The sequence below is a fragment of the Leucoraja erinacea genome, chromosome 3 (assembly GCF_028641065.1).
Source record: "Leucoraja erinacea ecotype New England chromosome 3, Leri_hhj_1, whole genome shotgun sequence".
NCBI classification, from domain to species: domain Eukaryota; kingdom Metazoa; phylum Chordata; class Chondrichthyes; order Rajiformes; family Rajidae; genus Leucoraja; species Leucoraja erinaceus.
In genome coordinates, this window is record NC_073379.1 from 80,226,883 (window position 1) to 80,298,971 (window position 72,089).

Sequence of the window (72,089 nt, forward strand, 5' to 3'; positions counted from 1 at the left end):
AACAGGTTTTCTCCCAAGATTGCCCTGTATTTGGCTCCATCCATCTTCCCATCAACTCTGACCAGCTTCCCTGTCCCTGCTGAAGAAAAGCATCCCCACAGCATGATGCTGCCACCACCATGATTCACAGTGGGGATGGTGTGTTCAGGGTGATGTGCAGTGTTAGTTTTCCACCACACATAACGTTTTGCATTTAGGCCAAAAACTTCAATTTTGGTCTCATCTGACCAGAGCACCTTCCTCCACATGTTTGCTGTGTCCTCCAAATGGCTTGTGGCAAACTGCAAACGGGACTTCTTATGGCTTTTTTTCAACAATGTCTTTCTTCTTGCCACTCTTCCATAAAGGCCCGATTTGTGGAGTGCACGACTAATAGTTGTCCTGTGGACAGATTCTCCCACCTGAGCTGTGGATCTCTGCAGCTCCTCCAGAGTTACCATGGGCCTCTTGGCTGCTTCTCTGATCAATGCTCTCCTTGCCCGGCCTGTCAGTTTAGGTGGATGGCCATGTCTTGGTAGGTTTGCAGTTGTGCCATATTCTTTCCATTTTCGGATGATGGATTGAACAGTGCTCTGTGAGATGTTGAAAGCTTGGAATATTTTTTTATAACCTAACCCTGCTTTAAACTTCTCCACAACTTTATCCCTGACCTGCCTGGCGTGTTCCTTGGGCTTCATGATGCTGTTTGTTCACTAATATTCTCCAACAAATGTCTGAGGCCTTCACAGAACAGCTGTATTTATACTGAGATTAGATTACACACAAGTGGACTCTATTTACTAATTAGGTGACTTCTGAAGGCACTGGATTTTATTTAGGGGTATCAGAGTAAAGGGGGCTGAATACTTTTGCATGCCACACTTTTCAGTTTGTTATTTGTAAAAAAATTTGAAAACCATGTATCATTTTCCTTCCACTTCACAATTATGCGCCACTTTGTGTTGGTCTATCACATAAAATCCCAATAAAATACATTTACGTTTGTGGTTGTAACGTGACAAAATGTGGAAAAGTTCAAGGGATATGAATACTTTTGCAAGCCACTGTATCCTTCAATAATGCGATATTTTGGTTGTTATCACATATCGGGGTGGCGCAGTGGCACAGCAGTAGAGTTGTGTCAGACGCCCGGGTTTGATCCTAACTATGGGTGCTTGTCTGTACAGAGTTTGTACATTCTCCCCGTGACCTGTGTGAGATTTTTTCTGGGATCTGCGGACTCCTCTCACACTTCAAAGGTGCACAGGTTTGTAGGTTAATTGACTTTGTATAATAGTAAGTGTACATCAGTGTTAGTGTGCGGGGATTGCTAGTTGGTGAGGACTCATTGGGCCGAAGGGCCTGTTTGCGCTGTATCTCTAAACTAAGTGAAAAAAACCCAGCAGGATGCTCCTCAGCTTCTTCCCGCAGGCTATAAGACTGCTAAACGGACTTTGCCCCCTGCCAAAGTATCGCGCACCAACCACCAACCTGGACACACTGCAGCAGAGCCACTGTCGTGCCGCTGCCGATCGGAACGCCTGTTGATGTTTAGTAGAGTGTTAATTTGTTCATGATATATGTATTTTTATTTCTATTTATTTTTAATGCACACTGAATGGACACTGGTTGAGCAACGTTTTTTTGTTTCCTCTGGGTATGTGAATACTCAGGAAATGACAATAAAGATATACAATACAATATCTGCTTGTGGGGCCAATTGTGCACAAATGGCCAACCATGTTTCCTATATTATAACGTAATTACATGTCAAAAAGAACATTGTTGACTGTAAAACATCTTTAGAAAACTTTAGATAATGAAAAGTATCATATAAATGTTTTTCTTTTAAATTTATTGATTATGAAAGATATTCTTCGCTGGTCACGGTGAGCATTGACTATTCCAATATGGTTGTTGATGGTGTTCTTCTTGTTTACTGCTTGGCAACATAGGAAACTTGATCATAAAAACAAAGCGCTAGGACACAGAAGATATCAGGTCATTGTGAGCCACACAAACCAACGTTCCTTTGAGACCTGGCTAATCCATTACATTCCATTCTATAAATGCAAGTACTACTGCAATTTGAGTTAGGCAAAATATCACACATGCATTCTTTATTTCCAAACACTGACCATTTTGCAAGAGCTGTATATGAATCAATACAGTGATTAACACGTTCACCTCACTGAATAAATGTTTTATATCAGAAAATTATCTGTTGTTGAATTTTAAAGTTAAAACATTGCATAAGACTACAGATGAGGAGAACCAAAAAGTTACCACAGCTGGATTTTCACTTTGTTTGATACCGGCAACCATTTTGACGATAAACATTAACAATATGCTACCGGTGTCAAAGAACATGAACTTATTTGAAACCAATTCTGCCTCATTTTCAACACAATCTAAAATGTTCATAAAAATGTTCTCACAATTGTCTCTCCAATGGATACATACAGTTTTAACAGTTTTAACGATATATCAGTTGTACATAGTTTTAATGTACAACTGATATTACTGATTCATATTGGCATCTTTTAATCTCAGTAAAACAAGAACTTTTATGAAATATTTATAATTAGCACACCTTGAAAATGGTCATCATTCACTGCAGAAATGAAAGGGAGCTGGTCTAACATATATGTAAGAAAATAGTTGACATTCAATACAAATGTGTTAAATCGCTAATGTTAGCAATATGCCTGCACCACCAAGAATTTCATGGTAATTTCACACCTGACACTATGGATTTAAACGTCTGGAAACAAACTAATTTTTTCAAATGATAATTGGTGCCTTTAATAATTTTCTGCACACTTCTTGGCACCCTGACATGAGCAACAGCATCTTTGTTTATATAATTCATCTAACATACCAAAACCCAACAAGACATTTTTAGTAGTATTACTGGACAGCAAATTGAGACCTAACAACATTTTGGAGATGGTAGGCAGATAAACCAATAGTTGAATGAATGAAGGAACACTTTATTGTCACATGTGACAAGTCACAGTGAAATTCTTTGCTTGCATACCTTGCCAATAGTCGCCCATGAAGCGTGCTTACAACAATACAAATTTCATCAACCCCCCCCCCCCCCCCGTACCAGTTCCCCCTTTGCTCTTTCACCTCTTTATCACAGCAGACCTCCGTGCCGGGTTCCCGGTGTTCTTCCCCCTTCCTCACAGCAGTCCCCTCACGCCGGGTCCTCCTTTGTTTCTTCCCTCGGCTGCGAAATCCTTACTTCACGAGTCCGTCTCGTCCGTTGGTCGGTGCCATCATCAACCGCCGCACTGACCTCTCCACTAATGCTGCCAGGTCCTCTCCTGTGGCATCCGTGGTGATGACTCGGGCCCCAGGCGCAGGCTCCATTAGCTGCACCAAAGACTTGGGCTCCGGTCAGACCCGGGCTATGGCTCGCGAGTCGAGGCTCCTCCAACCCATGCGCCCCCAGTTGGGCTCCGAGCCGGTCTTCTCCGCGGCCATCCGGGAGGCATCGTGACCATGTCACCTTGATAAAGACCTCCGGCAGCAGTCCCTGTCCGCAGCCATGGCCCGGCGGAAGCCTTGTCATAAATGTAGATTTTAAGGGACAACTTAAAGGACAAAGAAAGATTGATTGCTTTAGGGAGGGCATTCTAGATCATTGGGCTTGGCCGCTAAAGTTGGAGAAATTAAATATGTGAACAAGTGGCTTGAATTAGATCAGAATGTCACGGGGCTAGAACAGATTACAGAGAAAGGAAGAGGTAAACCAGTGGCAGGATTTAGAATCGTAGCGTCATACTGCGTGGAAACAGGCCCTTTGACCGAACTTGCCCACACCGGCCAACATGTCCCATCTACACTAATCCCACCTGCTTGCGTTTGGCCCATTTTGTTCTAAACCTGTCCTATCCATGTACCTGTCTAAATGTTTCATATAGTTGCAATTGTACCTGCCTCAACTACTTCCTCTGGTAGCTCGTTCCATGCACCTACCACCCGTTATGTGAAAAAGTTACCCCTCGAGTTCCTATTAAATCTTTCCCACCTCACCTTATACCTATGTCGCCTGTTTCTGGATTAAAAAAAGGACTTTGTAGAAATGCCAGTGCATGTAACAAGAAAAGTAATGGTGTGTGATGAATGCTTTAGGATATTAGCCATTGAGTTTTAGGTGATCTTTTGTGTCTTAACACATAAAAAAAAATCTGGTGAATAAGTTGTATCCCTTATGAGCCTGTCCCACTTAGGCGATTTTTCAGGCAACTGCTGGCGACTATCAAGTTGCCGGCATTCGCCTGAAAAACTGGCAACTGAAATGGCGACTGTCAAAGTGGAACATGCACACACATACATCGCTTCCTTCACCAGCCCGTTATGCAGGTGGGGGACAGGGCAAGCGGAGGGAGCGCTGTCTGAGTGAAATTCACACGGTGCAAAGCCAAGGTGATACTGCGATGGACAGGAAGGTTGGCACAGTAATTAAGATGGCTAAAGCACGGTGCACAGTAAGTCCGATAAAAAAGGTGGGGGAGAGGGGGGAGAAGTAGGTGGAAGAAGTAGAGACAACTTTTAATAAGCCAGAGATACACGGCTGTGAAGCTCGGCGGACATTTAACATTACCGGTCAGTTATCCTTGGTTCTGAAAACTACTGCCTACGTTTTTTTCCCCAATGAGCCAATGAAATTCATCAGTCAGCACCGGTTACAACCTACGAGAACATATGAGACAGGCTCATTAGGCGATTTTTCAGGCGACTGCAGGAGGCTGAAACATCGCCTAAGTGGGACAGGCCCATTAGGAAGTTTATTTGTTTTCTTCAAGCCTGCTGAGTGCATATGTCAGCAAAGACGGCCCTTGCTGAGATTGAGCAGAATGGACTATGCCAAAGGTCAAAATAGAGACAAAAGATAAGCTTCCCAAAGAACGATGACTTATCTGCCGGCTTGTCGAAACCACATATTAACTTAGTAAATAATTTACCCTACTATATGACCTCAAGTTTAAGGCAGGTTGGAAAAAGGCTGTCAAGTGTGCACTGGAATTTGCAGGTAACAATTGCACCAATGAGGGTTTCAACAGCAGTTATACTGCAACAAGGTTTTAGTTGAGTGATGTTACAGAGGTGGAAATAGACCATCATATGACAGCAGAGACTGTAATGGGAACAAAAGGTGATGACTTCACATTTCCCTTTATTAAACTGGAGAACATTTCAGCTCATCAAATACTGGGTGTCAGAATAATAGGCTGGTGATCAGAAAAGGTCATATATGAGGTCAAGCTATGTGTTTTGAGCTTGCACCAATACTGTACAAAGAGCAGCAGTTCATTGAGAAACTGTAGCGGGAGATATAACAACCGATATCAAGTGTCAAGGTTCTTAAACATTCAGAGCTATTTATTTGACAATTCCTCTTCTTGATAGACCCTTTGGTTCAAAAATTGACTTGCTTCCATTGGTTTTGAGATGGGTGAGAGTGTGGAATCCATAGATCAAGTGGGGGTTGTGCTCGATAGGATGGATGGGCAGAAAATTGCTGTTCCTACCACAGTGTAGAAAGCTTCTGAATGTTATAGACTTTAGAGATACATTAGACTTCAGCGTGGAAACAGAACCTTTGGCCCACCAGGTCTGCTCCACCCTGTACACTAGCGCTGTCCTACTTGCAAGGGATAAATTACAATTTCACCGAATCCTAATTAACCTACAAACCTGCACGTCTTTGGAGCATGGGAGGAAAACAGAGCATCCGGAGAAATCCCATGTGGTCACAGGGAGAAATAACAAACTCCTTACGGCCAGCACCCGTAGTCAGGATCGAACCCTGGTCTCTGGTGACTCTACTGCTGCGCCACTGTGCCACCCCCCTTCTGTCATAGAGAGTTGAAGCACTCCTGATGGTTTGTTCCCCATTTTGAATAGTTAAAGGCCAGGGCTTTGCATTAGTCAGTGGCCAAAGGTGGGTGCACTGGAGTGATGATGAATTTAATCAATGATAGTGCCCGCCGGGGGCTCCAACACCAAGACCCGGACCGCGGCCTTGCATCACCCGGCGCGGCTTTAATGGCCGCGGGATACTTACCATCACCCGCCGGGAGCTTTGACTCTGACATCGGGAGGAGAATGAGGAGTGCAGGGGAGAGTAAGACTTTGCCTTCCATCACAGTTTGGAGGAGATTCACTGTGATGGATGTTTGTGTAATTTGTGTTGTGTCTTGGTTCTTTTTCTTGTGTGTATGACTGCAGAAACCAAATTTTGTTTGAACCTCAATGACAGAGAAAAGAGAGACACCACATGTATATGATACCTTGCTTTGTACTTCATGATATAACAGATGGGAAGCATGGTGGCACAGCAGTAGAACCATTGCCTTACAGCGTCAGAGACCCGGGTTCAAACCTGACTCTGAGTGCTTATCTAAACGGAATTTGTATGTTCTCCCCATGACCTGTTTCCATGCTGTATCTCTGAAGTAAACTAAACTAAACTATAGCAGATATAGTTTGAAGATGAACATGTGTGGTATATGAATGTATAAGAATTCTCCCGGTACGCTCCCGGGGTGACGCCTGATTGGTGGTGAGTAGTCGCCAAAGAGTTGTACCTTTCGGTAATAGTCGTCGCTGGATTTTCAACATGGTGAAAATTTTCAGCAACCTGCTGTGACTATGACAGGTGCCGGCAAGTCGCCGAAAAAGGCCCGTTAGAAAGAAAAGTCCAAGAGGTGTGAACATCAGGTTTTAGAACAAATAAAGCAGAATTGTTCCAAATGTTGAGATATCAGTAAGGAGAGAGATTCAAGGTGAGTGGCAAATGAACCACAAGATAAAACAAAAGGTGACACAAAATTCTGGAGTAACTCAGTGGGTCATGCGGCATCTCAGGAGAAAATGTATAGGTGACATTTCGGGTTGGGATGCTTCTTCAGACTCAAAACGTCCTGACCCGAAACATCGCAAACTAACATGGTTAGGATTGAGGGATATGAAATGTTCAATATTAATAGGAATCACTCTAAAGGTAGGTGGGGCTGCATTATACATCGATAAAAGTTACAAAAGTAAATTGAATACACCAAGAACACCCATGACAAACTCGGACAGAAATCACCCATCTACTGAATATGAAAGACTGGACTTGGGTTGTTTTAAATACACTGAACATAAATCACAAGACATTGAAAATGACATTGACCCTGAAAATAATTTCTACAATAACACGCACAGCTATTGTGAGTACTACACAGAAGAACAATCAAAAGGAATGTAATAATGGATGGTTCCATATCAGTGATACATTTTAATAGCAGGAGCCTAAATTCAAATGTCTCAAAGATCAAACACAGTTTAAGGCAAATGGACAGAACTTTCACAGTAATAGCAATATTTGAGACTTTGCTTAATGAGAATCATTCTAAAGGTGGGGAGGGGGCTGCATTATACATCGATAAAGGTTACAAAAGTAAATGTGCTAGTAACATGTCTTTTGCTATAGACAACATCATGGAATGCATCACAGTAGAAATTGAGATTGAGAAATCAAAAAATATTTTGGTAAGCTGCGTGTATAGAAAACCAGGATCTTGTATTGATACGTTTAAGGAAACATTAGTGGAACTTTACAACAATATAAATAACAAGAAAATGTTTTTTGTCTGTGGAAATTTCAACATTGATCTGCTAAACCCACAATGGAGCTGACGACCTCGAGGCTCCGGAGGCAGAGCCCGTCAGGACTCGCCCTGAGCTCGCTCCCATGAGGGTGGTCCGGCTCAGGGCTGGAACAGTGCTCCCGTGAGAGGTTGTGACGCTCCCGTGAGGGCAGCCAGCCCGAGGGTGGAACGAGGCTCCCGTCGGAGCGGCCGAGCTCGGGGAGGTGCAGCGCTTGCAGCCCAAGGGAGAAGCGACGCCCAAGTCGGGGCGGCCCGGTCCGGGGGAGGTTCGGCGCCCATGTCGGGGCGGCCCAGTCCGAGGCTGAAGACGGCACAGTACTCACGTGAGGGTGGCTGGGACGGTGTTCTGGCGGTGGTGGCCTGAGTCCGGGGTTCGGCCGCGGGCCAGCGGCTGCGTCTGCAGGACTGGTGGGCGGCAGCTTCAACCACCCCGGGCCGCGGTGTTTGAGCCGCGGGACTGATTATAACATCGCCCGGGAGGTATCGCCTCAGCGCAGAGGGAGAAGAGCAGGGAAGAGACTGCAGACCTAAGACCTTTGCCTCCATCACAGTGAGGAGATGCTGGGTGGACTCACTGTGGTGGATGTTAATATGTGTTTATTGTTGTTTTTATTGTATTATATGTATGACTGCTACAATTTCGTTCAGACTTCGATCTGAATGACAATAAAGGCTATCTAAACTAAAATCTAAAAAAGAACACAACTCAACCACAGAATTTATCAATGCAATGTATAGCAGCAGCTTATACCCCACAATCACACAACCAACCAGAATAACAACACACAGTGCTACACTTATCGACAATATATTCACAAACGTTATGGATAGAAAAGTAGTGAGTGGCTTAGTAATAAATGACACTAGTGATCACCTGCCAGTCTTTGCAACTATACAGAGCTGTACCAGGATCAAAAAAGACACCAAAACAATCAAAATAACCAGACACAAAACACAAGATGCTGTTAATTCCTTCAAAGAAGACCTATCGAAACAAGATTGGAACAAAGTTTATGTAAAAGATGTAAATGTAGCCTACGAATCATTTCTGTCAATTGTATCAGGACTGTACGGAAAAAAATTGTCCTCTAGTAAAGAAAATAGTGAAACTAAAATATGCTGATAAACCATGGATAACTAAAGGAATATTAAATGCGTGTAAGGAAAAAAATGTACTGTACAAATTTTTTTTAAAGAAAAGAACAGCAGAGCTGAAGAAAAATATAAGACATATAAAAACAAACTAACAACAATCATGAGATGCAGCAAAATCGATCACTATAGTAAGTTACTGGAGAACAACAAAAACAATATTAAAAATACATGGCATGTATTAAATGCCATAATTAAAAAAAGAAATGGCAAGGCACAATACCCAAACCATTTCCTGTCTAAAAACAACACAATAATCACTGATATGGCCTCAGCTGCAAACGAATTCAACAAATTCTTTGTTGGTGTTGGTCCTGATTTGGCCGGAAAAATTGCAAAGACTGGTAGCAGCGATGGTGTAGAAAGTAAAGAGATATCTGTAAAGGATACAACATTTATAAGAGGGACTGAAGAAAAAGAAATTATTGACACTGTAAAAAAACTCAAGAGTAAGAAATCCGCAGACTGTCATGATATTGACATGTTTACAGTTAAAAACATTATAGAATGCATAGCAAGACCTCTGACTCACATTTGTAATCAGTCCCTTCACATTTGTAATCAGTCCCTTTTGTATTTCCCAACAAAATGAAAACAGCTAAAGTCATACCAATATATAAAACTGGAAATAAACATGTACTTTCAAATTACAGACCCATTTCATTGCTTCCACAGTTCTCCAAAATACTGGAAAAAATATTTTACACAAGACTGGACGAATTTATCACCAAACATAACATACTGTACGAACAACAATATGGTTTTAGAGCTAACAGAACAACTTCATTTGCAATTATTGAATTTATAGAAAAAATTACTAAGGCAATAGAAAATAAAGAGTAGGCAGTAGGGATTTTTTTGGACTTAAAAAAAGCATTTGACACCGTAGACCACGAGTTATTAATAAAGAAACTACAAAGATATGGTATTAGAGGCATCGCACTATCATGGCTATGCAGCTACCTACAGAACCGGGAACAATATGTTGAAATACAAAACCATAAATCACAATTACTGCAGGATACGTGTGGGGTGCCCCAGGGCTCAGTGTTAGGGCCATTATTATTCATTTTGTATATCAATAATATATGTGAAGTGTCAAAAACTCTTGAAACTATTCTTTTCGCTGATGATACTAACTTACCCTACTGTGGAGACAACTTGGAACAGCTCCTGGATAGTATGGAAAAGGAATTGAGCAGAATGAAGATCTGGTTTGACGAAAATAAACTCACATTGAATTTAAGTAAAACAAAATTCATAATATTTGGAAATCGATCAACCAACACAGAGAAAAAGCTCATGATAAATGACACAGAAATAGAAAGAGTATCTGAAATAAAATTTCTTGGAGTATTAATTGACAACAAATTAACTTGGAAACCTCACACATATTATATTAAAGCCAAAATATCCAAATCAATTGCAATACTGAATAAAGCCAGAGACCTACTAAATCAAGCCTCCCTGTATATGTTGTACTGCTCCCTCATACTCCTATACATGATTTACTGTGTGGATGTATAGGGGGAACACATACAAAACAAATACACATCCAATCTTCATCCTCCAAAAAAGAGCAATACGAACTATCCATAAAACCACCTACAGACAATCAACAAAACCATTATTTATCAGACTAAAAACATTAAAATTTCAAAATCTGACAGATTATAAAACTATCCAAATTATGTTCAAAGCAGCTAATCAGCAATTGCCTTGTAATATCCAGGGGTTGGTCCAACGGAGAGAAAGCAAACACAACCTGAGAGGAACCTATATATTCGAAAAACCGGCAATAAGAACTAATGCAAAACTCCATTGTGTTACAGCAAAGGGTGTTAGTCTCTGGAATAACTGCCATGATGAGCTGAAAAAATGTAAGACTCTATTCAAACTAAAAACACTCTTCAGAAACAAAAGATTGAATGGTTATGAGCTGGACCAGTGATTTTCTTTTCTGTTTGGTTATTTCTTGTTTGTGGACTGTTCAACAGATTTTGGGTCCATTTGTTCCAATTATTTTGTTTTTCCATGAAAATGTATAGAAAATAAGAGGGGGTAGGGCCAGAAATGTTTTTGAACTTCTTCTTCCCCTTTTGAACATGAACAATATTATTTGTATTATTTGAGTTACTTATTTGTTTGTTTTCCTTTGTGTTTTATTTTCTTTTTTTTTATTGCTTATAAGTTTATTTGTGTTTGTATTTTTTAACATGTTCAATAAATTAATAAAGTAAAGTAAAGTAAAATCACCTATCCACTTTCTCCAGAGATGCTGCCTAATCTGTTGTGTTTCTCTATCATTTTGCAATTTATATTATTTACCTATAAGATGAAACAATTTATCCAAGTAATAAGGAAGTGGAATCATTACCACAGTGGAGACAGTAGCTCTCAAAACCTGAACTGAATCGACACAGAGGAAAAAGAAAATTGCAGAAATATGGGGAGAGATTAAGGGAAGGGATGTACAAACTTACTGTCTTGTTCAATAATTGCATGAAACTAATAGATCTTTCTCATTGCACTCACTGATTATTAATGACTGTCCAGTGACAGTTTCTTCCCAGCTGTTAATAGGCAACTGAATCATCCTACCACAACCAGAGAGTGGTGCTGAACTATTATCTACCTCATTGGTGTTCCTCGGACTATCCTTGATCGGACTTTGCTGGTTTAACCTTGCACTAAACGTTATTTTATTATCCCCTTATCATGCGCCGTGGAAAGTATCCTCTTCTATGGCATCCTGGTATGGTTTGCTAGCTGCACTGTGGCTGAAAGGAAGGCACTACAGAGAGTTATTAAAACAGCACAGAGCATCACAAACACTCAACGACCCTCCCTGGATGACATTTACAGGGCCCGATGTTTATGCCGGGCCACAAACATCAAACAGGACTCATCCCACTCTGCCAACCACCTTTTCTTTTTTTTTTTTTTTTTTTTTTATTTTTTATTAGAAGTACGGTAAATTACAATTCTACACAACACATATATCTTGATACATTTTTTATACCGCTTCATTTTTTTTTTTTTTTTAGAGCTTTAAGAAAAAAAGTAGAAGTTAGGAAAGTAAAGAAAGTGCAAGAGAATCGTGCGGTGCGAGAGTGTAAGGAAAAGAAAGCCCCTTAGGAAAGAAGTTAGAGAAGGAAGTAAAGTGAGAAAATAGACCCTAGAAAGAAAAGAAAGAGAAAGTAGAAACAATCGCTCTATTATAACATTAAACTCCGCAGAGAGGGGGCTACCAACCAAGTCTGTTTTTGTTATTTTACCTCCCGTTACCAGGTCCTGATTCCGCTTATTTATATATTTGTTTTTTTTTAGATTACTATTGCACCTCATACTTGTAATAGGTCCAGAAACATAGACCACGTCTTTTGAAATTGGTCTGCTTTACCTGCTAGGAGGAATCTCATCTCTTCCAGGTGTAATGTTTCAAACATATTTGATATCCACATTTTTATTGTTGGTGTCGGCGCATTTTTCCAGGCCAACCACCTTTTCACTCTGCTGCCCTCTGGGAGGCGATACAGGTCTCTGAAGGCCCGCACTTGTAGATTAATTAACAGTTTCTACCCATGTGCCATAAAAGAACTAAACGCAAATAGGTAACATTGCGGGCAACACAACACTATTTGTGGGGCAATATAATGCGCAATATTTTTTATATTTCTATTATCTATTTATTAATCTTATTTTATTAATTTCATTTACTGATCTTGCTGGTATATGGGAGTCAATGTGTGTGTTTTTGTTCTTTTAATCTTTTATCCCATGTCTTCTATGTATACCACTGAAGGAGATGCAATGAAATTTTGTTGTACAGTTGTTGTGCAATGACAATAAACGTATTTGATTTGATTTGATTTGATTATCTATACACTGTAATGGCTCGATTGTAATCCTGTATTGTCTTTGTGCGGATTGGATAGCACGCAACAAAAAGCTTTTCGCTGTACCTCGGATCACGTGACAATAAACTGAACTGAACTGAAAAGCTTTCAGTTTTTACGCTTTCTGTATGGAACGTGCCAGAGATGGAAAACATGCAAAAAGATAATTTGATTATTATTGTGATTTCCAATGTCAGGAATGGGATTAATTTGAGATTAGTCACCTTGGATTGTTATCTGCAATCACAAATATTAATAGATGGCAACTCTCTAAAATCACCATAACGTCAATTTCTCCAAAACACAAGCCAACAATGTGAATATTCAGACATGATTGTGCATTTAGTTGTCGCAGGCTTCAAGCTTACCAATGGAGACATCAAACATCTGTGACTCTTCCTCTTCACTGCCAAATTTAAACCGCAGAATGCATGCATATTCAAATCAAGGACTGACGTTAACTTCCTGATGCCTTGTGGATAAATAAATGGGCAGCGTGGAACCATGCCAGTTGGAAAAGTCAATGTTTCTAACAATGAAACTGTTTGTTTTCAGCCAGCATGGCTGGCAGCAGACATGCCCCACACAGGTACAGCAGGAAGATGAAAGATAGGGAAATTAAGCTGGAATCCCAATTTATTCTCCTCTGCTGGTAAATTGTTCCCTGCATTGGTATTGAAAACAAATAGGATCCATATAAATTGTCCTGCCTTTCACAGTGAAATAAAACCATGAAAAACGAAGAAGCAATTCAGGGCATCTGACATCTAAACAAATGTACACCAGCATGAAATGGTACCTTCACGAGTGGAAGGTGAAAACATTGAAAAGGCAGCATGGTATTTGATGCTCAGCATGAGTTTATGTCTATAACATTTCATGCTGTGTTCCTGATCTCAACCATGGTGGAGATATATTTTCCACAACGCAGATTTATCACCGGTGTATATGTAACGTTTTCCTGTCAGTTTCTGAAAACAAATGTAGAATGTAATGCGTCCAATATTTAAAAAAATGAATGATAGAATTATGAGCTGAAGTAAATGTGTGACCTGCTATTGCAACTCTGGCACAGATTGCTTGCCTAAGGGTGTCAATATTGATTGAAAACTGTTTTATTTTCTGTGGCAACAATTAAATCATGGCAACATGTAGCTAATATTTTAGTCATGAACTAATTAATCACGTGCCACATTGAGATTTTTTTGTACATTAAATGGAAATGAGGTACAATATTACCCATGTTCAGGCACGTATGTTGCAATGCATGGAACAAAACCTCTATTGTGAAGCTATTACTTTCTTACTATAAAATACAGGACACCATCTACTGTTGTTTAATATGCAGCAAAGGAACTCAATTCAATGATGAATGAAGGCAGTGTCCCAATCTTAAAGCTTTAAATTTTACATTATGTTTAATCATTCTGAACCACATTTTTTCACGTATTTATTCCAGTTTAGCAACAGCAAACGGTCACAGAAACATTTTTTTCTATCCAAAGCATTAGATAGATTCCATCTGCTTTCAGAATCAGGGAATGAAATGTTTTCTATGAACATGAATGCCTGATTCCTTTGAAGTGATAACCAATACGGCAGTTCAACAGAAACTGCTGAAAACACTCAGTCAGTAATGCCCCTGTCCCACTTTGGAAACCTGAACAGAAACCTCTGGTGACTTTGCGCCCCACCCAAGGTTTCCGTGCGGTTCCTGGAGGTTGCAGGTGGTTGCCGGAGGTTGCAGGTAGTGGTAGCAGGTAGGGAGACTGACAAAAACCTCCGGGAACCACACGGAAACCTTGGGTGGGGCACAAAGTCCCCAGAGGTTTCCTTTCAGGTTTCCGAAGTGGGACAGGGGCATTAGGCAACAGCTGTGGATAAAGAACTAGAGACGATGTTTCAGATCAATGACTCTCCATCACAATAAAGTTGAACTCCCTGTACACAGTCCACTTTGTCCATTTCAGAAACTACAGGAAAATATTTGGATTACACAATTATTCCATTTCAATAAATGGAGGCCTTCAAATAGCGCAATTTTTTCGCGCATTTTATCAGAATCGGAGCATCTTCGACAAGACTTATTTATTTGCCTCGAAGGAAGATGGTGGCAACATTCATTTCCAAGAACGTTCTTTTAAAAGAGTCCATGGCATTGGTGAGTTCAGAGCCATGTAGAGTTTGGAGATTTTCTCCACATAGGGCATTAGGTGGATTTTTACAACCTAACAACTTTGATGATTATCACTATTTTTGTTTTTTTAAGTTATTAATTGAATGTGATTTGATATCAGAATTAGTAGTTCCATAACCCAACCATGACACCATCATTTATGCAGTTTAGTTTTGTTTAGTTTAGAGATACAGCACGGAAACAGGCCCTTCGGCCCACCGGGTCCACGCTGACCAGCGATCCCCACACATTAACACGATCCTACACCCACTAGGGATAATTTTTACATTCACCAAGCCAATTAATCTACAAAACTGTACGTCTTTGGAGTGTGAGAGGAAACCGAAGATCTCGGAGAAAACCCAAGCAGGTCACGGGGAGAATGTACAAACTCCGTACAGCCAGCACCCGTAGTCGGGATGGATCCCGGGTCTCCGGCACTACATTCACTGTAGGCAGCAACTCTACTGTTGCGCCACCGTGACACCCTAAAAGTGTATATTCCTGATTTGATAAGTAACTCACTCAAGGTATTTAAAGGGAAAATGCCAGGTAGTTTCCTAGGAATCTGCATCATTGTCCCATGTGAATCTACATAAATTAATCAATTTCTTCATTCCTCCACACATCTGACAAAAGAGAAGATTGGGAATTAAAGTAAATGCCATTAATAGAAACATAGAAACATAGAAAATAGGTGCAGGAGGAGGCCATTTGGCCCTTTGAGCCAGCACCGCCATTCATTGTGATCATGGCTGATCGTCCCCTATCAATAACCCGTGCCTGCATTCTCCCCATATCCCTTGATTCCACTAGCCCCTTGAGCTCTTACTCTCTCTTAAATCCATCCAGTGACTTGGCCTCCACTGCCCTCTGTGGCAGGGAATTTCACAAATTCACAACTCTCTGGGTGAAAAAGTTTTTCTCACCTCAGTCTTAAATGGCCTCCCCTTTATTCTAAGCTGTGGCCCCTGGTTCTGGACTCGCCCAATATTGGGAACATTTTTCCTGCATCTTGCTTGTCCAGTCCTTTTATAATTTTATATGTTTCCATAAGATCCCCCTCATCCTTCTAAACTCCAGTGAATACAAGCCTAGTCTTTTCAATCTTTCCTCATATGACATTCCCACCATCCCAGGGATCAATCTTGTGAACCTACGCTGCACTGCCTCAATCACAAGGATGTCCTTCCTCAAATTAGGAGACCAAAACTGTACGCAATACTCCAGATGTGGTCCTACCAGAGCCCTATACAACTGCAGAAGAACCTCTCTGCGCCTATACTGAAATCCTCGTTTTATGAAGGCCAACATTCCATGAGCTTTCTTCACTGCCTGCTGTACCTGTAAGCCAACTTTCAGTGACCGGTGTACAAGGACACCCAGGTCTCGCTGTACCTCCCCCTTACCTAACCTAATCCCATTGAGATAATAATCTGCCCCCTTGTTTTTGCCACCAAAGTGGATAACCTCACATTTATCTATATTATACTGCATCTGCCACGCATCTTCCCACTCACTCAACCTGTCCAGGTCACCCTACAACCTCCTAACATCCTCTTCACAGTTCACACTGCCACCCAGCTGATCGGACTTTTGATTTGATAGGCCTTTGCTGGCTTTATCTTGCACTAAATGTTATTTACTTATCATGTATCTATCTGTACACTGTGAATGGTTTGATTGTAATCATGTATTGTGCTTCCGCTGACTGGCGAGCACGTAACAAAAGCCTTTCACTGTACCTCGTACACGTGACAATAAACTAAACTGATACTGAACTGATACTACCAGTTACTGCATGGAGTTCACTGGGTTGTAGAGAACAGTAACAGGTTCCTCAACCCTCAATGTCTCTAGCAACTGGTAAGGCACTATCTACCTTAACCCTGTAGCCTGGGTTAGCTGTCCAGGATTCACCCCACCATTGTCACTGGCAATTGAATACACTGGAACAGGTATCAGGCATCTCTGGTGATGATTGGATTTTTATTCTGATCTGATTTACTGATATTCATCAGGGAAGGTGTCCTGTCTGTCCTTATCTGCTCTCCTTTACATTAAGCTTCAAATCTGCAGCAGTGCATGTGGAATAAGTTTTCCCTCACTCTTTCAGAATTCACTTTTACAATTTTAACTAAGACAACCAGCTGGAGGCTTTAACTGGATAGCTTTGCTGAGACTGTGATGTTTTTTTCTGCAGATAATATCAATGTTCCCTCCACTTCTATAATTTACTTAAATTATTTCCTAATGAATTAAGCTACCTTCAATTCACAGTTCCACAATTTAACCAATACTTTCTGCGTACAGGTGTTCCTTGGTGAGTCAGACTGGACTGACATATGATCTCTGGAGCTGACTGCAGCTCAGCTGCCTCTAACTGCAGCAGCACCATTGTTTACACTCCTTGTTCTTTACCCTCATTTTCCAATGCTGTTGATGAGTGATCAGACCCCGAATGGCCATCAAAGCCATGTATTTGAGTGTTTTCATTACAAATGTAACTCATCATGGCGTACTGAGTTATTAATCCCTGTGAAGAGTTGTGTCTGATAAATCCATGATGCCCTGTTTGTCAGTCTACACTGTCCTTCAAAAGATTAAAGCCATTTCTTGTTGTAACATACTCACAAAATTCCAAATTCTTGCTGTTAAATCACCGCGTTTATTTTTTTTCCCACTTTTCCTTTGAGGGTTTTGTTTCTCAATTTAACTGCTTAACCACTGATATTCAGGAGGATATTTCACAAATAGTTGAATCTAAGTGACACAGCCAAGCACAGTATTCATTTCCAGGGCTTATACAGCTGTACAATGATTGATGACATTACCTGCAGCAGCCACTCCCCATCACTGAATGAAAATTCCATGGCTTACTTCACTACAATGTTTTTTTCAAATTGCACTTCACTGAACTTAATATCACTTTGGCTGTCTCTATCAGACCAAATACACCTCCACTTATGCCAGCTATGGTAAACCCTGCATTAAACTTAAAAACATTGCAATTGGGGTCATGGAAGCAATATAATACAATGTATTATTTCAAAATCAGTAGAGAAATCAGAGCATCAAAATCAAATTTTGTTCCAAAATATAATTTAGATTTTATGCAGAAATGTGTTGCATATTTTGGGATAATAGCTATTAGGGCAGCACTGGCCCATGCATCAACAGCACCCACTATAATCCTACCAGCTGACACACTAATTGGTCCAGAGCACATGCTTCAAGTACTGTTGGTTACACAGAAAAGCTGGAGAAACTCAGCGGGTGCAGCAGCATCTATGGAGCGAAGGAAATAGGCAACGTTTCGGGCCGAAACCCTTCTTCAGACTGATCAGGGGTGGGGGTGGGTGGGGACAAGAAAGGGAAAAGGAGGAGTAGCCGGAAGGCTGGAGGGTGGGAGGAGACAGCAGGGGAGCTGAGGAAGGGGAGGAGACAGCAAGGACTAACAGAATTGGGAGAAGTCGATGTTCATGCCCCCGGGGTGCAGACTCCCCAAACGGAATATGAGGTGCTGTTCCTCCAATTTCCGGTGCTGCTCGCTGTGGCCATGGAGGAGACCCAGGACAGAGAGGTCGGAGACGGAGTGGGAGGGGGAGTTGAAGTGCTGAGCCACCGGGAGGTCAGCTAGGTTATTGCGGACCGAGCGGAGGTGTTCGGCGAAACGATCGCCCAACCTCCGCTTGGTCTCACCGATATAGATCTGCTGACATCTAGAGCAGCGGACGCAATAGATGAGGTTGGAAGAGATGCAGGTAAACCTCTGTCGCACCTGGAACGATTGCTTGGGTCCCTGAAAGGAGTTGAGGGGGGAGGTAAAGGGACAAGTGTTGCATCTGCTGCGGCCGCAAGGGAAAGTGCCCGGGGAGGGGGTGGACCGAGAGGGAAGGGAAGAATTGACAAGGGAGTTATGGAGGGAGCGGTCTTTGCGGAAGGCAGATATGGGGGGGGATGGGAAGATGTGGCCAGTAGTGGGGTCACGTTGGAGGTGGCGAAACTGACGGAGGATTATTTTTTGTATGTGATGGCTGGTGGGGTGAAAGGTGAGGACTAGGGGGACTCGGCCCTTGTTGCGAGTGCGGGGATGGGGAGAGAGAGCAGTGTTGCGGGGTATGGAAGAGACCCTGGTGCGAGCCTCATTTATGGTGGAGGAGGGGAACCCCCGTTCCCTGAATAGTGAGGACATTTCAGATGTCCTGGTGTGGAACGCCTCATCCGTGGAGCAGATACGGCGTAGACGGAGGAATTGGGAGTAGGGGATGGAGTCCTTACAGGAAGCAGGGTGGGAAGAAGTGTAGTCCAGATAGCCATGGGAGTCGGTGGGTTTATAGTGTATGTCGGTTAGAAGTCTATCACCTGCAATGGAGATAGTGAGGTCAAGGAATGGTAGGGAAGTGTCGGAGATGGTCCAGGTGTATTTCAGTGCCGGGTGGAAATTAGTGGTGAAGTGGATGAAGTCAGTCAGTTGTGTGCGGGTGCAGGAGGTGGCACCAAAGCAGTCGTCGATGTAGCGGAGGTAGAGGTTGGGGATGGGGCCCTGGTATGTATGGAACAAGGATTGTTCGACGTAACCTACAAATAGGCAGGCATAGCTGGGGCCCATGCGTGTGCCCATAGCTACGCCTTGTATTTGGAGGAAGTGGGAGGAGTCGAACTCGAAGTTATTGAGGGTAAGGACCAGCTCCGCTAGGCGGAGGAGAGTGTCAGTGGCTGGGTATGGGTTGCTTCTCTGGTCGAGGAAGAACCGGAGGGCTGTGAGACCATCGTGGTGGGGGATGGAGGTGTATAGTGATTGGACGTCCATGGTGAAGATGAGGGGGTGAGGGCCTAGAGAATTGAATGCGCGGAGACGACGGAGAGTGTCTGAGGTGTCTTGGACATAGGTAGGGAGGGATTTAACCAAGGGTGATAGGATGGAGTCAAGGTATTTGGAAATGAGTTCGGTGGGGCACGAACAGGCGGAGACAATGGGTCTTCCGGGACAATCTGGTTTGTGGATTTTAGGGAGAAGGTAAAATCGGGCTGTGCGGGGCTGGGGAACGATGAGGTTGGAGGCTCGGTCGGGTAGGGCATTGGAGTGGATGAAGTTGGTGATGGTGCTGGAGATGGTGGCCTGGTGCTCGTCAGTGGGGTCATGGTCCAGGGGTACTGTTGTTTGCCACAGCAAGTACAATGCGATGGTAAGTCAGACACCTACCATTGTCAGAAGAGCTGAAGTACCAGCACATGGACATACGTAAATTAATTAAAGTCTAACCTCTTCAATAATCTTTATCCTATAATTAAGCTTTTGCATCAAATACCATAATCCTGCTAGAATCCCCAATGAACTCATGCCAGAAAGATTAATTAAATCAATGAGTATGTCAGTGAATGAATAAAAATACTTCCATGGTCCCTTACTATTTTGAGCAGATAATGCTTTCCCAGTCCAGTTTTGGTCTTAGAGGTACAGCATGAAAACAGGTCAACAAGGTGTCATTAGATAATTGAAGCTAGGAATAGTGATTTGGGAGAGACGACTGGTGTTAATTTGCTTATCCTACCATAGATGTAGAGCAATTTGTGGAGACGGTATTGGTGACATCCCTCCAACGCTTTGACATACTTACTATAAATGGCATATGGGTTGGGATGACTGTTGCTTGGTCCATGATTGCTTGGTCCATTGGTGGTGCTAGGTCTGAGGTCTTGAGCGAAGATTGTTTTTTTTTATGTAGTCAAAGTCTTAATGTAGAAACAAGGAATTGCTACCTCTACTTGGTTAGACGGTTTCAGCTACAGGGAGAGGTTGGATAGACTTGTATTGTTGTCTCAGGAATTGCAGAGGTTGAGGGGAGACTTGTTAGATGTATATTAAATTATGACAGGCATGGAAAGAATAGACAATCAGAATATTTTTTCCAGGCCGGAAATGTCCAACACTAGAAGTCATAGCTATAACGTGAGAGGCAGAAAATGTAATGGAGCTCTGTGGGGCGGGTGTTTTACACATTGGGTGGTGCGGGACAGAAATGCATTGCCTGGGGTGGTGATGGAGGCAGATGCGATAGTTGCATTTAAAAAGATTTTAGAAAGGGACATGGATTTGCAGGGAATGGAGGAATATGGATCACGTGCAGGCAGATGAGATCAGCTTAAATAGGTATCATGTTCGGCACAAGCATTATGGATGCTGCACTGTACTGTTCTATGTTCTATGCTTCTATGTTCTATGCTGGTTTACACAAAAGGACTCAAAGTACTGCAGTAACTCAGCAGGTCAGGTAGCATTTCTGGATGACATGGATAGGCGATGTTTCGGGTCAGAACCCTACTTCAGACTTCAGAGAATCTGAAGAAGGATCCCAACCTGAAATCTCACCATGTTCTCCAGAGATGTTGCCTGACCCGCTGAGTTACTCCAGCACTGTGTCCTTTTGTGGTCAAACTCTTCACCGGTACACAGGTGGTGGACTTTGTCTATGATGTCTGCCATCTGAGAGGTACCGGTGATCACAAATATGGGACGTGCTCGACAGTGAATAGTCCGGTGCAGTGTTCATCAGCTTCTCTTTCCCTCTCAGTAAAATACAAGTATCTTCCAATTAAGGTAAACTTCATTTATGGTAAAGGTACGCTCAATGAGGTCAGATAAATGTATTATGTTATCTCGTTCATCCATGCCTGCTGTTGTGGGACCTTTAGTTCTCAAAAGAACATCCACCCAGGCTATTATTTAAGCATCCATTACAATACAGACAGTCTTGCATTTATATGAGACATTTTGCATTCCCTTTAGGAGGCGCTGAAATACTTTAAAGTTCATGAGATACTTTAGAAATAGTTACCGCTGTTGTGCAGGTAGGAAATATAAAGGATTTTAGTTTCACAAAATTCCCATTCATGGTATAAATCTTGGTTGCATGCAAGCAAGAAATCAAAGCACAGAAGCAGATCTGACGCTGTTACCAAACATTGATGCCTTCACAACAATAGCTGGGATTGCTTACAGATGGTCTACTCAACTTGCAGGTGATATCTATTGGATATCATCATGTCATGAAATGCCCTGAGCTATTCGAGGCAGGCAGCTTTCTTCAGAGCATAATGCACAGTGAACCAAGGCCCAAGCCTTTACTCTGCCGATCAGGCAAGATTTCCATCATGTTGACAAGCCAGATCATGTGACTTGTGAGTTGAGATTTTTAAACTCATTTGTTTACCTCATTTTCTCTTTTCATTTTCCTTGAGGGCATTGCCTTAAGTGGGAATGGGACAATTGGCTTAATGGTCATTTCCAGATCAGAACACCAATACACATGGTGTCCATGACCCAGGCTCTGCCCACATCTTCCAGGAATGGGCGGCATGGTGGCGCGGCGGTAAAGCAGTACAGCGTCGGAGACCCGAGTTTGATTCTGACTATGGGTGCTGTCTGTACGGAGTTTGCACGTTCTCCCCGTGACCTGCGTGGGTTTTCTCCGGGATCTCCGGTTTCCTCCCACAATCCAAAGACGTACAGGGTTGTTGGCTAGTTGGCTTGGTATAATTGTAAATTGTTCCTAGTGTGTGTAGAATAGTGTTAGTGTGCGGGGATAACTGGTTAGCGTGGACTCGGTGTGCCAAAGGGCCTGTTTCCGTGCTGTATCTCTACACTAAACTGAAATTGAATCTGTTTAGATTGCTATTAGATTCAGTTTAAATTATTTTAATTCAGCAATATTTTTATTTTTAATTAATTCAAACTGTGCTTTTAGAATTATGCTTGGACATGAGTAATGAAGCATTTGACAACACACACAATAAATAAATTAAGTCGGCAATCTTGGAATCAGTCATGCAAATAATGCCCTCTGCTGTGCTACACTGAATGGTTTTCATTTTATTAAAGCAAGTGCCTCTAATTTCATTAGTAACATATTTTAATACAAATATCAATCCTCCTCTGCCCTGCTGTCTAATGTCCATTGAGACTATACATCAGACAAATTTAGAATGTAGAAATACTAAAGCAATCTTACTACTTCAAATGGTGATATCACATCTTTTCACACTTTCTACATCTCTTTTCACCCGGCTTAAAAATTATGTTGCATCCAGATCATCTTCATCCATTTACACTGTCAATTTCTAATGGAGTGAATCCAACGAGAAATGCATTCTTCATAAAGCTTGACAGGTATAAGAATCCTCCTCCTGTGGCCAAGGATTCATTAATGATCCCAGTGCCTGTATGAATGCACAAGTTTGATGCATCATTTTTTGCAGCATACAAGTAACAGAGACTGCCTCCCAAGCATCTGATTTCCTTTCAACTGCCAGAGGGTTTGAGATTCCCAAAGTGCATTCACAAGTATAGAAAATAATCTTATTTGAGAGCGGTTTCTCTTGAGAAGTTAGAACATCACAGCATCTTCAGGGAAATTATTATTTAATCAATCTTCTCTCTGCATCAGTGTGTGAGATATCTGTTGGTTATTAAATTTAGCAAGCATCAGTCTCTTTTCCAAAATTCCCCACACCACTCAGCTCTCTAACTGTCCCTTCTTTTTCTTATCGCACTGCACCCTCTCATTGTGACAAACAGTAAGTTACTGTTACATTGGGAATAATTTTACAGCTATTTTATTGACAGCACTCCGGATAAATGCTGTAACAAAATTGATCCTCATCTTTATAAATTACCAATCTGGGCTCAGACATGAAGAATGGAAGGTTATGTGAGGCATCTGTGTTCTGTTGGCACATGTAAATTACACCCAAGAGTGAGCCATCTCTAGCAAAAGAGAAAAAAAATCTAAAGTCTGGAGAACATTTTATCTCTGGACTATGCTTTATTATCTAGCCTCAACCGAGATAACATTGGGAATACTGCCATATTCCTGGGTTATCAATGTGATGCGAGAGAAAGTGATTGAAAAATTATTAGGTAGAAACAAAGAACTGCAGATGCTGGTTAATACACAAAAGGACACATCCGAAGAAAAGTCTTGAGCTGAAATGTCACCTATCCATGTTCTCCAGGAATGCTGCCGGGCCTGCTGAGTTTAGCAGCAGCAACAATTCATCCTCTCCAATTCCAAAGTTCCATTCAATAACCTACAAAGGTTACATACTAGATGTTGTACTTTGGGAGGTTAAATGTAAGGGGAAGGTATACAGTTAATGGCAGGACCTATGACTGCATTGATGTCCAGGGGATTCCTGGGATGCAAGTCCACAGTTCCCTGAAAGTGGCAACGGCAGTGGATAAAGTGGTAAAGAAGTTGCAAGGTATGCTTGCCTGGTCACCCCAGCTTTATAAATAGACTGCATTGGAATAGTGTGTGCAGTTCTGGTCACCCCATATAACAGGAAGGATGTTGAGGTTTTGGAGAAGGTGCAGAAGAGGTTCATCAAAAATGCTACATGGATTGGAAGGTATTAGCTATAAGGAGAGGTTGGATTGAACTTGGTTTGTTTAGTTTGGAGTGTTTGAGACTGAGGGAGAACCTGATAGATGTACATAAAGCTATGAGAGCTACAGATAGGGTGGATAGTTAGAACCTTTTTCCCAGGGTGAAAATGTCATAGACTAAAGGGAGTAACTTTAAGGTGAGATTAAAGAAGATGTTTGGTTTAAGCATTTTACACAGAGTGCTGGGTGCCTGGTACATACTGCCAGGGATGGTGGTGGAGGCAGATACAACAGTGGCATTTAAGAGGCTGTTGGATAGGTATATATAGTAGAAGTGCAGGGACTGGAGGAATATGGATCACATGCAGGCAGAGAAGATTAATTTAACTTGGCATCAATTTTGCACGGACATTGTGAGCCAAAGAGCCTGTACTGTCCCATGCTGTACTGTGCTAAGTGCTAGGTACACGCGTCAGTTTTACCAACCTGAGCCAAACGCTACTTTAGGACGTATATGTATGCTGCTGGTGAGTTTTGCACTGAAAATGAACAGTTCATACTGGCAAGGGCAGTGAGAACAGGAAATCAGTCATCTTCTAAACTTGAAAGGAGGAGTAGGTTAGTATTTGTAATCAGAAATGTCAATCTTTTGGAAGAGCAATCCAATTTATCCCCAAAATACTGCAATTTGTCTTTTCATGAATTTGTCCAACTCCTATTTGAAGGCCATGATTGAATATGTTTCATCTTTGCTGGCCGTGAATTCAAGGTCACAACTACATGAGAAAGCAGTTTTCTTGCAGAAAACTTTTCCACCCAGAGAGTTGTGAATCTGTGGAATTCCCTGCCACAGAGGGCAGTGGAGGCCAAGTCACTGGATGGATTTAAGAGAGAGTTAGATAGAGCTCTAGGGGCTAGTGGAATCAAGGGATATGGGGAGAAGGCAGGCACGGGTTATTGATTGGAGACGATCAGCCATGATCACAATGAATGGCGGTGCTGGCTCGAAGGGCCGAATGGCCTCCTCCTGCACCTATTTTCTGTGTTTCTATGTTTCTATGTTTCTTACTATCCTCTTTAAAAAGATTTTGCCAATCTTTTTAACTCTGGGTATTCGTCACCCAACCGATACGGAAATAATTCCTCTTTAAGCACTATACTCAAATCCTTCATGATTTCAAACACATTTTAGACTTTAGACTTTAGAGATACAGCGCAGAAACAGGCCCACCGAGTCCGCACCGACTAACGGTCACCCCGTACATTACCACTGCCCTACACACTATGGACAATTAACAATTTTACTGATGCCAATTAACTTACAAACCTGTACGTCTTTGGAATGTGGGAGGAAACCAGAACACCCAGAGAAATCCCACGCAGTCATAGGTAAAACATACAAACTCCGTACAGACAACACCCGTTAGTTAGGATCGAACCCTAGAATAGCCAGCTTTCTCTGCATTAAAGAAAGCTTCCTGGCTTCTCCAGAATTCCCAGGAAAATATAGCCTCCTATTCCTGGGACCATTGTATTAGAGCCTTTATTCTTGGTTTCAATTATAACGTTCACAGACTTTCTTAAGTGTCATACCCAGAATTGGACACAATACCATAGTTGTAGCTGAACCAATGTTTACAGCGATTCCACTGCATTTCCTTGTTTTTTTGTACTTTTTGCCTTCATTTATAAAGGTAATGAGGATCCCCTTAGTTGATTTCTACACATATGCACATGGTCTGACTATCCCTGCACCTCCTTTAGGTTTTCTTCTTTAATATTATGGTGAACAACGGTCTTTCCAGCCAAAGAAGCTTGGATACTTCATCTATGCATCAAACCTGGTGACCTCACTGCCGTGTGAATGAGAATGATATTGTCCACTAATTCTATTTTCTGGATAAGTGCCTGACTTTTATTGGCAGTTGTTGCTGTAATTTTTAGTACATTTCCTTTTTGTTTAAATGGACTCTTGTTAATAGAGGTTTTGGCAAAGAAATTCATTGACTCCCATGGATTTGTGTGGTTTTCATTGTTATGCAATCAGGTCCTCAAATATGCAAACATAGTAGTGTCTGAGGGTTGGGTTCAGTTTGATGGGTTGTGGTGAATGGTTCTTACAGTGTCTTTCATGCGGTGTACTGTTGTGAGACCATGCAGAGAGAAATATCACGTAAGTACAGTAGAAGGGACTGATCTTCAGCATGAGGTCATGGAGGCAGACACAACATTGTATTGCAGCTAGAGGTGGCGTTGTGGTGGTGACCAAGGCCTGGGAAATGATTAGAGCTTGTGGGAGCAATTGAAATCCGTTGTCTGAATTGTGGTTATGGATAGGGGTCGAGAGGAAAGATCAGTCATGGATATGGGCCAGTAATGATCTAGCTATACTTGAGAATCAGGGCTATAACCTACTTTTTCAAAGCAGAGGAAAGGATTATTTCTAAACGTCCCGGATCACATTGGCTTCAACGCTGAAAGCAAACAAATCATCGTCTCATTATCACGTTACAATGTCATGTATTCATAAGTAGATATAGTAGATGGCATATTCCTGCTATTGGTAGCACTTCTCAAGAAATGGTGAGATTTATTGTTAACTTGACCAGGTGCGGACCCGTTGGGTCCTTCCCCCAAAGCAATATTCCACCACTGACCCATAGCCCCCAACTGCGCAGGCATGGCAGACGGGTTCCCATTGTGCCGCCAGAGATCCCCGTTGTGACGAGAGTCACGCAACCCTCCCCCAACTGCGCAGACGCGGCCAGCAAGTGGGAGTGCAACTGCAACATTTTTAAAGTTCAAAATGGCAATAACTTGTGAAATATAAGATCAATGTGAATGCATCTCACTCTTCTTTTTCAATCTCCTATTCCCCATCTCCATTATCCTCCTTCTCCCCACCCTCCACCAACCCTCCTCTGCTTCCTCCCCTCACACCCTCCCTCCCCTCCTCCCTCTTCCGCTCCCCTGCTCCATGACCTCACCGTCCCTCTTCCTACCCCAATCTTCCTCCATTCCCCCTCATCCCCAGCACTCTCTCCCCCTCCTCTTCACCCTCCTTCTTCTTTCCCCTCTCCTTCTCCCCTCCCCCACTCCCTCCCTCACCTCTCCCTCCCTTTCCATTCCCCTACCCTCAGTCACTCCCTCCCTCCATAACCCCTCTCCCCTCCCTATCCCCCTCCTCTCCCTCTATCTCCCTGCTCCCCCACTCCTCACCTCCCCCCTATCCCACTCTGCCATTCTCCCCTCCTCACCTGCCCTCCTCTCCCTCTATCCCCCACTCCATACCTCCCCCACTCTCCCTCCTCACTTCCCCCACACTTTCCCCCCTCTCTCTCACTCCCTACCCCTTCCACACCCTCAATCCCCCTCCTCCCCACTCCCCATCCTCACCTCCCCCACTTTCCCCTCCCTACCCCCTCCTCTCCCTCTATCTCCCTGCTCCCCCACTCCTCATCTTCCCCCTATCCCAACTCTTCCACAATGAAAACCGCGATGTTTAAAAAAAAAAGAAATTCTCAATGAAAACCTTGTTTTTTCTTTAAAATAACCTAAACACAACGTTAGCTGTTAATGAAAATGGATGAATTTTTTTTTTAGAATAAAATCAATGTCAATGAAAATTGTGATTTGTTTTATATAAATGAAATTCGGGATCCCATTGTGACATCATTGTGACATCAAACGCGGTTGACGGGCAAGGAAAGTGGAAAAGTGTTTTTTTGTAAAGTTTAAAATGTCAATAATTTGTAAAATATAACATCAATCTGAATTAATGCACACCCCAGGCCAATGGTGAGTAAGGTGGGCCAAAAACTGTAGCGCTATCGTGCACCGTTTTGTCGGAGTTACGAGAACACACATGCATACAAACAAACAAACAAGATGAGAGTTTTAGTAATATACATAGATTTCACACTGGGCTTGGCAAACATCATCTGAGCCCCTGAGTCCTTGAGTGCTTTCAACAGCATTATCCCACTATAGTTTCACCAGGAACCAGACTTAACACAGTTGAATTTCTCCCCCTGTTTACAATTGCCAATTAGAGACAAGCCCACATGAATCAGAAAAGCCAAATTGCTCCCTCATAGTAACTCAGCCTCGGCAAAGTCAGAGGAGAAGACCTCCAGTGAAGAGAGTCATTTACATTCACATCTCCCAAGTATTTAACCACCCAGAATTGGGACCTTAACCTTGAAACCTAGTCTAAACACTGAGTTGCCCGCGCTGTTTCCCTGATAAGGTAAATATGCCTCAGAGGAACAGTTAACATAATGAAAAAGATAACGCCCACTGACTTGAACAACCATGAAATGTTGCACAATAGCGTGCAAATTACACTCTGTTATAAAACCAAGAAACGCATCTGCTTGCACATGTTAAGCGTTCTGCAAGTTTCCCTTTAAACAATCTGTGCACAGTGATATTTTTATTGTATATTAGACCAAGTGCAGACCCATTGGGCCTGCTCCCCCAACGCAAGATTTCACCATTAACCCGTTCCCCCAACGCAAGCCGTTCCGCCAGCGCAATATTACACCACTCACGCATAGCCCCCAACTGCGCAGACGCAGCTCTTTTCTCATTATCCCCCTGCACTCCCTCCTCCTCCTCCTCACCCTCCCTCTTCAATCCCTAGAGAGGAAGGGGGATAGAGAGGGAGGGGTGTTAGAGAGGGAGGAGGGGTAGAGAGGGAGGGGGATAGAGATGGAGGGGGGTAGAGGGGGAGGGGGGCATAGAGGGACGGGGGCGGAGAGGGAGGGAAGGGAGTTGAGATGGAGGGTAGAGGGAGGGTAGAGGGAGGGGGAGGGGGTAGTAAGGGATAGGGGCAGATAGGGAAGGGGTAGAGAGAGAGAGGGAGGGAGGTAGAGGGAGGGGGTAGAATTGGGGGGAGGGAGAGTAGAGAGGGAGGGGGTAGAGAGGGTGGTAGTGAGGGTAAATAGGGAGGGGGCATCTCCCTCCTCCACCCATCCCCATCTCCCACCTCCACACCCCCGCCGATCTCCCACTCCCTACCCCATCTCCCTCCTCCTCATTTTCTTCATCCTCCTCCCCTCACTCCCATTCCCTGCCCCGGGACCTACCCAGGTCGTAGAGCCTGGAACTCGGCCTGGTTATCGTACTCAGCCCGGCCCTGGCTGTAGACCCCAGCCATCAGCTCGGCCGTCACCTGGGCTCCAGTGGGCTCATTCCTGACCCTGGACCAAGGCTCATCCTTGGTTCCAATGAGACTTCTGTTTTGGCCCCGGTCACAGCCCGACCCCAAACCTCAGACTCGGCTCTCCAGCTTCAGCACCACCCTCCCCGTAGGGCGCCGGCAGCGGCTGCCACGCGTGTGCGTTGGAATGCCCGTCCCTCCCGGAGTGTCCCGTCCTGCCTTGCGAATCGATTGTGACATCACTCGGGTTTCTTTTCCAACTTTTTCCAAGGTGAAGAGTTTTAGTATTGTAGAGATTAGCCTTCACCATGGTCCACAGATGTGCCATATTGGAAACATGAAAGGAATTGTAAAAGACTGTTCATGTCCATAATTAACTTGTGTAGGAAAGAACTGCAGATGCTGGTTTAAATTGAAGGTAGACACAAAATGCTGGAGTAACTCAGCGGGACAGGCAGGATCTGAAGAAGGGTCTTGACCCGAAACGTCGCCCATTCTTTCTCACCAGAGATACTGCCTGTCCCGCTGAGTTAAGGGCCTGTCCCACATGGGCGTCATTTGCGCATCATTTACGCGACAGGCCAGCAGTGACTGTCACGTGAAAATCGTCTAGCAGTACGACAGTCGCGCGCTTTGCTCTTGAGGGCCCTGCTTCTTTTGGGAGATATTGCGATGTCAGTCGTACTCTCCTGTTATTTTAGTCCGGTCTCCATGGCAAGGATTTTCCCAGTGAAATAATTTCAAAACCCGGCACGCTTTATACCCGGGTTATCACGTGGTGCGGCACTCAAATGACGCGCAAATGGCGTACGCAGCGGCGCATGGTTACCGACGTTGATGCATGGTGACGCATGATAAATTAGCATAGGCAATGTTCGTGCATCACCATGCGTCACCACGCACTACATGTACGCCATCAGTACATCAGCGCCCGATATGTCACGCAGGTGGCGCGCGAGAATTTTAAAGATTCCAAAATCCTGGGGCAATTGGGAAGCACCGCGCATTACCGCGCGTCACTGCATACGCCACTACGCCTCACCACACACCACGCGCACGTCACAACGTGCCAATACATTTTTAGGATGTCGCGTAAATGATGGGCAAATGACGCCCAAGTGAGACAGGCCCTTTAATCCAACATTTTGTGTCCATTATTATCTTGCTGCATGTAAGGTAATGACAGGCTGAGGCCCTGATACTGGATTCACTTGTTAAGACATGCATTCCCTGGAGGATTTTACAGCCCCTATGTAACCCTTGCAAAGTGTGTGAAGTGGTGTTCCTTTGTAATTTATTGTGAATGATAAGCAGAATGTTGGTAAAATAAATGTCTTCCTTTCCTCTTTTATTCAGAAAAGGAAGTTTAAATTCTGAAAGAATCATGAAGCCAACACGAATCCTACCATCGACAAATTTGTACTGAACAGACTCGGCAGCTATTTAACTGCCCTTGCCTGGGTCATATCTTCCATCGGAAAATTGCTTTCAAATAAAATATAAAACATGCAATTTAGCAAACATCAAAGGAGTCATAAAGACAAAACATTATGTAGGATCTGACAGCAAATATTATTGTTTTCTTATTTAGCACATTCTTACAGGGTGGTGTAACCCATTTAAGGACAGTCTTGTGCATAGCCTAGGTCACACCACACTTTGGTACTTTTTTATCAGTACACGGTGCTCATTTATCTTCAAACATTATTTCAAAGCTGTGCAATTATGGGAATCCAAGATAAAACTCAGACTTCCAAATACTTTGTGTGCCAGAGATGTGTGAAAATAATTTGGATGTGAATGTTTCTGTTTAGTTTAGTTTAGTTTAGTGTTGAGATACAGCACCGAAACAGGCCCTTTGGCCCACAGAGTCTGTGCCGACCAGCAATCCCCACACACTCACACTATCTTACATAGAAACATAGAGAATAGGTGCAGGAGTAGGCCATTCGGCCCTTCGAGCCTGCACCGCCATTCAATATGATCATGGCTGATCATCCAACTCAGTATCCCGTACCTCCCTTCTCTCCATACTCCCTGATCCCTTTAGCCACAAGGGCCACATCTAACTAACTCTTAAATATAGCCAATGAACTGGCCTCAAACCTTCTGTGGCAGAGAATTCCACAGATTCACCACTCTCTGTGTGAAAAATGTTTTTCTCATCTCTACACGCACTAAGGACAATTTACAATTTTACTGAAGCCAATTATCCTACAAACCCGTATATCTTTGGAGTGTGGGAAGAAACTGGAGCACCCAGAGAAGACCCACAGAAGTCACGTACAAACTCCACATGGACAGCACCCATAATCAGGATCGAACCTGGGTCTTTGGTGCTGTAAGGCAGCCATTCTACCGCTGCGCCACCGTGTGATGTGAGAAAAGGGTAAAGTTATTTTTTAGCTTCAGGATAATTGCATAACTATTTAGGTAGGGCAAGCTTGGTGCTTATAATTACAGTAATATACAGAGAATTACATCATATTCTGAAACAAGTTTTCACTAGCTTTGTAAAACCAAGAAACTGCTGATGCTGACAACCAAAATAAAATAAACAGAATGTGTGAGAAATGCTCTGCTGGCCAGGCAGCATCTATGGAGAGAAAAAGAGTTAACACTTCTGGGTGTTGGAAGGAACTGCAGATGCTGGTTTTCACCGAAGATAGGCACAAAGTTTTAGACTAACTCAGCGGGACAGGCTGCTTCTCTGGAGAGAAGGAATGGGTGATGGTTGGGGTCGAGTTGGGGACCTTCTTCAGACAATTCAGGTTGGCAAATTTTCATGAGAACAAGGAAAAGTTTTCTATTGCAGACAAAAAAGAGAAGGTGGAGAGAACAAAAGGAATGCCTGTATTAGGACGGAGACAAAGAGAAGTGACTGATGCCAAAGGTGGTGGTACCGGCTGACAAGTGGCAGGGAGACTTTATATATTGTAAGCAATCTTTGATTGTTTCTCATTGGTACATATGACACCCAAACACTCATGGCCCTTGACTCTTGACAATCTATCTGGCCAAGATGTAAATATATGGTGATGAATAAGGACAGGAGAGAAAGACCAATAAAAATGCTTGAACTGTAGTTTAGTTTAGTCTAGAGATACAGCCTCTTCAGCCTAATGAGTCTGCACCAACCAGTGACCCCCATGCACAACAATATCCCACACACTAGGGACAATTTACAATCTTTACCAACGCCAATTAACCTACAAACCTGTATGTCTCTGGGGTGTGAGAGGAAACTGGAGCAGCTGGAGTAAACCAACATGGTCATGGGGAGAACATACAAACTCCATACAGACAGCATCCACAGGATCACATCCGGGTCTCTGGCGTTGTAAGGCAGCAACTCTACCGCTGCACCACCTTGCCATAGTGAACAGAACACTGGGGTTCCTGGCAATTTGAATAAAAGAGTCACAGAACAATACAGCCCTATGACTGGTCACACTCATGCCATCTATGGAGCGCCTACCTATTCTAATCCCATTTAACAGCATTTGGTTGATAGCCTTTCATGAATTAGTTATTCAGGTTGTTGTCCTATTATGTCTTATATGGTCTGAGATTCTACGCCCCCATATTCCAACCACCCTTTGGATGATGACAAAAAAGATCTTCTCAACTGTTGAGGATGAGGGCACGTTCTGGCAGGCGGAGGAGAGTGCTAGCGGAGGGAAACTAATTGAATCTCTGTTCATGATCCCTGATATCTTCCTGCTGAGGAATGGAGGTCTAAAGGAACTGGACGTCCATGGTAGAGAGGTTGGTGAGAGTTGTTGGGGACATGTCAAATTTCCTAAGCCTTCTTAGGAAGTAGAGGCATTGGTGTGCTTTCTTGGTCTTTGCTTCAATATGGGTGGTCCAGGAGAATCCTACATTCACATCCACATCACATCTGAACATCACAAATGTTTATAACAAATCGTGAGGGTCCCAGCACCAATCCATCATTGCCACAGGCAATTGTACACAAAAAACAATCCTTCATCATCACCCTCAGCCTCCCATTCCCAAATGGTATTTTGAATCCCATTTTCCAATCTCCATTTTCTGCCCTAGATTCCATAAGGTCCAATGTTTTGGATCTGTCTCCCAGTTGGCACCACAATACATACCTAACTGAATCCCTGTGCATCAAAAATATTGCTCTTCTCATGTTACCTCAAAATGTTTTTAATATGGTCAGACAAGATTTCCCCCTGGCAATGCCATGCTCATCATCTTTCATTAATCTATCCTGTTCCAAGCTTAAATTAATTCTGTCCCTCAGATTTTATTTCTAATAACTTACCTCGTACAGATTTCAAACTTACAGGCCTGGAATTATTTGGTTAATCTCTGCTGTATATTTTTAATAATGGGGACCACATTTCCTGTATGATCTGGTGCCTTACATGTGGCAAGTGAAGATTTAAATATCAGTGTCAGAGTATCAACAATCTCCATCACTCACTTCCCATTACAACCCGGGAAATACTTATCAGGCTCCAGGGAGGTATCTGTTATTAAGTTCACTAAGATATCTAATACCTACTCCTTTTTAACGCTCTAGAATTTCATTAAATCTTTCCTAAATCCTCAAACCACAATGTCCTTCACCTCAGTGAATTAAGGTGACAGCAACTGGGATTTGTGAATGGAGCTCTTACAAGAGTCTGGTTGTAGTCCTGATGGTGTTATAAGTCTGTGGGCTCGACATGGATATCAATTGTTACACTATCACTTGAGATAGTGATGTAAAAGTCAAGAAAGACAGGGAAAGTATCAGATAAGGACCATGTAAAATGGAGGGTAAAAATTTTCATCAAAGGTAAAGAAGCCTTGGTACAAGAGCAGGAAGCAACTCCAATAAGGTCATCATTGTACCAAATGCAGAAGTGAGGAAAGAGGCACCTGAAAAGAACAATAAAAGGACTGTTTCATGCACCCCCACAAATGGGCAGGTGCAGCCTGGGCCTATACAGCATCCTATTACTGTGCCTTTGATTTTGAGAAAGTGAATGTAGTTGAAAGAATTGCTGTCCTGAGAACTAACACAATCAAAAGCAGAATCTTTCGATTTTCCAGCATCTGCAGTTCCTTCTTAAACACAAAAGCAGAAGTATAGTTGGTGAAGGTGCTAGTTGGGGCTCTGTGCAAGGAATAATTGAAAGGCCAACAAACCGTTTTGGGGTGGAATGGAAACAGAATGATTGGATGTCCTTGGTAAAAGTGAGCTAGTAGGGAACACAACATTGGAAACTATCTAAGTGGCAGAGGGTATCAAATGTGTCCTGGATATAAACAGCACATATAGGCAGTAATTGCACTGTGAATATCTTGTCAACAATAAAAACAATCATCTGGGTCCTGACATTTACCAGTTCAGTTAGAATCATGATCTAAGAATTATTTACATTGTTCCATGTTTCAGCTACATGAATCATTCATGAATTTTCTGTTGAATGTATAAAGTAAATGATGAGAGGTGAGTTCCTTACCATGTTAGAGCTTGACTGTGTGCCACTATTTGTTGTGCTAACTTAATGTAAGTGGAGCATTCCACTCATCCCAAATGTATCTCTTGGGACCAAGTAAGTGCATTAGCTTAAAAAGACACAAAAATGCTTGAGTAACGCATCGGGTTAGACCAGTGGTTCCCAACGTGGGGCGTACGTGCCACAGGGGGGCAATTTGATTTTTAAGGGGGGCAATTGAGCGCGACTGAGGAGGTCTGGGTCCAAATTTTCGATTTTTATTTTATTGAATTTTCCATCAGGTAAACATATGTAGTTTATGTTTCAGATGTTATTTTGAGTAAATAAATTTTTTTGGTTAAAAAAGGTCTTTTATTGTGTAGTTATTACATAATCACCGCGCCATCGCTCTTTGTGCATGCCGCACGAAGCGCGCGAGGTCATGGGAGAACCTTATTTATTGAATTGGATTTAGAAATGCGATTCAAAGAGCTTTTGCTAAGTTACCCTTATAATATCTATTTCCTCCGTTTTCTCTCAAGGTAAAGACAGGGGGGGGCATCAGGATTTTAGTGGTGATTAGGTGGGACATGGCCAAAAAAAGGTTGGGAACCACTGGGTTAGACAGTATCCCTGGAGCTCATGGCAGAACACGCAGATTAGTTTTCCTATCGTGTTTACTGAGAGATTTCAGTCAGCAATGAATTGCTAAATGAACAAAATGTTCTCTTGCTCACTTTCAGCCCAAGATTGCATTAAATGTTACCTGGTTCATAATCTTCACACAACAGGAATTGGCAGTGACTGTCCAGCACAGAATAGAAAGTGATGCCAAGTAACTTCAACAATAAAATATATTGAAATGTTTCAGTGGAGCAGCAGAGGATTCAGAAAGGAACATTTTTTTCATGTAAAGGAATGAAAGGGCAGAATTTCTAAAATGTCTTTAAAAATTGCCAATAATTAAAAAATGCGAAACCTTCTTTTTGTTTCCTTGTTTTGATTTGCTTCTAAATCTGTCTTCCCGCCAGAGTAAATAAAAAAAGAACAACATGGTGCCTTTTAGTAGCTTCAATCAGCCAGCACAAAGCTGGTGCACAGGATCCCAGGATAATCTCTGCCTCAGCAATCAAAACAGCAGTGATCCATGTCAAGGTGAGATAGGTTTCTCAGGAAATGTTCTAAAGAAAACATTATGTGTAGCAGCAATAACAAGGCCATCTCAGAGCTTCTCCCTTCAGGAGCCACCGGAAAGAAAGGTGGACTGACCTCTTTCCCTACTTCCAGAAAACAACTCTTTTATATCAGTGTTTGCCACCAACGAAAGGAGATTCCCATGACCATACATTTGCGGAATTCCCATCAGCACAAGGCAGCTGCTGTTATCATTAGTCCACTTAAAGTGATGTGTATTTAGTCGCTCAAAGGGTACAGGAGAATTCCCTATTCATCCATTTAAATATCCATGTCCAGGGATCAATGGGTGGGGAGCAGCGGTGGGACTGCTAATTTCAAATGGGAAAGGAAATTCTGCCTGTTGTAAAAGTAGTTGACAATTCACTATTGACTGCTTTGTATTGCCACCCAAGACCAATTTCACACCCCCTCCTTTATGTCTTTCTCCTTTTGTGCACACTCTCCGTCTGAGGAAGAACACACTGCTTCTTAACATTGCATTAATGTGCGACCTTAAAAAAAATTGTGAAATACATCAAAGTAAATTGCTCTGCTTGTATTGCAGACCTTCATGGTGTGTGGTTTATTTACCAGGGTGATATATTAATAGTAAAGATTTAAATCTATTAAGAAATTGAAGCACTGACTCCCACTGCTTGACCTAGTTGTTGGTATGAATTATAAGGCTGGAGATTAGTATCGAGCTTCCATGGTATCCTAATGCAAACCTGTTGTTTTCCACAGGAAGCTGCACCTGGTTCAATACTTTAATATCATTTGGCATACAGACTAAGCCAGCTGAGACTCTTGTTGCAACATTCTGATTTAAATTGATCCTGACATGCACAAGGTCCAGGAATATAGCCAGAATATATCGAAGCAAATATGTTCCTGTGTCTTTCATGACAACTCGTTAAGGTTGCACTGATGTGAAACAGAGATTTTAGCTGTTGTTTATTACACAGCAGCTTGAGAGAGTTAAGTTTACTGCATCTTTCAAAAAAAAGTCAGGGCTGCTCTGAAACATGTTGAACTCTTCTGGACATCCATCTGTCAGAACTCAATACAGCATTTGCTTCAGTTTGTGCAATTACAAAATAAGAAAGAATCCTGAGGCAGGAAAATACAGTTTTAATATGTATTGTTTGAAAATATACTGATGGTGGGAAAAAGCTTTGGAGTGAATTTTCATCACTTCTCTCCCCTCACAATGGGTCCACTTTAATCAGTTTAGTTTATAGATACAGTGCATTCAGAAAGTATTCAGACCCCTTCACTTTCTCTACATTTTGTTACGTGACAGCCCTATTCTAAAATGGATTAAATTCTTTTTTTTTTAATCTTCAATCTACACACAATACCCCATAATACAAAAGCGAAAACAGGCATTTAGAATTTTTTGCAAAGTAATTAAAAATAAATAACTGAAATATCACATTTACGCAACTATTCAGACCCTTTACACAGTACTTTGTTGCGGCACCTTTGTCAGCGATTACAGCCTCAAGTCTTCTTGGGTATGATGCTGCAACCTTGGCACACTGTTATTTGGGTACTTTCTTCCATTCTTCACTGCAGATCATCCCAAGCTCTGTCAGGTTGGAAGGGGAGCGTCGATGCACAGCTATTTTCAGGTCCCTTCAGAGATGTTCGATCGGGTTCAAGTCCGGTCTCTGGCTGGGCCACTCAAGGACATTCACAGACTTGTCACAAAGCCACTCCTCGTTGGCTTGGCTGTGTGCTTAGGGTCGTTGTCCTGTTGGAAGGTGAACCTTTGCCTCAGTCTGAGGTTCAGAACGCTCTGGAGCAGGTTTTCATCAAGGATCTCTCTGTACTTGGCTCAGTTCATCTTTCCCTCTATTCTGACTAGTCTCCCAGTTCCTGCCGCTGGAAACCATCCCCACAGCATGATGCTGCCACCACCATGCTTCACCGTAGGTATGGTATTGGCCAGGTGATGAGCGGTGCCTGGCATTCATGCCAAAGAGTTCAATCGTGGTTTCATCAGAGCAGAGAATATTGTTTCTCATGCCTTTTGGCAAACTCCATGCGGGCTGTCATGTGCCTTTTACTGAGGAGTGGCTTCCGTCTGGCCACTCTACCATAAAGGCCTGATTGGTGGAGTGCTGCAAGTATAGTTGTCTTTCTGGAAGGTTCTCCCATCTCCATAGAGGAACTCTGGAGCTCTGTCAGAGTGACCATCGGGTTCTTGGTCACCTCCCTGACCAAGGCCCTTCTTCCCCGTTTGCTCAGTTTGGCCGGGCAGCCAGCTCTATGAAGAGTCCTGGCCGTTCCAAAGTTCTTCCATTTAAAAATGACGGAGGTCACTGTGCTCTTCGGGACTTGCAGAAATTGTTTTATGCTCTTCCCCAGATCTGTGTCACGACACTATCCAGTCTTGGAGGTCTAGGGACAATTCCTTCATCTTCATGGCTTGGTTTTTGCTCTGACATGCACTGTCAACTGTGGGCCCTTATATAGACAGGTGTGTGCCTTTTTAACATGTCAAATCAATTTAATTTACCACTGGTGGACTACAATCAAATTGGAGAAACATCTCATGGATAATCAATGGAAACAGGATGAAAGTAAGCTCAATTTTGAGTGTCATAGCAAAGGGACTGAATACTTATGTAAATGTGATATTTCAGTTATTTATTTTTCATTGCTTTGCAAAATTTTCTAAACATCTGTTTTTGCTTCTTCCTTCTGGGGTTATGTGTGTAGATTGATAATTTAAAAAATGAATTTAATCCATTTTAAAATAAGGCAGTGACGTAACAAAATGTGGAAAAAGTGAAGGGGTCAGAATACTTTCTGAATGCACTGTACTGCGCGGAAACTGGCCCTTTGGCCCACCGATTCCGTACTGACCAGCGATCACCCTATACACTATCCTACACACACACTAGGGACAATTTACAATGTATACAAGCCAATTAGCCTACAAACCTATACATCTTTAGAGTGTGAGAGAAAACTAACCCTCGCGGTCACGGAGAGAATGTACAAACTCCGTACAGACAGCACATATAGTTAGGATTGAACCAGGTCTCTAGTGCTGTAAAGCAGCAACTCTATCTCTGCGCCACCGTGCCACCCTAATTATTATTGAAAAATATCAGCCCAGCATTAATATCCCTTCCTTGATTGTCCCAGAGAAGATGATGATGAACCGTGACAGTCCACTTGGTGGAGCACACTGATGTGGGATTGGAAATTCCACGACTCTGACTCAGTAACAATTAATGACCTGTGACATATTTCCAAGTGGTTTGTGACTTACCCAGGATTAATTTTATGAGTTTAATTTATAGTCACTCATACCGAGGGACAGTGAAAAGGTTTTTGTTGTATGCTAACCAGTCAGCGGAAAGACAATACATGATTACAATCAAGCTATCCATGGTGTACAAGTACACAATGAAAGGAATAACATGAATGATGAATGTGAATTTGGAGCTGGTGACATTTCCATCTGCCTGTCGTCCGTGTGTATCTGCACTGCAGGACAGTTTAGCAGCTGCTAATCAAATCTTTGCAAATTTCTTCAGCTCATCTTGTAAACTGTACATAGTGCAATCAGCAGCGGAGGACATGAATGTATTATGTGAAGGATAAGATTCTAATTAGGCACGTTTGTTGTCCTTCAATGGTGTTGAGTTTCTTGAGAGTGATTGGAGCTGAGCTCTTTCAGGGAAGTGGACAAAGTCCCATCACATTTCTGCCTCACTGATGATAGAATGTATTTGGAGAGTCATCAGGCTCTGAGCTGTTCCTGTGAGAAGAGTTTCATGGACCACTAATTTAGCAGTTACGTATCTGAGCGTGATGGTGGGCTACTCAGTGATAGTAATGCTGTTGGGTAGATGGCTGTCTGGCCATGAGCTGCCCAAGCCTAAATGTTACTTAGTTTTGCTGCATGGGGCACATAATTATTCCTTATGTGAGGAGTTTCCATTGAGCACTGTGCAAATCACATATATACATATACAAATCACAAATGTACATATATAGAAGCCCATAGATGTGCATCGTGACATAGGACCATAGAGTGAAACAGCATGGAAATAGGCCCTTCGGCATAACTTGCCCACACTGGCCAACATGTCCCAGTTACACTAGTCCCACTTGCCACGTTTGGTCCATATCCCACCAAACCTATCCTATGCACGTACCTGCCTACCTGTTTCTTAAATGTTGGGATAGTCCCTGCCTCAACAACCTCCACCGGAAGCTTGTTCCATACACCTTCTACCCTTTGTGTGAAAAAGTTACAGATCAGATTCCTATTAAATCTTTTCCCCTTCACCTTAAACCTATGTCCTCTGGGCCCCGAGAATGAAACCATGAAAGAATATGCAACACTTAATCTGACATGATTTGTGAACTTCAGATTTAAGAAATTGTGTGGCCTCAAACACCAGATCTGGAGTGCCCGGGTAAGGTTAGAGCTTTATCTTGAGACCCTGCCCTTACTTGGGATGCTGTGGAGAATTCAAGGCATTCATCTTCTTCAAGATGCAGAACATAAAATGCCGGAGTCACTTAGCGGGTCAGATAACATGGCCAGAGGACATGGACAGGTGACATTTGGGGTTGGGACCCTTCCTCCAGGGATGCTGCCTAACCCACTGAGTTACCCCAATATGCTACTGTGATGTCTCAGCAATTTTGTACTGTAGGCTGTTGTGGATTTCCAGTCAGCAAAACAGACAGAGAAATATCTGATCAAGGAAAGTCCAATAAAACTGATATTTTTTTTTATTGTATATCTTTATTGTCATTTCCTGAGTATTCACATACCCAGAGGAAACAAAAAAACGTTGCTCAACCAGTGTCCATTCAGTGTGCATTAAAAATAAATAGAAATAAAAATACATGTATCATGAACAAATTTAACACTCTACTAAACATTCAACAGGCGTTCCGATCGGCAGCGGCACAACAGTGGCTCTGCTGCAGTGTGTCCAGGTTGGTGGTTGGTGCGCGATACTTTGGCAGGGGGCAAAGTCCATTTAGCAGTCTTATAGCCTGTGGGAAGAAGCTGAGGAGCATCCTGCTGGTTGTGCAGCTAATGCTCCTGTACCTCTTCCCAGATGGCAGGATGGAGAAAATGTCATGCGATGGGTGGTAGGGGTCTTTGATGTTTCTTTATTTGATGATCTTTGATAAATGATCTTCATTTGGTTGTCTAATGAATTCCTCGGAGCTCTCCAAGATTTATAAGTGTGTTCTGTGCCTACCCTAGTTCTGGCTTCACCAACATACCATCCCCCCACCACAGAACTGTATTCTGTTCCTTCATGCTTTCCTTGGCTCTTACCATGGTTTCTGGGACCTCTCCTCCCCTCTTGCCATCTCGGGGTTCTCGAGCGAAAGATATAATGCTGGAGTTAGTCAGTTGGTCAGGCAGCCTGGGAACATTTGTTAAACCATCCATTTCCCTCCACAGGTGCTGCTTGACCCACTGAGTCTTTGGCGTCTAGGGTTTCTAAACAGGTTCTGAGTGAAAGCCATCGGCCTCATTAACTGCAGCCTCGAATAATCCTTGGCCACTATCATCTGGGAAAATGGTGTTAGGGGGGAGGGGGGGGATGGGTTTGCTTGTCTTCCTCTGATCTGCACACCACCCTTGGGAGCTACAAATATCAAAGACTAGTTTTCCTTCACTTAGTTTGTGATGTTGATGTACAAAGAACAGGATCAGCCTGAAGGATGACTTGAAATGTTGAAATTAGAAACTTGGGTCACCAGGCTATGATTCTGTTCAAACAGGTGAAGCTTCAGAAGTCACTTCAATGTCAGAAGCGAGAGAAAAAAAAACAGACAATGCACTCACTTCTTCAGAGAGTTTTGTTTAATCATCAGTTGCTTCGGTGATTGAGGCAAATTATACCTGTATATAAGCTCTGAGCCGACTGGCAATAAAGTGCATTTGTCAGAGTCCTAACGTGGTCGGCAAGCAAGAATAATTACATCTTTTCTTCTCGCTTTTTATTGTATTGTATCGTATATCTTTATTGTCATTTCCTGAGTATTCACATACCAGAGGAAACAAAAAAACTTTGCTCAACCAGTGTCCATTCAGTGTGCATTAAAAATAAATAGAAATAAAAATACATTGCACTTCCTGAGGGTGCTCAGGAAGAATAACATCACTCAGAGACTGCTGCTGTCCTTTTATCGGTGCTCCATTGAGAGCATACTAACATACTGTGTATGCGTGTGGTACACTGCACAGCGGCTCAGAGGAAAGCGCTCCAGAGGGCCATTGACAACGCCCAGAGGATTGTCGGCTGCCCTCTCCTTACCTTGGAGGACTTACACAGTTCCCGCTGCACCAAAAAATCCCAGAGCATCATAAAGGACATTTCCCACCCCGGACACTCCCTGTTTGAACTGTTGCCGTCAGGCAGACGGTACAGATCTACAAGGACAAGGACGAACAGACTAAAAAACAGTTTTTACCCCACTGCTATAAAAGCACTAAATGTAGCCGCCAAGGAACGCAGGGGCGAGACAAACTAAGGGACTGTGGTACACTGTGAAATCGACAGAAGGATGGAGGGTTTGGGTGTTTACGCCTGGTGCTATTTTCGTGATATTTATTTCAGTTGTTTATCATTTAATATTTTACCTTGTATGTATCGTTAGCTTTTAGAAATGTTTGGATGGGGCACTGACTGGCTGACATTTTTAAATTTCGTTGTACATGGTTCATGTTACAATGACAATAAAGAAACTATTCTATTCTATTCTACATATATCATGAACAAATTTAACTAAACAAATCTACTAAACATTCAACAGGCGTTCCGATCGGCAGCGGCACGACAGTGGCTCTGCTGCAGTGTGTCCAGGTTGGTGGTTGGTGCGCGATACTTTGGCAGGGGGCAAAGTCCGTTTGTCAGTCTTATAGCCTGCGGGAAGAAGCTGAGGAGCATCCTGCTGGTTTTGCAGCTAATGCTCCTGTACCTCTTCCCAGATGGCAGGATGGAGAATATGTGATGCGATGGGTGGTAGGGGTCTTTGATGATGGAGATGGCTCTGCTGATACATCTCTTCCTGTATATGTCCAGCAGGGAAGGGAGTGGAGCACCAATAATCCTGCTGGTGGTCTTCACAATCTTGTCTAGTTGGTGCCGTTCGTACGCCTTGCAGCTCTCGAACCAGGAAGTGATGCCGTAGGCCAATGTGCTCTCGATTGTCCCCCTATAAAAAGTTCGTAGATGTGTAGTGGGGAGACCTGCTTTACGTAGTCTTCGGAGAGGGTGTAATCGCTGCTGGGCTCTCTTGACCAGTGCTGTGGTGTTGGTCGTGGACGTCAGGTCATCTGACAGGTGGAGTCCTAGTAACTTCACGCTGCTGACCCTTTCCACATCAGCTCCATCGATGTGCAGAGGTGTATGGTGTTGTTTTCCCACCCTCCTGAAGTCAACCACCGTCTCCTTAGTTTTTCCCACGTTGAGAATGAGGTTGTGGGATTTGCACCATCCTGTGAGCAGCTCCACCTCCATCCTGTACGCCGATTCATCATTGTCACTGATGAGACCCACCACTGTTGTGTCATCAGCGAACTTGTTGATGAAGTTGTTGTTGAGTCTAGCAGTACAGTCGTGTGTCAGCAAACTAAACAGAAGGGGGCTTAGGACACAGCCTTGGGGTGAGCCAGTGCTCACGGCTATGGTTTTTGATGTCCTACTGCCCACCCTGACTGTCTGCTGCCGTTGCGATAGAAAGTTCAGGACCCAGTTGCATGTGCCAGCATCAACCCCCAATAGCTCCAACTTCTCCACCAGCTGCTGCGGAATGATTGTATTAAAAGCAGAGCTGAAGTCTATGAAGAGGATCCTGGCATAAGTATTTTTCCGATCAAGGTGTGACAGTACGAGGTTCAGTGTTGTTGAGACTGCGTCCTCTGTTGATCGGTTGGCTCTGTAGGCAAACTGCAGTGGGTCTAGGTCGGCAGATAGACTATTTTTGATATGCTGCATAACCAGTCGCTCAAAACACTTCATTACTATGGGTGTTAGAGCCACTGGTCGAAAGTCATTATGGCAAGCTGGGTTTGGTTTCTTCGGGACAGGGACGATGGTGGCACTCTTAAGACAGTTGGGCACTACTGCCTGGCTGAGTGAGATGTTAAAAATGTCTGTGAAGACATCTTTCAGTTGCTCGGCGCAGTCTCTTAAAACGCATCCAGGAATGTTGTCCTGGATAGTATCCCACTATCTCTACACTTGATGGACTGAAATAAAACCTCGCACAGGGACTTCTGTGTGCAATGCAGCAGAAAGGTGGTTAGTGATTAGTGAAGCCTTCCTTTGATCAAGGAATCAAAGGTTGAGGTATTTCTCTTCAGCTTGTGACTAAAGAAAAGGTGTCTCAGCTCATTTATCATCTGTCTGCTGTAAAGCAAAACAAAAAAGAAAGTTAAAAGATATGAAAGAAACGATTGAGAATCATTTGATCATAATGATACACAGCCAGTCTTGAGAGGTGCAATGTAAAAGAGATTTATCTTCTCTGCCTTTGCATCTAAACAGGTCACTTAATTGGTACCCTCAACACCTAGTTCAATGCCCATGCTCTTGCTGTCGAAATATTCTTACCGCAGTATCTATAGGATGCAGGGCCAGATTTAGATGAAGAGAGGCCCTAAGCTGTTCCACTTGTGAGGCCCCTTCCGTGTTGGTTTTCAGCGCTGGCGGCGAGGCAGCGACCGGACAGCAATGGCGGCCAAATCTCCCACAATTCAAAGCGAGGGAGAAAGTGCCCAGCGCCGACCAGTTGCTGTTGCAGTGTGCATGCACAGGACGGTGGATGATGCACTGACCGTGGTTGTGCGCATGTGCAAGGGGGGAGGACGTGCAGGCAGCAGCAATGCGCATGTGCAAGGCGGCCTGCCATGCCGGCGGATGAGGAGCGAGCGGAGCCCGGCGGCCCGGACACGGACAGCGGGAGGAGATGGAGAGAGAGGTCCGGTACATGTTAGTGGATGGGAAAACACGCACTTTCCCACCCGTTAAAAACATAGAAAACGGCCAGGTTTTGATCTGCAATTTATTATTGACTTACTTTTGATGAAATTCAGCAAGCAAACGCGATAATTCCCGATATTTTGGACCTTTAAATCTCCACGGCAAATGTCCGCTGTTCACTTCCGCTGGATTGGCACCTTCAGCTCCCTCTTTAATTTACCTTAGTTTCTATCTTTTTTTGTACTGTAAATTTAGGTAGCTGTGCCTCACGGCCACCCCGACTGGCACAGTAAATTGCAGCTCAAAAACTGGCCGTTTTCTATGTTTTTAACGGGTGGGAAAGTGCGTGTTTTCCCATCCACTAACACGTACCGGATGTCTAGCATATCCTCCACTTGAGATTTTCAGTCACGTGGGTGCGGATCTACGCTCCAGTGACCTTTCGTGAAATCACCCTATAGGTAAATCCGGCCCTGATAGGATGCACCGGCTAAACAACAGCAATAAGCAGATGCTGGGATCTTGCATAGAACACAAAGTGCTCCTCCCTCCCTCCCAGCTTTCTTATTCCCTCTTCCTTCCTTCCTTCCTTCCCTCCCTCCCTCCAACAATCAGTCTACAGAAGGGCCCCCACCTTTCATAATCACCTATCCATGTTCTCCACAGATGCTGCCTGACCCACTGAGGTGCTCCAGCACTTTGTGTCCTTTTGCTGAAATAACTCAGTGGGTCCCGACCTGAAAGGTTGACTAAACATGTCTTCCTGAGATGCCGTCTGACCTGTTGAGTTACTGCAGCATTTTGTGTTCAACACTAATTTGACAGTGTGTAGGAAGGAACTGCAGATGCTGGTTTACACTGAAGATAGACACAAAATGCTGGAGTAACTCAGCGAGTCAGGCAGCATCTCTGGAGAAAAGGAACAGGTGACGTTTCGGGTCGAGACCCTTCCACAGACGACAGCATTTTCCTATCCCACAACCTCAAGGATGAGAGCAGCAGGAGGAAGGAAGTGCATCCTGATATTCAAGACCGTGTGGAGTTTATAAAACATGCTGCCTTTGTAATTTACAAGTGTTATTTCATCACTCCTGGGTCTAATTTCGAGAAATCCATATCTAACAACTTCACAAGGAAGCTGCCAAATCCATTGGGTTCCATACATATAACGTAAGCTGCTGCCTCTCTGGGACACCCGTCCCTACAACATGCCTTTTTACTGATGTGGTTGGCCTTTCGATTGCTGAATGCGTTACTCTAGGCCGCAGAGCAGCAACAGGAAATCTGTTCCAATGTTGCAGCTCCTGCTGAGATGGCGATAAAGCCTGGACTTTTTCCAAGTCTTATGTCAGGCAATCACAACGTCTGCGCTGCTTACCTTTAACTTCTGGGATCTCTCCCTCCCACTTACTAATTCAAGGTTCTCAAAATGGTGGCACAGTGGCGCAGCAGTACAGTTGCTGCCTTACAGCGCTTGCAGCACTGGAGACCCGGGTTCAATCCCGATTACGGATGCTGTTTTACCATGTTTATATGTTCTCCCCGTGACTGCATGGGTTTTCTCGGGGATCTTCCATTTCCTCCCACACTCCAAAGATGGGACTAGGGGAGAATACGTGTTTGGCACGGACTAGAAGGGTCGAGATGGCCTGTTTCCGTGCTGTAATTGTTATATGGCTATATATGGTTATATGGTTATATGTACAGGTTTGTAGGTTAATTGGCTTGGTACAAGTGTAAATTGTCCCTGGTGTATGTAGGATAGTGTTTATGTGCGGGGTGATCAGTGGACGGGTTCGGTCTCGATGGGTCGAAGTGCCTATTTCCGCGCTGTATCTCTAAACTAAACTAAAATGTTTTGATGGGAGACCATCTGCCCGCTATTTGGTTGAATCCCAGCAGTTAAAAAAAATTCCATAGCCTTTGTTGTCTGAGAAAGCAATGGGAACGGAGTGTGTGCTTGGGTTCTACCTACCCACGTAGCATTCCTTGGGACTTGCTTGAGCTATTTTTCAAGGGAAAGATAGTTGAGGAGTGTATTCATCTGACATTGATGTATGACTGGAAAGGGCCTCAAGATCCCTAAAGGGAGAAACTTTCTCCTCATTCAATATGGCCGAGTAATTGATTTTTGTTTCCTTTATCAATTGCTTCCTATCTTCTACCAGTAGGAAGTAATTGCCAGGATGTTTAATATACTCAGATATATCACTGATATACAGTATCTGATATTACTGGGGACATTTTCAAATGCTGAAATTAAAATATAAGCATGCTATACATTCCTATGGAAAAAGAAATTACTGTGAATGTTGAGGATTTGAACCAATTCTGATAAAAGGTAATCATCCTGAAATGATAATACTGTTTCTCTCTCAGATGCCATCTATTCTGCAAAGTGATTTTAGCATATGGTGCATTGGTTCATTGTTTTCTATCCGAATCTACTGTATTTAACTTGAAGAACAATAAAGAACATAAAGGAAATTTGTAAATCATTCATTGATCAGTCCTCAGAGTGTCATTTCAGGGCCAGGAGAACACTGAAAATTCTCCATCGTACAAGAATAATGGCTGAAACCATACATTTAGTTTCCTTTAGTTTAGAGATATAGCGTGGAAACAAGCCCTAGTTCCACCCTGCGCACTAGATCAATTGACGTAAGCCAACTCACTTACAAACCGAAGATAGACACATAAAGCTGGAGTAACTGAGTGGGTCAGACAGCATCTCTCGAGGCCTAGGACAGAAAGGTCAGTGTGCGAATGGGAAGGGGAATTAAAATGTTTGGCAACTGGGAGATTAGGTACTGTAGGTACAGATGGACTGAGCGAAGGTGTTCAGCGAAACGATCGCCCAGTCTACGTTTGGTTCCGTCGATGTATAAGAGTCCACATCTTGAACAATGGATACAGTAGATAAGGTTGGAGGAGGTGCAAGTGAACTTCTGCCTAACCTGAAAGGATTGTCGGTGTCCCTGGACAGAGTTGAGGGAGGAGGTATATGGACAGCTGTTGCATCCCCTACAGTTGTGAGGGATGTTAACTGGGAAGGGGGTGGTTTGGGTGGGAAAGTATGAGCTATGCCCTTGGCCTCCTCCATTGTCAGAGTGAGACCAGATGCAAATTGGAGGAACAGTATCTTATATCTTGCTTGGGCAGTTTACAACCCAGTGGTATGAATATTAATTTCTTTAACTTCAAGTAACCTTTGCTTTCCGTCTCTCTCCATCCCTCCCCCACCTAAGTCGCACCAGCTTCCCATTCTCGCTTAGCAAACAGCTAGCTAACAATGGCCTGTTTCCTTTATCATTGTTAGTTTTTTGCATATCTTTCATTCATTTGTTCTTTATCTCTCTAAATCACTGTGCAAATCTCTCATTTACCTTTCACCTGACTCTCAGTCTGAAGAAGGGTCTCCAAACGAAACACCACCCATTCCTTGAGATCTCTCCAGAGATGCTGCCTGTCCAGCTGAGTTATTCCAGCATTTTGTATCTATCTTTGGTTTAAACCAGCATCTGCAGTTCCTTCCTACACAAGTCAAATACAGCCTAGTTATAGGAAGGTACCATTAAGTTGGAAAGGGTGCAGAAGAGATTCACCTGGCTTGCAGGTTTGTGTTGTTGGGTGGTATAACATAGAACTGCTGTATGGGTGATCGATGGTCAGTGTGAACTCAGTGGGCCGAAAGGCCTGTTTCCATGCTATCTATATTACTAAAAGTAAGATCTTGACCACTTCCTGTTTTTCAGTTTCATGATTTTTGAAAAAAGCGCTGCCACTTACAGCTGTGATTTTTGGCCATCTTACTCAGAGTCCCCCTCCGCTGCGCAGGACAAAAGGATTTTTCCCATCGATGAAAAATAAGAGAGTTATTAATGTTTTTAAAATGTTGACATTCTCTCTGCTGCCCCTGTTAGTGGGAGGGGGGAGGGACTATAAAACCCGGAAGAGTTGTGCCTCACTCAGTCCCTGCAAGATGGAGGAAGAGAGAGTCTCTCTGAGCTGTAAATAACACTAAACACATGTCCACTCAACTTAATGAGTGCCCTTAATGTGGTTTGAAATGCTGCACTGCAAATGGTGGTTGCTTTGAAATGCTGCACTGCAAATGGTTGTTGGTGGTGGTGATTGCTTTGAAATGCTGCATTGCAAATGGTTGTTGGTGGCAGTGACTGCTTTAAAATGCTCCCCTTCCAACCTGACAGAACTTGAGAGGATCTGCAGAGAAGAATGGGAGAAATTACCCAAATACAGGTGTGCCAAGCTTGTAGCGTCATACCCAAGAAGACTTGAGGCTGTAATCGCTGCCAAAGGTGCCTCAACAAAGTACTGAGTAAAGGGTCTGAATACTTATGTAAATGTGATCTTTCAGTTATTTATTTTCAATTACTTTGCAAAAATTTCTAAACACCTGTATTTGCATTTTTTATAATGGGATATTGTGTGTAGATTGATGATTAACAAAATTAATTTAATCAATTTTAGAATAAGGCTGTAATGTAACAAAATGTGGAAAAAGTGAAGGGGTCTGAATATTTTCTGAATGCACTGAATTGTATGTTGTGGCAATTCAAGGGCAGCCTCTGGAGCTCGAGAAGATATTATAGTTATGTTTTTTTTCATAGTACTGTAGTTACAACAACAAAATAAAACATCTATCAAAAGGCCAAAGGCCACGTTTCTTTGTTGTCTGATGGTCAGATTGAGTTTTGAGTCACTGACTTTTTTGCAGGTTTGTGATTATGAAACAGTTAGTGGAGCCCTCACAAAAATAAGCTTTGTGCTTATTTCTTCTTTTTACCAACAGAACTTGTCTATAAACAAAAAAAAAAGTGAATTTTCCATCCATAAGCATTATCTTCAATTGTAGAATTCTGTAGGCGTAAGTCAAGAAATAGGACATTCCACGAATTGTACTGAATTGTACTTGAAGACTGAATTGTCGGAATAGAATTGGGAAAAATAGAACCAATTTTATGGCTAGGTCACCATAAAACTCTGACTCAACATTGATTCTTTGCTTCTGTTCATAAACTACGTGTGGCAAAATGACCCCGATACCTTTACCTGATCGAAGATAGACACAAAATGCTGGAGTAATTCAGCGGGCAGGCCGCACCTCTAGAGAGAAGGAATGGGTGATGTTTCTGGTTGAAGGAAGAAGGGTCTTGATCCGAAACATCACCCATTTCTTCTCTCCAGAGATGCTGCCTGTTCCGCTGAGTTACTGCAGCATTTTGTGTCTATCTTCGGTGTAAACAGCATCTGCAGTTCCTTCCTACACTTACGTTTGTCTGTTGAAGTTTAACGCGACAGAGACAATAATTCACTACCCAATATCTATTAAATCATCCTTGATGCAAGTCTCCAGGTTAGAAAACAACAGAAATGTTATCCTAGTTTTTATTGAAACCTTTTGGGAGACCTAGATTGAGGCAGAGCCTGGTTGTTAAGATCATAGGTGGTGGTCCAGACTCCTTCACATTGGGCCTTGTATTTCCTAAGTAGACTCAATGAAACTTAACATAACAGTCTGTGGACATCGATTCACCTGACATAAATGTTAAGACTTTGGCCTGTGTGTCTGCAGATAACTGTGAATCAGAAGGATAGCAAGAAATGAATACATAATGCTACTAAGGCATGCTTCAGTTTTCCTCTACTTGAATGATGACAGCGTCCTGGAATCAGGGGCATGTGTTAGTGGCATTATATATTAATATATAATATTAACCCTGACTCCTGAGCCCGGTAACTTTTCTTAAATACCTGAGTTATTTAATGATTCAAATCTAATTTCCCAATGGTCAGGGTGAGATTTGAACTCTTATTTCTGATCGGTAGCCCAGAAAATTGGTTGCTTGCCCTGTGATTTACCCATAGCACTAATGTACTCCACAGAATAGGCATAGTGTTACGAAGTATGACCCAAGCACTTGATGAGAATGGATCAGAAGGAGAGGAAAAACTGAGAATTTGACGATCACTCTTCTGTGCTTGTTTCTTTTTAACAACAAGAAAAGAGTTGGCGGTTTAGTTTAGTACCTTCCAATTTCTGCTGCTGCTGCTGCTGCTGTTCAAGCCTGTTCCCTTGTAAGAGGTGTCATCTTGCACACAAGTAGAGAAATAGTCTTGACCTGTTGTAAGCAGTAGGAGTACGGGCACAGTGACAGATATGTCAAAGCTGTTTCATATCAAGACTGTCATGAACGATTCATCATGCAGCTGGATTATGTTACAATGCTTTTATTTGTTTAAGCCTTTGAAGATATGCTTTTGCCAGAGCATTCAATAGAATGTTAATAAATAAAGAACAGGCTTAATAAGCATAGACAGTCAGCACAAAGACACCTATATTTAGTGAAGGCTTTATGCAGAGCAGTATTAAAAAGGCAACAAGTTATCCGGCAATACATTTGCAAACTGCTTTCTTCGCTAGTGTCGTTGGTAAATGGAACCAAACAAAGGGATCTGAGATTGCCTGTTGTTAAGGGTCACCTTATTCACCATCTAACTCCAGACATTGCTTTGGAGCTGTAAGCAGGGTAGCCTTTCTTATACCTATATCACTGACCAATAATTTAACTTTGGTAAACCATGGAATAGAATAATGCAAGATACACAAAATGCTGGAGAAACTCAGCGGGTGCAGCAGCATCTATGGAGCGAAGCATCTATCAGCTGCTGCACCCGCTGAGTTTCTCCAGCATTTTGTGTACCTTCGATTTTCCAGCATCTGCAATTCCTTCTTGAACACAATAGAATAATGCACTTGCCTCTTTTTAAACCACAGGTACTATTTCTGCTCTCTGCGTTAATTCATTCAACCATTGAATGCTGTCAATGATTCCTTCTCCACCTTTAGGCTTTGAAAATATTTACAAACAATTATTTCCTGCAAAAGGGAAACTACAATCTTTTTAACAATTCCCTCAACCTTTGCCCTTAAAGAGGTGCCATCGGGGTCAGGGCTGGCACCTCTATATAAAGACTATGTGATCATCAGTAGGGCCTTTGATAAGGTCCAGGATGGGAGACTAGTACAAAAGGTGGCTGCAATTTGTCACACTGGATCCAAAATAGTTTTGGTGATGGAAGTGGTATGAGGTCGAAGTTTTTTTTGCTATTGGAAGCTTGTGACTAATTTGTACTGTTGGTATACATGCTCGGATTCTTGATGTTTCTTACATACATTGACTGTCTGGATGTGAATGCTTAGAAAGTTCACATACCACAGGGCGGCAAGAAAGTACAGCGGTAGAGATGTTTCCTCACAGCGCCAGAGGGATGGGTTCTTCCCGTGACCGGCGTGGGTTTTCAGATTCAGATTCAGATTCAATTTTAATTGTCATTGTCAGTGTACAGTACAGAGACAACGGAATGCATTTCTCTGGGTGCTCTGGTTTCCTCCGACCCTCCAAAGACATGTAGTCTAATTGGTTTGGTAAAATTGTAAATTATCCCTAGCGTGTGTAGAATAGTGTTAGTGTGCAGGAATAGCTGGTTAGCATGGACTCAGTGGGCCAAAGGGGCCTGTTTCCGTGCTGTATCTCTAAACTAAAAAAACTAAAAAAGATGTGAAGATTGGTTGTGCAGTTAATAGTGTGGGGGAACAGTCTTTGCAAAAGAACAATAGTGAAGAGTAGATAAAATAGACGACCAGTGCAATTTAATCCAGGGAAAATGTAAGATTAGACACAAAATGCTGGAGTAACTCAGTGGGTCAGGCAGCATCTCTGGAGAGAAGGAATAGGTGACGTTGCGTCTCGACTCGAAACATCACACATTAAGTCTGAAGAAGCGTCTTGACCCGAAACATCACCCATTCCTTCTCTCCAGAGGTGCTGACTGTCCTGCTGAGTTTCTCCAGCATTTTGCGTCTACCGATTTAAACCAGCATCTGCAGTTCTTTCCTGCGCAAAATGTGAGGTTATGTATTTTGAATGGATGAGTAAGGCTCAGGGCTGCCAACATTGGGTGAAAGTTGGGAGTGAGAAATTGCGAGGGACCAGGCCCGAGGGAGTATAGCGACCGGGGGGAGGGGTGAGAGGAGGGTGCCCCCTCCCATTGGTACGGAACATTTGCATTTTTCAGCTTGAAATTGTGCAATATGGTGCATACTGTAGCGGGTCTTTTAACTTACACTTGAATGCAATATATATGCTTTAAATTGGATTGGAGCATTTTTGAAAGGGGGGAGGCAGTGCGATCACTGATCACTGGCCGTGGGAGTACCCGGTGACAGAGTGGAGCAACCGAGTGGGGAGAGGGTGTGGAAGAAGGGTGTCCCCCCTCCCAGGGTAGGAACTTTTTGAAATTTGATGTATTATAATCATGTTTTAGTGCATTGTAGAAGTATGATTTCAATGTTTTTTGTATGAAGTATTTTTAAGAGGCAACTTTTTAAGGGGTAACTTTATCCACACAAAGGGTGATGGGTGTATGGAACAAGCTGCCAGAGGAGGTAGTTGAGGCAGGGACCATCCCAACATTTAAGAAAAAGTTAGACTGATACATGGATAGGACAGATTTGGAGGTATGGACCAAAAGCAGGTAGTGTAGCTGGGACATGTTGGCCGGTGTAGGCAAGTTGCGCCGAAGGGCCTGTTTTCACACTGTATCACTCTATGTCTACATTATACCTCCACCATGCATGAATGCTTCAAAATCAAGTGATCGAGTTTTATTGCCATATACTCAAGCATAGAAACATAGAAAATAGGTGCAGGAATAGGCCATCGGCCCTTCGAGCCAGCACTGCCATTCAATATGATCATGGCTATTCATCTAAAATCAGTATCTCTTTCCCCATATCCCTTGATGTCCCTGTTAGCCCCAAGAACTAAATGTAATTCTCTCTTGAAAACATCCAGTGAATTGGCCTGCACTGCCTTCTGTGGCAGAGAATTCCACAGATTCACAACTCTCTGCGTGAAGAAAGTTTGTTCTCATCTCATCCTAACTCCCCCCCCCCCCCCCCCCCCCCCCCCCCCCTTTTCTTAAACTGTGACCCATGGTTCTGAACGCCCCCAACATCGGGAACATTTTTCCTGCAATTACAGTAAGTGAAAATCTAGCAGGCAAGCAGGATGCTTTCACCAACCACCCCCATTTGAAGTCCACTATCTTCCACCGTATCTACCCAGTGCTTGGTACTTACTTCCAGCAGCCACTGGTTGTCCTCCAGGATGCACCGAGCCGCAGCCTGATCCATGCCGGTCACCTGGGCGAATTCGGCACAGAGACTCTCACGGCAGCGGCGCAACGCTTCGATGCCTCCGACAGCCCGGGACTCTTGCACTGAGGCTGCTCCATGGCCGGAGCTGCAGTGAGCGACTCGCCAGCCCGGCAAACACTCGCCAGCCCCGCTCCCCGTCCGCATCTGTCCCCGCCGCTGCTTCTGCTTCCAACACCCGCGGCCCATGCAGTTGATATGAGTTTTGAAATTTTCGTTGATCACAGAATTTCTCACAACAGAGCGAGAGAAATTTGTGATCAGCGTGAGAATTTGGTGAAATGCGTGATTCTCACGCTCAATGCATGGGAGTTGGCAGCCCTGCCTCTTTATCCCCCTCCCCCTCTCCCCCCTCTCTCCCCCCTCTCTCTCTCCTCTCCTCCCCTCTCTCCTCCTCTCCCTCTCTCTCCCCCCCTCTCTTCTCTCTCTCCCTCTCTCTCTCCTCTCCTTCCTCTCCCCTCTCTCCTCTCTCTCTCCCTCTCTCTCTCTCTCCCTCTCTCCTCTCTCTCTCTCTCTCTCTCTCTCTCTCTCCCTCTCTCTCTCTCTCTCTCCCCTCCCCCCTCTCCCTCTCTCTCCCTCTCCCTTCTCTCTCTCCCTCTCTCTCTCTCCCTCTCTCTCTCTCCCTCTCTCCCCCTCTCTCTCCTCTCTCTCTCTCCCTCTCTCCCCCTCCCCCTCTCTCTCCCCGTCTCTCTCTCCCTCCCCCCCTCTCTCTCTCCCTCCCCCCTCTCTCTCCCCTCTCTCTCTCTCTCTCTCTCTCTCTCTCTCTCCCCCCCCTCTCTCCCCCTCTCTCTCTCTCTCTCTCTCTCTCTCTCCCTCTCTCTCTCCCCCTCTCTCTCCCTCTCTCTCTCTCTCTCTCTCTCTGAGAGAGTCTCTCTCTCTCTCTCTCTCTCTCTCTCCCTCTTGAGAGAGAGAGAGAGAGAGAGAAGTAGTGTCCCCCTCTCTCCCTCTCTCTCTCTCCTCCCTCTCTCTCCCCCCTCTCCCCTCTCTCTCTCCCCCCCCCTCTCTCCCTCTCTCTCTCTCCCCCTCTCTCTCTCCCCTCTCTCTGTCTCTCTACCCTCTCTCCCCCCCCCTCTCCCCCCTCTCTCTCTCCATTCACACCCCCTCTGACTCTCCTCTCTCCCCTCTCCTCCCCACTGTCTCCCTGTCTCCTTCCCCTCTCTCTCTCTCTCCACCTCCCTTTGAGAGTCTGTCCCTTCGGCACAGAGACTCTTGCGGCATCGGCGCGACGCTTCCGACGGCTCCGCGGCCCGGGACACTCGCACTGTCCGGAGTGCTCCATAGCCAGAGCTGCAGCGAGCGACTCAGCCATGAAGTCCCGGCTCTCCGCATCTGTTCCCGCCGCTGGTTCTGCTCCCATCCCTCCCGCAGCCCCGGCTCTCCAACACCCGCGGACCATGCAGTTTATCCGAGATTTGACATTTTCGTTGATCACAAAATTTCTCACCACTGAGCGTGAGAAATTTCTGATGAGCGTGAGGGCGTGAGAGTTTGCTTGAGGGCGTGAGTCTCACGCTCAAAGCGTGAGAGTTGGCAGCCCTGAAGGCTGGAATTGTTGGACCATAAAAACGTACCAAGGAAACGAGGAACCATGATGGGCATGTACAAAAATCCATGAAGGCAGCCGTGTAGTGCAATAAGCAAGGTATATACAGGACACTGTTCTTCATGAGCCGAGGCATAGACTACAAGAACAATAACATAAACCACATTGGGTCGAAGGGCCTATTTCAGTGCTTTATGATTTAATCTATGTTCATGACATGGATTCACAGTCTCTTCATTTTGTAAGTTGCCTGCATCAGGCAGAAAATAGGGAGCACACATATGACTGAAGAAGGGTTTCGGCCTGAAACGTTGCCTGTTTCCTTCGCTCCATAGATGCTGCTGCACCCGCTGAGTTTCTCCAGCAATTTTGAGCACACATATGACATTGCTGATAAAGGGTTCTGGAGAGGGTTGGGTTGTCCACAGTTGCATTTGCTCTGTGACGGTGACTCACCAGCCTGGGCCAGTGCTCAGGATTAGTGTCATGTCAGGAGCTGTCTAAAATAATTCTTCATTTCTTAAGATAATAACACTTGCTTGACATTTCCGCTCTAGTGCTCATGTAAGATGCTGCTCAGGGCTGTTGCAAATATGATAGAGATGCAATGCCCAATGTTCCTTCACAGAATCATTTAGATATTGTGAAAGCATGTCCGGTCGACAGATGGAGTCTGTGACATGACGTTTTGAGCAATTAATGAGAAACGAGCATGGTGGCAAAGACAAGTAATATCTTTCGTAATTAAACTGTCAGAAATGTTGCCCATCAGGGAGAGAAATGTCGAAAGGTTTGATAAGTATAAAAACATTTTCCCCATGTTTTTACTGATAATACAGCAGAATTAAGAAATGGTTTCTCCCAAGTGGACCAGAGCATCATCAGAATGATGGAAGAAGTAACATAGAATCATAGAAAATAGGTGCATGAGTAGGCCATTCGGCCCTTCGAGCCTGCACCGCCATTCAATGGGATCATGGCTGATCAAGAGCATAGGCATTCCCGAAGTGCCACGCCAGCGGAAATGGGAACCCACCAGAGGCTCGGTGGACAGCGGATCGGAGAAACTGACCCAAGGGCCCGGCGGACCGCGGAATGGGGAACCCGCCCCGATGGCCCGAACCCCTGATGGACTGAAGTGCTCCAGTAGACCATGTGGGTGGACATGGCTGCTCGTGCATGTGTAAATATGCAAAAATAATTCCACTATGCAGTTGCACAGTGACAAATAAAGCACATTGAACCATTAACCATTATGAAGGAAATAGCTCCAGTGTAATGGCGTTCTCCTAAGTTTTGTGTAAATTGAAAACGTGTCCACATTATGAACCTCATATTAACCTACTCACAATAACCAAAATAAGGTGCTGCATGGAGGTGGAAGAATGGTTCAATCAATTTAGGCATTTAAAATAATGTCATTTAGGTTAGGATACCAATTCGTGGGCAGCAGAATAATTATCCTTTTGTTTGTTTGTTTTTCTCATCATCCAAGCGTATTGGCCTCACTGGTACTCCATGTCTTTGTTTTCCTTAGTTCTATCTGTTGTAATCCACCTAAAACTGGTGTGATACCAGAGGGTACAGGTTAAATATCCCATTGTTTTCACAGAGGCAAAGAAGGAGCAGTTATGCTTGCAAATTTGGAGGCTGACTTAAGAGCCATGGGCAAGCTATTCGCAGATTCATGGCTCAGGACTATTTACATTAAAGATTCTGTGTGTTAGTCTGGCTTTAGGCATGTGTTTTATTTTTCATTGTGAAAGGGCACAGAAAATATGAGCCTGGCCCTGGGGTTAGTTTCATTGTTGCCCAGACTGTAGGGCAGAATTTTATCTGCCTGGATCTCTTTAAATTATATAACATTTGGTTCAGATTTGTTTTGGGACAGTTTTGCCTCTCCCTCTCCCTCTCCCTCTCCCTCTCCCTCTACCTCTCCCTCTCCCTCTCCCTCTCCCTCTCCCTCTCGGTTTACACAAAAATACACAGAGTGCAGGAGTAACTGATTGAGCTAGGCAGCGTCCCTGGAGAACATGGATAGGTGACGTTTTGGGTTAAGACCTTCAAGAGCTATATTTAGTACAAATCGTTTGGTGAGTGGTTTTTAATGTCTCTGCCCAATTTCTCTCTGCCCTTTTTCTCTGAAGGGAGGACAAATTCCTACTAGTTTCAAGGCCCAGAATCTCCTAGAATCAAATGTACTGCAGCTTACAGGTTTGCCTTCATTTCCTGATCTAAAGGTACTGAGAGTAAGGCCAAAATTGCTCCATGCCTCTCATATATGTAAGATGTGGCACTACATACATAGGATTTCATAGACTAAATTTTGCTTTTCACAGTTAGTATTATCATTTCTTCTTGGTGACTTTGTTATATCAAACGGTTACATGCCTCACACTTGTTGTCACAATTCTGGGTCATCTGCAGGTTCTCTGGGTATTAGATTTTCTTAAAGGTTGCCTTCATAGTGTAAGAACTAAGTGTATTGACCGCAACTTGAATTGCTCGAAGTGGGTTTTAATAATATTTGGATGCTCCGTGCTATTTTACTGTTGACCAAAAGTTGTTTTTGTTTATTATTGTCACGGGTACCAAGGTACAGTGAATAACTTTTTTGGTGCGAGGTTTCTAGTCAATGAAAAGACTATACATCATTACAATTAAGCTGTCCACAGTGTACAGATACAGGGAATAACATATATGCAAGATAAAGTCCGGTAAAGTCTGATTAAATATATTCCAATGGTCTCCAATAGAAACATAGAAAATAGGTGCAGGAGGAGGCCATTCAACCCTTCGAGCCTGCACCGCCATTCAATATGATCATGGCTGATCATCCAACTCAGTATCCCGTACCTGCCTTCTCTCCATACCCACTGATCCCTTTAGCCACAAGGGCCACATCTAACTCCCTCTTAAATATAGCTAATGAACTGGCCTCAACTACCTTCTGTGGCAGAGAATTCCAGAGATTCACCACTCTCTGTGTGAAAAATGTTTTTCTCATCTCGGTCCTAAAAGATTTCCCCCTTATCCTTAAACTGTGACCCCTTGTTCTGGACTTCCCCAACATCGGGAAACAATCATCCTGCATCTAGCCTGTCCAACCCCTTAAGAATTTTGTAAGTTTCTATAAGATCCCCCCTCAAACTTCTAAATTCTAACGAGTACAAGCCGAGTCTATCCAGTCTTTCTTCATAAGAAAGTCCTGACATCCCAGTAATCAGTCTGGTGAACCTTCTCTGTACTCCCTCTATGGCAACAATGTCTTTCCTCAGATTAGGAGACCAAAACTGTACGCAATACTCCAGGTGTGGTTTCACCAAGACCCTATACAATTGCAGTAGAATCTCCCTGCTCCTATACTCAAATCCTTTTGCTATGAAAGCTAACATACCATTCGCTTTCTTCACTGCCTGCTGCACCTGCATGCCTACTTTCAATGACTGGTGTACCATGACACCCAGGTCTCGTTGCATCTCCCCTTTTCCTATTCGGCCACCATTCAGATAATAGTCTACTTTCCTGTTTTTGCCACCAAAGCAGATAACCTCACATTTATCCACATTATACTGCATCTGCCATGCATTTGCCCACTCACCCAGCCTATCCAAGTCACCTTGCAGCCTCCTAGCATCCTCCTCACAGCTAACACTGCCCCCCAGCTTCGTGCCATCCGCAAACTTGGAGATGTTGCCTTCAATTCCCTCGTCCAAATCATTAATATATATTGTAAATAGCTGGGATCCCAGCACTGAGCCTTGCGGTACCCCACTAGTCACTGCCTGCCATTCTGAAAAGGACTCATTTACTCCTACTCTTTGCTTCCTGTCTGCCAGCCAGTTCTCTATCCACATGAATACTGAACCCCCAATACCATGTGCTTTATGTTTGTATACTAATCTCTTGTGTGGGACCTTGTTGAAAGCCTTCTGGACATGAGATATATGGTAGAGCTGGAGTAACTCTAAACTCAGCGGGACAGGCAGCATCTGGAGAGAAGGAATAGGTGACGTTTCGGGTCGAGACCCTTCTTCTGGTTAGGGATAAGGGAAATGAGAGACATAAACGATGATGTGGAGAGATAAAGAACAATGAATAAAAGGTATGCAAAAAAGTAATGATGATAAAGGAAACAAGCCATTGTTAGCTGTTTGAAAAAGAGAAGCTAGTGCGACTTGGGTGGGGGAGGGATAGGGAGAGAGGGAATGCCAGGGTTACCTGGTGAGAGAAATCAAAAGCCATACCACGGGGCTGTAAGCTGCCCAAGCGAAATATGATATGCTGTTCCTCCAATTTGCATTTAGCCTCACTCTGACAATGGAGGAGACCTAGAACAGAAAGGCTTGTGTAGGAATGGAAAGGAGGATTAAAGTGTCCAGCAATCTGGAGATCTGGTTGGTTCAGGAGGGCTGAGCGAAGGTGTTCCACAAAACGATCACCCAGTCTACGTTTGGTCTCGCTGATGTATAAGAGTCCACATCTTGAACAACGAATACAGTAGATGAGGTTGGAGGAGGTGCAGGTAAACCTCTGCCTAACCTGAAAGGACTGTCGGGGTCCCTGGACAGTCGAGGGAGGAGGTATAGCAACAGGTGTCTACTGCGGTTGCAAAGGAAGGTACCTGGGGAGGGGGAGGTTTGGGTGGGAAGCGATGAATTAACCAGAGAGTTGAAGAGGGAACGGTCTCTGCGGAAGGCAGAAAGGGGTGGAGATGGGAAAATGTGGCTAGTGGTGGGATCCCGTTGGAGGTGGCGGAAATTTCGGAGGATTATGTGTTGTATGTGACAGTTGATGGAGTGAAAGGTGAGGACTAGGGGGACTCTGTCTCTGTTGTGACTAGGGGGAGGGGGAGCAAGGCGGAGCTGCGGGGTACCGAGGAGGCCCTTGTGTCTCTCATTCATTCTTCCCAGGATGCTGCCTGTCCTGCTGAGTTACTCCAGCTTTTTGTGTCTATCTTACAAAATTCTTAAGGGGTCGGACAGGTTAGATGCAGGAAAATTATTCCCGATGTTGGGTAAGTCCAGAACAAGGGGACACAGTTTAAGGATAAGAGGGAAGTCTTTTAGGACTGAGAAGAGAAAATCACTTTTTACAGAGAGTGGTGATGCTGTGGGATTCTCTCCCGCAGAAGGTAGTTGAGGCCAGTTCATTGGCTGGATTTAAGAGGGAGTTAGATGTGGCCCTTGTGGCTAAAGGGATCAGGGGGTATGGAGAGAAGGCAGGTATGGGATATTGATTTGGATGATCAGCCATAATCATATTGAATGGCGGTGCAGGCTCGAAGGGCCGAATGGCCTACTCCTGCAACTATTTTTTATGTTTCTATGTTTCTATCTTCGGTTTAAACCAGCATCTGCAGTTGCTTCCTACACATACTCAAGATGATATACCAACTGATTGAAGGTTGAAATCAAAATATTTGTCTGCGGCTGCCATACAAAAACATGTCCAGGGCACTTATTACCTTAGGAGTCTCTTCTTCAATAAAGGGATCCATGGCAGGAGGCTGGGCAAGACGGAGGCAGTTTCCACTTACTTCCAGATAATATTCAAGCTATTGATTTTGCCTTAAGCAGTACCCCTGAACAAACTGGAGGTCCCTACATCTGGTCCTTTCTCACTGCTTTTGTCCATTAAGGTTTTAGGCAAATGAGTGGTGCACTTGGACGTGTAGGTGCATATTTCACACTCGCTCAATACAACCCTCTACAAAATCAGATACCACACCCATCAATAGCTAGCCTCAGGAGTTTTCACAAATATCAGATATCCACTGTACAATTGAATTGAATTGAATTGAATTTCCTTTATTGTCATTCAGACCTTACGGTCTGAACGAAATTTCGTGCCTGCAGTCATACATACAATGATACAATAATGAACAACAATAAACACAAATTAACATCCACCACAGTGAGTCCTCCAAACACCTCCTCACTGTGGTGGAGGCAAAAATCTTAGGGCTGCAGTCTCTTCCCTCTTCTCCCTCTGCGCTGAGGCGATTCCCCACCGGGCGATGGTATAAACAGTCCCGCAGCTCACCGAACCCCGCGAACGGGCCGGTTCAAACACTGCGGCCCGGGGTGGTCGAAGCCGCCGCACCTCCAGTCCAGCACACGCAGCCGCCGGCCCGCGGCTGAACCCAGGACTCTGGACACCGCCGCCAGAACGTCGTCCCAGCCACCGGAGCACCGTCCCAGCCCCCGGACCGGATCGCCCTCACGTGAGTACCGTTCCACCCTCAGGCTGGGCCACTCCGACGGGAGTGCCGTTCCACCCTCGGGCTGGGCCACTCCGACGGGAGTGCCGTTCCTCCCTCGGGCTGGGCCACTCCGACGGGAGTGCCATTCCTCCCTCGGGCTGGGCCACTCCGACGGGAGTGCCGTTCCTCCCTCGGGCTGGGCCACTCCAGCGGGAGTGCCGTTCCTCCCTCGGGCTGGGCCACTCCAGCGGGAGTGCCGTTCCTCCCTCGGGCTGGGCCACTCCGACGGGAGTGCCGTTCCTCCCTCGGGCTGGGCCACTCCGACGGGAGTGCCGTTTCTCCCTCGGGCTGGGCCACTCCAGCGGGAGTGCCGTTTCTCCCTCGGGCTGGGCCACTCCAGCGGGAGTGCCGTTCCACCCTCAGGCTGGGCCACTCCGACGGGAGTGCCGTTCCTCCTTCGGGCTGGGCCACTCCGACGGGAGTGCCGTTGGGCTGGGCCACTCCAGCCCCTCACCATGCCGCTCTCACGGGAAAATGCACTTTCTACAGGATGCATTAAACTTACATTGTACTACTTCAATCTCTGAAGTCAAGAATTTATTATCCGTTGGGAGGTCCAAAATAATTGTAATCGAGTTAAAACAAACCAAAGCTGATCTGCTGGGATTTGCATTCACCTGTGCCCTAATATTCTCAATTCATTTCAAAGAAACCAGGTCAAAGCAAGTATACTGTGCTGCTTTCCACCCTTCCCCTTCACCATGGGGGAGTGAGAGTGACTTAAGACTTAATGTTTGGTGCATGCTTGATTTATTAAAATTACACAGCTCCACAGCTGTCTTTTATAACCAATCTCAGGAGGTGACTACTTTTGCACTGAACGAGACCTTGTAACAAATAACTCTGGTGTTGACACCATATTCTAATTTAAATCAGGTTCAAATTTGTGACAAATGCTAATTTATAGATGTGGAACAAACAGGCTAAAAAATGTTATTAGATTGCTCGTGGATTATTCCACCCGATGAAGATGATTTACTACTTTGATCATCGGTGAATGTTCTCCTACTCCTTCCTGTGCATTAGGACTCTATCATGATTCTCAAAAACTGGTTTTGCCAACTAAATCCATTTACTTTAAGATTTTTCCAACATGTAATCTGACATCACACTGACAAACCATGTGTTGTCCTCGTGAAGCTCTTGGGTCAGATTGCCCTTGATTCATCCAGAGCTTGGATCCATTGATCATGGTCCTGATTTACTTTTTCCTGGATGCAGTAGTCAGAGCAAGCTGACCCTTCAAAATCTGACTGGTGCCCCGTGAGAAGGATTAGTCTCTGAGCCGAGAGGTGGCCTCGGGCTGCCAACGCTGACAGTCAGCGGCTTTTCAAACTAGTTGCATAAAAATGACATTAAAAAATTAAAATATTAGCATGTAATTCATAGCATTAAAATTAAAATGAGAAAAAAATAAAATAAAAGAGCTGCTGGAACTGTCTGAAGAACCATGCTTTAAAACAACAATAGTTGGATGGCTGTTTTATCGGGTTGGAGGCAGGTGACTAGTGGGGTGCCTCAGGGATCTGTGTTGGGTCCTTTGTTGTTTGTCATGTACATCAATGATCTGGATGAAGGTGTGGTAAATTGGATTAGTAAGTATGCAGATGATACCAAGATAGGGGGTGTTGTGGATAATGAAGAGGATTTCCAAAGTCTACAGAGTGATTTAGGCCATTTGGAAAAATGGGCTGAAAGATGGGAGATGGAGTTTAATGCTGATAAATGTGAGGTGCTACACCTTGGCAGGACAAATCAAAATAGGACGTACATGGTAAATGGTAGGGAATTGAAGAATACAGTTGAACAGAGGGATCTGGGTATAACCGTGCATAGTTCCTTGAAGGTGGAATCTCATATAGATAGGGTGCTAACGAAAGCTTTTGGTATGCTAGCCTTTATAAATCAGAGCATTGAGTATAGAAGGTGGGATGTAATGTTAAAAATTGTACAAGGCATCGGTGAGACCAAATCTGGAGTATGGTGTACAATTTTGGTCGCCCAATTATAGGAAGGATGTCAACAAAATAGAGAGAGTACAGAGGAGATTTAATAGAATGTTGGCTGGGTTTCAACAACTATTACAGAGATAGGTTGAATAAGTTAGGTCTTTATTCTCTGGAGCGCAGAAGGTTAAGGGGGGACCTGATAGAGGTATTTAAAATGATGAGAGGGATAGACAGAGTTGATGTGGACAAGCTTTTCCCTTTGAGAATAGGGAAGATTCAAACAAGAGGACATGACTTCAGAATTAAGGGACAGAAGTTTAGGGGTAATATGAGGGGGAACTTCTTTACTCAGAGAGTGGTAGCGCGGTGTGGAATGAGCTTCCAGTGGAAGTGGTGGAGGCAGGTTCATTGGTATCATTTAAAAATAAATTGGATAGGCATATGGATGAGAAGGGAATGGAGGGTTATGGTATGAGTGCAGGCAGGTGGGACTAAGGGGAAAAAAAATTTGTTCGGCACGTACTTGTAGGGCCGAGATGGCCTGTTTCCGTGCTGTAATTGTAATGGCTCGTTTTCACGGGGCGACTTGACGCAAGATGTAGCCAGAGTGGAGTGGTCGTGGTCTAGCACGATATCACACGATATAACGGGGGTAGAGTAAAGAGTTCCCACGGTACTCGGCAATTCTGTCATTTGTGCGAGTGACTTGTCCGTCTCCCGATCTCTCCCGAATGAACATCGTGGACTGTAGTGTAGTTAATCACGTGGCACAAATGATGTTACTTTGTTGTCACACACTCTATTCGTTTTTTTCACCCGAGCTCTTTAATGAGCTGAAGAATAATCTGTGTTTTTTTAGACAAATGTTGTTTGGTGTGATGCACCTTCTCTCAATATGTGCAAGAAGTCGTCTTTTTATTTTGTCAAATATGAATAAAGACTGTATCTCACATTGACCGTGATTATTGTGTTATTTTATGATCTACTGAGAGGTGAAACTTTCAGTCTGAAGAAACTTTCAGCCCGAAACGCCACCCGTTCCTTCTCTCCAGAGATGCTGCCTGTCCCGCTGAGTTGCTCCAAGCAACTGGTGTCTATCTTCAAAGGACTGACCAGGACTGCCTCTCTCTCTCTCTCTCTCTCTCCCTCTCTCTCACACAGGCATGAATGGATGAACTCCGCGGGCCAGGCAGCATCTACGGAGGGAAATGGACAGACGACCCATTCTTCAGGCTGCCTTATGTGTCTCCCCCCCCCCCCCCCCCAACTCCCACCCACACACGCGAATGCTGGAGAAACTCAGCGGGTGCAGCGGGGCCGAAACGTTGTCTATTTCCTTCGCTCCATAGATGCTGCTGCACCCGCTGAGTTTCTCCAGCATTCGCGTGTGTGGGTGGGAGTTGGGGGGGGGGGGGGGGGAGAGACATAAGGCAGCCTGAAGAATGGGTCGCCTGTCCATTTCCCCCCGTAAATGCTGTCTGGCCCGCGGAGTTCCTCCAGTCATGCCTGTGTGAGAGGGAGGGAGGGAGAGATAGAGAGAGAGGCAGTCCTGGTCAGTCCTTTGAAGATAGACACCAGTTGCTTGGAGCAACTCAGTGGGACAGGCAGCATCTCTGGAGAGAAGGAACGGGTGGCGTTTCGGGTCGAGAGCCTTCTTCACACTCTCCCTCCCTCACTCTCACACAGGCATGAATGGAGGAACTCCGCGGGCCAGGCAGCATTTACGTCCCCTCTCTCCAGAGATGCTGCCTGTCCCGCTGAGTTGCTCCAAGCAACTGGCGTCTATCTTCAAAGGACTGACCAGGACTGCCTCTCTCTCTCTCTCTCTCTCTCTCTCCCTCCCTCTCTCTCACACAAGCATGAATGGATGAACTCCGCGGGCCAGGCAGCATCTACGGAGGGAAATGGACAGCGACCCATTCTTCAGGCTGCCTTATGTCTCTCCCCCCCCACCCCCCTCACCCCACCCCAACTCCCACCTACCCCCACCGACTGCTGGAGAAACTCAGCGGGTGCAGCGGGGCCGAAACGTTGTCTATTTCCTTCGTTCCATAGATGCTGCTGCCCCCGCTGAGTTTCTCCAGCATTCGCGTGTGTGGGTGGGAGTTGGGGGGGGGGGGGAGAGACATAAGGCAGCCTGAAGAATGAGTCGTCTGTCCATTTCCCTCCGTAAATGCTGCCGGGCCCGCGGAGTTCCTCCATTCATGCCTGTGTGAGAGAGAGGGAGGGAGGCGGAGAGAGAGAGAGAGAGAGAGAGAGAGACAGAGAGAGAGAGAGAGAGAGAGAGAGAGAGAGAGACGCACACACAAGGTGGATGCGAAATCTTACCTGCCTGTTTCAGTGACAGACACCCACCGCCAGTAAATGAAGTCACCCCCATCTGTCTCCCCCTCCTCTCCCTCAACTCCCCCACCTTTCCCTCCCAACTCCAGTCCCGTCCCGACCCCCTGGGAAACTGAAGGTTTCAGAGTCAGTCAGAGTCAGAGTCAATTTAATTGTCATTTGGACCCCTGGAGGTCCAAACGAAATGCCGTTTCTGCAGCCATACATTACATACAAATAGACCCCAGACACAACAATAATTACATTTAACATAAACATCCATCACATAGCTGTGATGGAAGGCCAAATAAACTTATCTCTCCACTGCACTCTCCCCCCCCCCCCCCGATGTCATTAAAGAATTCCCACGGTAGACTGTAAAACTGGGACCTTGGTTCTGGACTCCCCCAACATCGGGAACATTCTTCCTCCATTTAGCCTGTTCAATCCCGTAGATACGATTAGACAGGTATCTAGTTATTTAATTAATTTAATGATTTCTATCGCCCAGCCTCTCATCTTTCAATCGGGTTCGGCCAGGAAGGAACTGCAGATGCTGGATTAAAACGAAGATAGACACAACATGTAGCTCAGCGGGACAAGCAGCATATCAGAAGGGTCTCGACCCGAAATGTCACACATACCTTCTCCCCAAAGATGCTGCCTGCCGTCGAACTCATTATCTTTAAACCGGCATCTGCTGTTCCTTCCGAAACATACACAAGAAATAAGCAACTTTTCGGGCCGAAACGTTGCCTATTTCCTTCGTTCCATAGATGCTGCTGCACCCGCTGAGTTTCTCCAGCATTTGTGTGTGTGGGTGGGAGTTGGGGGGGGGGGGGGGGGGGGGGGGGGGGGGGGGGGGGGGGGTAGAGAGATAAGGCAGCCTGAGGAAAGGCTCGCCTGTCAATTTCCCTCCGTAGATGCTGCCTGGCCCGTGGAGTTCCTCCAGTTAGAAACTGCTTTCAGACAAAAAGAGACACACTGACATTAATGAAATGCTTAGCTAGTTTTATTAGATTTGTATGTAAATAGCAAACTGGCTGGATTCACTCTATCCAACTTCCGGGTTCACCGTTCGCAGGAGTTCCCACGGTGACCGCAAGAGTTACTAGGATATCGCACGGGACACTTCGTTCATAAAATGTTGCAATGCTCAACCACAAGTGTACAAGCCACTCTTGGACAAATTCAAACATGTTTGAATTTTCTCCCGAGTACCCAAAGTACACGATTACCTGCCGTTAGCGCCACGGTGGTCCACGAATGCCGTACTGTTACCGCACGAGGTTCCCACGATGTCAAACTCTGGTTACCGCTTGCGTCAAGTCGCACCGTGAAAAGGGGGTTTTATATGGTTATATGGTTATATAGTTGCTTTGGAACACTGGAATATAAAGCCTAGGCTGAGCTTCAAAGGACACAAAGTGCTGGAATAACTCAGCGGTTCAGGCAGCATGCCTGGAGAACATGGATAGGTGACACTTCAAGTTGGGACCCTTCAGACTCCCGGTCCTGACCCAAAATGTCACGTATCCATGTTCTCTAGAGATGCTGCCTGAACCGCTGAGTTGTTCAAGCACTTGGTATCTTTTTGTGTATGAATGCTTATGATATCAAGTGTCTTTGATGGAGCAAAACTCTTTGGAAGAGGGGAAAAATGGCATATCAGACAACATGATGTAAAAGGTGGCTTCATCAAACCAGATTCAACAGAATCATAGATGGACACAAAACGCTAGAGTAACTCAGTGGGCCAGGCAGCATCTCTGGAGGGAAGGAATGGGTGGCGTTTTGGGTTGAGACCCTTGCCCCCGAAACATCACCCATTTCTTCTCTGCAGAGATGCTGCCTGGCCCGCTGATTTACTCCTGCTTTTTGTGCCTGTCTTCAGTTTAAACCAGCATCTGCAGTTTCTTCCTACACATTTCAACAGAACCATGACAATTGATAGAATGGAATAGAACCTTTAGTGGAACCAGGGTGAGAGTATATGTAATCAAGCTGTAAATGGGGCTTTGAATTTGAATTTACTGTTGGCCAAGAGCTTTTCCCAGCAAAGGTGACAAAAATAATTGGACAGTGAAGCAAAATTCATGGATAGACCGTTTGGGATGAGAAAGAATGGGAATTCAAGCAAAGATAATGAATTCACTTAGTTTGCTTTGACATCAGGAAACAACACCATTCCAGACATGTGCAAAAACTATACAAAAGGATGTTTGAAACAAGTTTATTCATGGATAACCCCTTGAGATGGACAGTCGTCTTGTTTTCGAGGGGGTCCAACATAGAACATACAGCACAAGACGTAACATACATAGAGGCTCTCATTGACCACCTACCCACACACCAATCCCAAAACTCCTCCATCCCCACTTGTTATAGTTTATAACAATTGTTAATTGGCTTTACATATCCAATAATAACAATAATAATAATGTTAATGCATAATACCATATACCACCTATCATACATCGTACGTTAATACATACTATCAACATGATATATTATTTCATGATATTGTGACATAATACAATATAAGACCTTGTTACACTATGCAATACAATAATAATACATAAGTGTAATGGCCATGCATATACAAGTGGTACTGCAGTCATTTTGTACAGGAACATATTTACAATGTAATGGAGGATGGAAAGTGATCGGTGTTCCATTCAAAGCTACTGTGGAGGAGGCTTGCTGCCTGAGGGACTGAATATTCACAGTTAATGCCAGGAAATTGTTAAATGTGGAGTAGGGAATGGGAAGAGCTGTGTGTAACTAGGAAAACACTGGACATTGGGATAAATAAACAGGATTGGAGTAGGAAGAGATATGAACAGGTCGAAATGATGTGTACACTAGACCCGTCATGGATTTTAGGAAGACAGTGTAAAAGCACTGTCAATGCTATGTGACTGTTTAATTAGAGGCTATGGAATGGGATTTCCAGAGGAGATGAGGTCAATGACCCAGAGACACTTCGACAGGCTTTGGAAAAAAACATGTCTGCAAGAGTTTCATTTATCCTCTACAAACACATTAATTCCCCATTGATTATCATGTCACCCATATGTATTGCGCACATTTGCTGTAGGCAATGAACTTAACAGCAGGCTTTGATAAGTGCAATAAGCACCTGGGCAAGACTTCATGCTGTACCTGAGATTAGGTTGTTTAAGCTACAAGCTTTGCGAGAGCCTGGGATGATCCTGAGGTTAAGAAACTGAAAATCACCTCAAATTATACTTCCACAGAAAAACAAGCCAAGCTTTCCAAACATAGGCATTTGTGGTTTAGGTTCAGTCATTGTTGTCAAATGCAGCAAGGTGCCATAAAAAAACTTTTGTTTGTATCCTATCCAGTCAAATCAGATACCATCTGAATCATCCTATCGCCAACTAGATTCAAGATTCAAGATTCAAGAGATTGAAGATTCAAGATTCAAGAGATTCAAGATTCAAGAGAGTTTATTGTCATGTGTCCCAGATAGGACAATGAAATTGTTACTTTGCCTCAGCACAACAGAATATAGTAGGCATGAATACAGAACAGATCAGTGTGTCCATATACCATTAAGCAGATAAAGTGCAAATAAACAGATAATGGTCTATTAATGTTCAGAGTTTTGTTTCAGTTGAGTTTAATAACCTGATGGCTGTGGGGAAGTAGCTATTCCTGAACCTGGATGTTGCAGTCCTCAGGCTCATGTACCTTCTACCTGAAGGTAGCAGGGAGATGAATGTGTGGCCAGGATGTTGTGGGTCATTGATGATGCTGCCAGACTTTTTGAGGCAGCGACTGCGATAAATCCCCTCGATGGTAGGGAGGTCAGAGCCGATGATGGACTGGGCAGTGATAGCTACTTTTTGTAGTCTTTTCCGCTCCTGGGCGCTCAAGTTGCAGAACCAAGCCACGATGCAACCGGTCTGCATGCTCTCTACTGTGCACCTGGAGAAGTTAGAGAGAGTCCTCCTTGACAAACCGACTCTCCGTAATCTTCTCAGGAAGCAGAGGCGCTGATGTGCTTTATAATTGCATCCGTGTTCACGGACCAGGAGAGATCTTCAGAAATGTGCACGCCCAGGAATTTGAAGCTCTTGACCCTCTCCACCATCGACCCGTTGATATAAACAGGACTGTGGGTCCCCATCCTACCTCTTCCAAAGTCCACAGTCAGTTCCTCGGTTTTGTTGGTGTTGAGGGCCAGGTTATTGTGCTGGCACCATTTGGTCAGTCGGTCGATCTCTCTTCCATACTCTGACTCATCCCCATCAGTGATACGTCCCACAACAGTGGTGTCGTCAGCAAACTTGATGATGGAGTTCACACTATGACCGGTTACACAGTCATGAGTATAGAGTGAGTATAGCAGGGGGTTGAGCTCGCAGCCTTGAGGTGCTCCCATGCTGACTGTTATCGAGGCTGACACATTTCCACCAATACGACCAGTCTGTGGATGAGGAAGTCGAGGATCCAATTGCAGAGGGATGCGCAGAGACCCAGATCTGCGAGTTTGGTAACCAGCTTGGAGGGGATGATTGTATTAAATGCCGAGCTGTAATCAATGTATAACAGCCTGACATATGAGTTTTTGTTGTCCAAGTGGTCCAGAGCGGAGTGGAGAGCCAGCGAGATCGCATCCACCATTGATCTGTTGAGGCGGTAAGCGAACTACAGTGGGTCCAGGCTTTTGTCGAGGTGGGAGTTGATTTGCGCTATGGTCCACCTCTCAAAGCACTTCATCACCACTGACGTTAGTGCCACTGGTCAATAGTCATTGAGGCACGTCACCTTACTCTTCTTGGGCACCGGTATAATTGATGCCCTTTTAAAGATAGCGGTCCTGACCCACCTCATTGGATACCTTCAGACTATCTTTAACCAGACTTTACTGGACGTTATCTTGCACTAAATGTTATTCCCTTTATCCTGTGGAGGGCTTGATTGTAATCATGAATAGTCTTTCCATTTAGCACGCAACAAAAAAGCTTTTCACTGCACCTCGGTAAATGTGACAATAAACTAAACTAAACTAAACAGATAACACTATATGTGAACACAATCATGCCACAGGGGATAATGGATTCAGGCAAGGACAAATGTGGATGGAATGACAACATTAAATGAAACAGTTTCAGAGTAAATTGGATTATATAAAAAAAGATTTTTCTGCAAGGAAATAAGGGAACTGTAGATTTCGAATCTTTGCATTTGAAAATTGCACTGCTGATGAATCTTTGTACATTTGACATCAATTTGGGGTGGTTGTCATTAAAACTATGTTGATATTTGGGAATCAAATTTCTTAATGGTTGCCAAGATAATAGAGAATATGTGCACAATTTGGTCAGTGGGGGCACTGTGAGTCGGCTGCCCTGCCAGCAGCGTGTTCGTTATTTCAAAACTTTTGGGGGTATTTTGGTGTGTCCAAATGTTTGTTTTAGTGTCTCTCGGTGACTCTTGTGTAGCGGGTGGGGAAAGGGGGAACCGCTTTCGGTCGCCTCCTTGGCGGAGAGGTGACCTTTTCCATGTCGCCTCCCTCGCGGCCTAACAGCTTGGATTGGAGCGGCCTTTCCCGGAGTTGAGTCCGAAGTCAGGCCTGGAGTTTCAGCAGTGGGCGCAGTGTGGACTTTTTTCCATCACGGAGCGGGCGAACCCTTGCTGGGAGTCGCTAGAGAGGAGTGCTCCGATCGCTGGCCTAGTGACTTTCACA